At 37.1% G+C, this 54,398-nt stretch overlaps 3 protein-coding genes and 1 long non-coding RNA gene across 9 annotated transcripts; 2 read left to right on the top strand and 2 right to left on the bottom strand.

The window, feature by feature from the left end:
* Positions 1 to 3,492: 3,492 nt before the first annotated feature.
* Positions 3,493 to 26,110, top strand: LOC131530413 (carcinoembryonic antigen-related cell adhesion molecule 1-like). Of its 4 annotated transcripts, none has more exons than XM_058760672.1 (5): positions 3,494 to 3,786; positions 5,199 to 5,537; positions 13,558 to 13,869; positions 24,582 to 24,671; positions 25,308 to 26,110. In XM_058760672.1, exons 1-5 carry the CDS (start codon positions 3,744 to 3,746, stop codon positions 25,316 to 25,318), a joined length of 795 nt encoding a protein of 264 aa, XP_058616655.1. In that variant the 5' UTR covers positions 3,494 to 3,743; the 3' UTR covers positions 25,319 to 26,110. The 4 variants fall into 4 exon arrangements, with proteins under 4 accessions (XP_058616657.1, XP_058616655.1, XP_058616656.1 ...); XM_058760673.1 differs by having other exon boundaries at positions 3,652 to 3,786; positions 24,582 to 24,675; XM_058760674.1 differs by lacking the exons at positions 13,558 to 13,869; positions 24,582 to 24,671; positions 25,308 to 26,110 and adding exons at positions 8,006 to 8,127; positions 10,262 to 10,597 and having other exon boundaries at positions 3,493 to 3,786.
* Positions 26,111 to 26,323: 213 nt separating this feature from the next.
* On the bottom strand, positions 26,324 to 31,221 carry LOC131530403 (SLAM family member 9-like). Of its 3 annotated transcripts, none has more exons than XM_058760658.1 (6): positions 31,094 to 31,221; positions 30,315 to 30,635; positions 29,664 to 29,960; positions 29,471 to 29,590; positions 29,327 to 29,382; positions 26,324 to 28,364 (listed from the first exon to the last, which is right to left on the bottom strand). In XM_058760658.1, the coding sequence occupies exons 2-6, from the start codon at positions 30,592 to 30,594 to the stop codon at positions 28,314 to 28,316; spliced, it is 804 nt and encodes a 267-aa protein (XP_058616641.1). In that variant the 5' UTR covers positions 30,595 to 30,635; positions 31,094 to 31,221; the 3' UTR covers positions 26,324 to 28,313. The 3 variants fall into 3 exon arrangements, with proteins under 3 accessions (XP_058616641.1, XP_058616640.1, XP_058616642.1); XM_058760657.1 differs by lacking the exon at positions 31,094 to 31,221 and adding an exon at positions 30,958 to 31,061; XM_058760659.1 differs by lacking the exon at positions 31,094 to 31,221 and adding an exon at positions 30,954 to 31,020.
* A 6,564-nt stretch (positions 31,222 to 37,785) lies between these two features.
* On the top strand, positions 37,786 to 41,667 carry LOC131530922 (uncharacterized). Its single transcript, XR_009268547.1, has 6 exons — positions 37,786 to 38,773; positions 38,893 to 38,928; positions 39,007 to 39,079; positions 39,642 to 39,716; positions 39,898 to 39,980; positions 41,434 to 41,667. It is a non-coding gene; the product is annotated as an uncharacterized LOC131530922 (long non-coding RNA).
* Positions 41,668 to 49,418: 7,751 nt separating this feature from the next.
* On the bottom strand, positions 49,419 to 52,749 carry LOC131530989 (uncharacterized). The gene is made up of 4 exons (XM_058761541.1): positions 52,317 to 52,749; positions 51,243 to 51,442; positions 49,920 to 50,236; positions 49,419 to 49,771 (listed from the first exon to the last, which is right to left on the bottom strand). The coding sequence occupies exons 1-4, from the start codon at positions 52,527 to 52,529 to the stop codon at positions 49,419 to 49,421; spliced, it is 1,083 nt and encodes a 360-aa protein (XP_058617524.1). The 5' UTR covers positions 52,530 to 52,749.
* Positions 52,750 to 54,398: the final 1,649 nt, after the last annotated feature.

Below are 54,398 nucleotides of genomic sequence, written 5' to 3' on the forward strand. Positions count from 1 at the left end.
AAAATCACATGAATTTCACATGTGCAAAAGCACATGTGGTCACATGTGGCCACATATACATGTGATTCTGCACATGTGAAATTTCACTTGTGAAAACATGTGAAAATCACATGTGAAGCATGTGCTTTGCACATGGAAAACGTGCTTTGTACATGGGAAATGTGTGTTTTTCTGCACATGTGAAATTTCATGTGGAAAACATGTGATCACATGTGGAAAACATGTTAAATTGATGTGGTTTTTCTGTAAGGGTATGCAGCTTTTTCACATTCAAAATCATAGCTCCCTTACTGGACCTTCGAGGACATTTTACTGATCAGCAGTTTCAATAAGATTATAGGGTGGGCTTTAGGGATAAGGACAAGTAACATTCTAATAAGGTAGCATGCATTTATGATTTCTAAAAAATATCATATACACTGAACATGTAATTTTATTAAATAATGTTGGCAAGCAGTATAAATCCACCTATATGCCACCTATAAATCTGAAACACAAGGTGCAAAGGAATTCTGTTTCTGTTTGCACTTATTGCAAACACCCTTTGTCTTATCTTCATCTATTTGTCAATAGAATTAAAAAATGCTATTGGACAGTTCACTCATGGGGAAAACTAACCAATCTTTGACTCAATTTTAAGAACCACTCCCTCTTCCATGTTCCATTCAAAATACTGTAGATGTAAGAAGGACTGTCAATGGACATTAAGAAAGACCGTCCATACGGTCGTTAAACTAGGAACTCTTTATTTAAAATTACTTTTCTTGTGAGACTTAAATTACAATAATTTAAAACGTTTTGGTGAAAACTTTTTGAATTCGAAGATCAGGGTAAATTTGACTTATTTTGTCTTCTGGGAAACATGTAAGTATCTTCTGTAGCTTCAGAAGGGCAGTATTAAAAAAAAAAAACAACAACAAAAAAAAGAGATTTAGGTAAAATAAGAAAAATGTACACAACATCGTTTTGTTCAAAAGTTTTCACCCCCTGGCTCTTAATGAATGGTTTTTCCTTCTGAAGCATCAGTGAGCATTTGAAGCTTCTGTAATAGTTGCATATGAGTCCCTCAGTTGTCCTTGGTGTGAAAAGATGGATCTCAAAATCATACAGTCATTGTTGGAAAGGGTTCAAATCACAAAAATGCTGGAAAAATTTGTGGGACCTGAAGGATTTTTCCGAAGAACAGAGGGCAGTTTAACTGTTCAGGAGGGACTATCACTAAACAAACAAACAAACAAACAAACAAACAAAAACAGCTGTGGATCATTCAGGTAAGGACACAGTATTAAGAATCAAGCGTATGTAAACTTTTGAATGGGGTCATTTTATAAATTTATCTATTTTTTTCTTGTGGACTATATGTAAATGTCTTTTATGTGAAAATATCTTACTCAGGTCAGTACTAAATAAACAATAACATGCATTTTGTATGATCTCTCTTATTTTGGTGAAATAATTAGTATTCATATATATATATATATATATATATATATATATATATATATATATATATATTGTATATATATATATATATATACTGTATATTCATATATGACCAGTTTTGACAAACAGGAACGCCACAGACCTCTCAGTTTCCTCTGATTTTACAAAAATGCCTTTCTACTACAAAGACAGCCAAGTTTATTAAAAGCCTATCTTGCCAACAGTGAACTGTACCCTATAAGAGCAAGATGTTTGTACACTCAAAAGAAACCACATTCATTCTTGTCAGTCTGCCACTGAATTGACCTGAAACATACTCATATGTACAACACAGGTTTCACTTTGACTCGGAAACTGGGTTGCTAAGGTGTCTAATGCATTCAGATGTTTTATCTTGCATGGGGGAAAAATGTATTTGACTTTTTATTTCACAGTAAAGCGGTTTTTAGGGGAAGTTATGCTGTGAGATTCATGTTACCAGGAAAAGATGCCTTTGATACACACTAAACAAACTAACTTACACATCTAGAAAAAAAAAAAAAAAAAACACAAATTTGTGTGTTGGCATAGGCTTTACTGGGTTCTTCGTTTTGTTTCTTATTTCACACGTAATTATGTTTAATTCCATTGGTCTAAACAAATGAGACCTGCGATCATGTTTGGAGTTGTTTTAAAGGAATAGTTCACCCAAAAATGAAAAATCTGTCATTAGTCACTCACCCTCATGTCATTCCAAACCCTTAAGACCTTCGGAAAATCATCTTTGGAAAACTAAATAAGATATTTTTGATGAAATCCGAGAGCTCTCTGACCGTGCATAGACAGCAACGCAACTGACACGTTCAAGGCCCAGAAAGGTAGCAAGGACATCGTTAAAATGGTCCATATGTGATATCAGTGAAATAACAAAAATAACAAAAATAACGACTTTATTCAACAATTTCTTCTCTTCTGTGTCAGTCTTCAACATGCATTCACTAGAATACTACAACGCATACGTGTGGTGCTGATGTAGAACCCTCTTTCTTTACACACAGAAGAAGTTGCACGCTGTGCGTAAAATAGTCTCCGTAAACATGTCTGAATATTTCGACAGAGGATGACTTGCAATTTTTTGCCCAGCTTTACTTATTTGAACCAGAATATACAGACAATGAACGAAGAGAGACGGCCGTTCTAAGTCAGAACTTGCATGCATTGTGGTTCTCTTGTGAAAGTGCATCAAAGACTGACACGGAAGAGATGAAATTGTTGAATAAAGTCATTATTTTTGTTTTCTTTGCACATGAAAATTATTCTCGTAGTTTCATAAAATTATGGTTGAACCACTGATATCACTGCTGAAAAAACCAATAGAATCCTGCCCAAAACACAATAGAAAATGTAATGGATTTAATGGTTATAATGGGAATTGTATTGGTTTTAATGGAAACTATAATGGTGTCTGCTGGTATGTGATGGATTCTATTGGTGGGATGTTAAATCCTATTGGAAAAATGCCCAAAACACACTACAAAAAGGAATTTTGTAAAGATTTTACTGGAAAAAGCTAATGGTTTATAATGGTATTTTAATGGAAACCATTAGAATTTCTGTGATGGTTTCTATTGGGCTTCTATTGTTTTGTTTTTTTAGCAGGGATCACATGGACTATTTTAACAATGTCCTACCTTTATGGGCCTTGAGCGTGTCAGCTGTATGCGTATGCTGCGTATTGCTGTCTATGAAGGGTCAAAAATATCTTAATTTGTGTTCCTAAGATGAACGAAGGTCTTACGGGTTTGGAACGAAATGAGTGTGAGTAATGACAGAATTTTCAATTTTGGGTGAAATATCCCTTAAAGATAAATATTCTGAACACAAAATATAATATAAATATAATATATGTCATCGTAAGCACTATCTGTTGTCCAATCTTCTCAATTCCAAACATGTTTCTCATTTCGCAAAAGAAGTTGAAGGGAGTACACGATAATGTGTGTGTGTGTGTGTGTGTGTGTGTGTGTGTGTGTGTGAAGCAGGTATAGTTATCTCTTTATATTTTCTGTGTTTTCTTGTAGATTCCAGACAAAATAAAGCAAAAATAATAGATAACATCTTGAGGGAATAGAGACACAACAGACCCAGTATAGAGTCAGTGTAACATTAATAACCCCTTTAAACCTTAAATCGGTCCGCCGCATCATAATGCAGCCCTGTAATCACGTGACTCGGACATTTGATAAGGGGAGAGGCCATCATCAGCACCCGGATCGCTGCTGTCATTCAGTTTGGATGCAGTCTGAAGCAACATCAGTATCATGAACCGTTCTGTCCTGTTCTGGCTTTTATTGGTCGTGGACGGTGAGTCACTTTTTTAACTATATACCTACTTTCGGTTTCAATATAAACCGGAAAAGCGCATGTCATCCTCTTTCTTTCTCTATATTTTTATCTACAGCGTTTCTTAACATACACAATTATATAACTTTCCTACAAACAAATGCTGTGATAAATAGCATTGCGAATAATAACAGAGATGATAGCACCATTTTAAGTGTAGCGCCATGTATCACTATTTTTCTTAAAAAAAAATAATAATAATTAAAAAAAAAAAATGCTGGCAGCAAACTTATTGGTTACAATTTAGTGGAATAAAACAATAACAACAATAAAATATCTCTAATAGTCTTCAGTCAGATTTTGTCAGGATTTGTGAGTTTCTGTTGCTGCAGTTGCTTTGGGTGCGGTTCAAAGTGAGAACGGATGCGTATTTATTCAGTTAGATTTTTAAACACTGTGTCAGTTTGAATAACTTTTTCTTGTTTGTGGGCGGTGAGTGATATTATTGCTTCAACACTTAAGCTAAACTTAAGTAGAAATACATTTAAGTGCAATTAACCACCGTCAGTTCTACTTGTTCAGAATATTCATGCCACCCCCACCCCCATGCAAACTTTTTTTGTAATAAAAACGTAAAAAAAATAAAATAAAATAAAAAAATTGGTTAAAAAATGTTCAGATTGCATATAAACTGCCCTATGATTGCTGATAAACTAATATGATTGTGAATACAATTATGAGCCAGTCCTGAAGCTTCACTTTCTTATATATATATATATATATATATATATATATATAGGCTATATATTGTCCTGTAAATTCTTTTTACACAGATAATTCTGTAGTCTCCTCGGGAAGCTGGTGTTTATGGTAGTGATTTTACTCCTCTCATTTCTAAGTGGTTAAACTGATGGTCTATATATGCAAATAACTTTGAAAGATTCATATTCTTTACTACATCTGAATGAGAATAACATTAAAGAACAAAAACATGTTAGAATAACATTTTACATGGTTGTTTGGATTGGTGATTTTTTTTTTTTTTTTTTTGCTATATGTTTTCAGGCTGTATTATTCAGATGAATGTGTGTGTTATTAATGAAGGTGTGTTATTTGTGTGTGTGTGTGTGTGTGTGTGTGTTTTGGCATGTTCTTTCTAAAACAGACATTTACTTTTTACAGTTCACAAGTCATGTCAGGTTTAATTCAGAGACACAACAAAATCTATAATTCACAGTAGCATTTGCTGTGCTTATAGTTTTTTAACAATATAACACCGTATTAAATCTTTCTTTGCAAAACTGTATATTTTTAAAATATATTTTAGTAAATAGAACCAGCAACATGTTACAGTACTGACACCAAAAAAAGTGCACATAAAAATTACTGACAGCATAATCTCTATGTAGAAATGGTTTCTGTATGTTCTACAGGTGTGTTTGCTGCTGATGATGTTAAGTCAGTGTCAGTATCAGTATTGGTGGGAGATTCTGTCACTCTAAACACTGATGATACTGAAACACAGGGAGCTGAGGCACTGCGGTGGAAAATTCAAGATGAAAAACAATTCATAGCAGAGATTGATAAAGAAGCTGGTAAAAAGCCGGACGTGCCTGGGAATAATGACGAAAGATTCAAAGGCAGATTGGAGCTGGACGATCAGACTGGATCTCTGACCATCACAAACCTCAAAACCACAGACTCTAGAGTTTATGAACTACACATCAAGAAAAAAGAGAGCAAATGCACAAGATTCAATGTCACTGTCCGCGGTGAGTAACTCTCTTTATTGACTTTTCAGCAATGTTACAGGTACCCAAAGACGTTTGTCATTAGGGGACCCTGAATTATTTTGCTGTTACAATAAAATGTCAATTTACTTCATATTAAAAATACAAAATTACAAAATAACAAAAAAAAAAAAAAAAAAAAAATGAATACAATACATTATAGGAATACACAAAGTTCATTTAAAATCTGTAATTGTTTAAAAGTCTACACAAAGGGAATAAGTGATCTGTATTTTTCTGTTCGGTATTTGGGGATTGTCAGTTTATCATCTAGCGTCCAGTCAGCTGCTCCCTGAGTGGTGGTAGCCAGTCTCTAAAACTAATTGTAGCTTCTTAGCAAAATCAAGACACAGTTGGACTTGTATCTCTGCTAGTGTGCACAATCCAAGAAGGGAGAGGGCGTCGGAATATCAGTTTGATCATTATGCTGATTAACTGTATGAGAAGATGCATTGTAATAATCACAATCATATAGAATAAAACTTTAATCTGTAATTTGTTTTGTTCAACCCTATTTGCAGAAAAGTTGGGACATTTTGTAAAATGCAATAAAACAAGAATCTGTGATTTGTTAGTTCTTTTGAACCTTCAATTAACTGACAGAAGTGCAAAGAAAATATGCAAAATATTTTCACTGCCAAAGAAACTTTTGATTTTAATGGCTGCAAAAAAAAAAAAGTTGGGACAGAGGCATATCTACAACTATGTTGTATCACCTTTCCTTTTAACAATGCTTTTTAATCATTTAGGAACTAAGATACTAATTGTTGCTTATTGTTGACTGTTTCAACACAGCTTAACTTGGATATTCTATCATCTTTTCACTTTTATTTTGCCTCTGTCACAAGTTTTTCAGAGTGTGTTGCAGACATCAAATTCAAAATTTGATTACACTTACAAAATAATCAAGTTGGTCAGCCAAAACATTAAAAGTAATTTCTTTGTGCTTTTGTCAGTTAAATAAAAGTTCAAGAGATTCTATTTATTTATTTATTTTTCTTTCATTTATTTATTTATTTTTTTACAAAATGTCCCAACTTTTCTGGAAATGGGGTTATAAACTGAATAGTTAAAACTGGATAAAAAAAAAACAGAACAAACATTCAAGAATCACTCGAGTGTTAATAAACAATATTTCCCTCTAAAAAGTTTTGAATACTTAATACCATGGGCTCAAGTTTTGGCTGTTTAGCATGAGTCAGTTAACTGTGTACAATTTCTTTCAAACAACAGTCAAATCACAAGTATTTCACTGTTATATATATATCTATATTATTTATCTATAAAATATTTATATTTTATAGATAAATATTATAATTTATTTATCTATAATATATATATATATATATATATATATATATATATATATATTATTTATTTTTTTTTATTGCACGTGTGATAATTTTGAGCGCTTCACATATTTCATATTACTTCCATAATGTGGTATATTTCAGAGTGAAACAGCATATTCTATGAGAAAATGTGCAGCATATGAGTTGATTCAAAAAGTCATCTTTACAGATTTCTAATAGTCTAATTTCTCCAAATAAGGAATATCCAATAATATTAACAGTAAAAGTAGAAACCAGTTTTTACACCATACATGTTTATGCCACAATGAAATTAAAGAAATGAATGGACTGATGGAATATAAATTGTCATGCAGGATGAAATTGTGGACATTACTCATTCATATTCAAATAAGATTAAATGGTGTTAATCAGTCATTTTAGAAAATATTGAATATTTAAAAAATATTCTTTTAAAAATTGAAATATTTAAAAATCATAAATTCATAGGAATGTCACAAAACTTGGCGACACTTTGTAACACTTGATATGTGAACACACACACAAAAATAGAATCACTGCCATAAGAAATGAATGGGAAATAAAAAAATAAACAAAATCAAATTTTATCTGCATTTATCTATGCAGATAAAAAAAAAAAAAAAAAACGCACAGTAATGAAGGGGTGAATCTCTAAAATATCAAGAGTGTGAAGACACTCACACACATATCTATGAACTTTAGCCATAATGCAGAAAAAACACATAGAAAAAACTATTTATTATTATATAAAATGTGGGAATCCTTGGTCTGCACAAAAAACGACATAAACTGACACATTTGATTAGTCACATAGAAATAGGCAACAATCTGAAAAATTTCCTCTTAATTTGTTACATCATAATGATTTCTTTTTTAAACCTTCCAAAATCCAAAAACGTTGTGTTAATTTTCACATTTATCTTTTTTAATTAATTAATTAATTTATTTATTTATTTTTTTTTTTACAAAATTCACAAATTTTCAGGGTCTCAGTTAGGACTGCACTGAACATATACATGTAGACATGTATTAGGTGAATATTACTTACAGCATTATAAGTTTAATATCTGTTTTGAACTGTTCCTGTTTGTTCTCCTCATGTGTTTGTTGTTGAGACAGATGTTGTGGAGTCAGTGTCAGTGATGGAGGGAGATTCTGTCACTCTACACACTGATGTTAAAGTAAAGGGAGATGATCAGATACTGTGGGAGTTCGGAGATCAAGTCACCATCATCGCTCGCTTAACCTGTTAACTGTCGCCCCCACTAGTTGAGCTCAAACACAAACCTGACATACACAAGCGGAAAAGGTCACAGTTCATGAACTCTTTAGACTACAAGCATAACTGGGATCTCTTTAGAAAGATGATAGTTGTGAGTTTGTTGTTAAGAAGTCAGAATTCATTATATTACTAAACAAAAAGAGTAAGAGAAGCTTAAATATTTTGGAAAAGTTATTATCATTTTAATTTGCATAGAAGGTGTTTATATATAAATATATGAAACTATGTCAGAGTAACTCAAGTGTAATGAAGTCAAAGCCACAACTCTGAACATGCTATAATTCAAACCTGAACATGAAGCCACTAATAATTAAATTCCTGTAGGCTTTTTTTCTTAGTGAAAAGACATTTAAAAAGGGCACTTGGAGACTCCAAAAAGGGCCATTAGTAATTAATATGAGGTTAAACACAGAATAACACTATTTATAACTGAGCACAATTATTGAAGATGGAAATGGTTGAAGATGCCATTTATGAACACAAAAACAGCTTACTTTGTCTGAAACAGTGCCATTTCATAGCCACAATCATGACTGGAGGTTTCCGGTGGCCATGTCTGTCCTTAATTATTTCTCTTCTGTAATCAGTTTATCCTCAAATGTCTAAATCTGTGACTTCACACTGCTATTTTGGCATCCACTTTTCACACATTCACACTTATGTATTATGACCGATATATAGCAAACTGCCCCACTGCTCTACTTCTGTCCCCAGCTCTTGCATTTTTGTCTGTCTTTGCTGCTCACATCTCTTTACTTTACTTTGATATTATGCAGTGTGCTGCCATTAACGTGCTGCTGCATTTAGTTGCATACATTTACACATGTAGCTTGTTGTTCATAATAGTACTGTACACCCACCAATATACTTTTCCTCCAGTCTGCAAACACTTGCATCTTTGCCTCTGTATCAGTCTTATAGTTCAACAGAGGACACATGCCTTCTATAGGCTATGTGTTAAACCATAATGACTGGGTTAGAAAAATTAATTCTTTTGACTGTTAGCATGTGCGCATGGCATGTAGCGCAATAGTACAGCATATTCATCACTACTGTTTAGCTTTGGCTACTTTTCAAATGACTATTTAGGCACAGCTATGGCAAACTCAGATTCATGTCTGGCTCCGCTCTGGTATGGATACCAACTTTTCACCATTCAGTTCATTTTGATTTATAAAATCAAGTCCTGCCCTATTTTTCCCTTATTAAATATGCTGTTTCACTTGGTAATATGTTACATTATGGGTGTAAAATAGATTGTGAAAGTAGTTATGCCTAAATTACAAAATATACCTTCAGTAAAAACACAAACATTAAAATTTCTAAATACAAACTTGTGTACTTGAAAACCTACACACAAGGCTGATTGCAAAATACAAGGAATCTGTATAGGTCTAATCTCGGTAACCATCTATTTGCTGGCTGCATTTTCCATCCATCAAACTTTAACTAGCTTTCCTCTGGCTGCTTGAGTGCAGTGAATATCATAGGTTGTTTATATTTGGGCCTCGCAACAGCTGATGGCTCTGTTAGAATGTTTTGAATCACTGACCAATCAGCGCTGCAGAAATAACGGTGAGGGTGGGTTATTTTGTTCGTAAGACTCTAGAAGACACGATTATATAGCGTTTCACTTCTGAAAATACCTCTGGGTGTATAATTTATTTGAAAAAATGACAAGAATTGTAATTCTCTTTAAAAGTGTGTTACATAAAACGAGCAGAATTAATCGACATTTCTTATAAATCACCACTTTTTGGATTAAAACGTCTAAATGGTTTTGTGCTCTGGAATACTGCAGTCAAAAGTCCGCCAATGTTTGCATGATTTCGTTTGACTGTCATCTAAACTGGACAAAAACAATTCAGAACTCTCAGATTCGATGTTACGTGTATTGTTGCGAATTCTTGATATGAATTAAAATGATGCTGTCGCTGTGACATTACGATCGTAAATATCGATGGTTGAGCCTCTGAACTTTCGAAAGACGTGTTGTTTGTTAAAATTTTAAAAAGGCTTTAATGGTAAAATCATGCGGTAAATGTAAACAAACACGCTTCGGAACCGACGATGGTCTCGAGCAGGTTAATGGATTAAACGGCCCTGCTGACGGGAGATGGAGTAACATTCATCTGAACGATCAAACCGGAGAACTCACCTTCAGTAACATCCAAAGCGATCAGACTGGAGATTATAAAATGGAGTTCAACACCAGCAGTATGATTTTACACAGGAAATTCCGTATTGATATTAGTGGTGAGTAAATCAAACTTTCTGATATTCTATTAAATAATAGGCTAGGCTATATCACATCTTTACACTGTGATCACTTAAAATTGACACTTAAAAGTTTGCATTAAATTAAACAATTTTAATGTTTAAAATGCATGATAAGGCATTAAGGTATATGCATTTCTGGCACAGAGAATTTATGCAAATTACCTACTTTAGTTAAAGTAATATGTTTTGAATATAGCCTAATACTTGTTCAAAACTGTCACTTTTTGTTTATTTTGATAACAGTTTATGTTTGTTCAGTAAATATATTGTAATTAAAAACTAAATTATTAAAAACATAAAGATTCTGAAACCATCTATTTGCTGGCTGCATTTTCCATCCATCAAACTTTAACTAGCTTTCCTCTGGCTGCTTGAGTGCAGTGAATATCATAGGTTGTTTATATTTGGGCCTCGCAACAGCTGATGGCTCTGTTAGAATGTTTTGAATCACTGACCAATCAGCGCTGCAGAAATAACGGTGAGGGTGGGTTATTTTGTTCGTAAGACTCTAGAAGACACGATTATATAGCGTTTCACTTCTGAAAATACCTCTGGGTGTATAATTTATTTGAAAAATGACAAGAATTGTAATTCTCTTTAAAAGTGTGTTACATAAAACGAGCAGAATTAATCGACATTTCTTATAAATCACCACTTTTTGGATTAAAACGTCTAAATGGTTTTGTGCTCTGGAATACTGCAGTCAAAAGTCCGCCAATGTTTGCATGATTTCGTTTGACTGTCATCTAAACTGGACAAAAACAATTCAGAACTCTCAGATTCGATGTTACGTGTATTGTTGCGAATTCTTGATATGAATTAAAATGATGCTGTCGCTGTGACATTACGATCGTAAATATCGATGGTTGAGCCTCTGAACTTTCGAAAGACGTGTTGTTTGTTAAAATTTTAAAAAGGCTTTAATGGTAAAATCATGCGGTAAATGTAAACAAACACGCTTCGGAACCGACGATGGTCTCGAGCAGGTTAATGGATTAAACGGCCCTGCTGACGGGAGATGGAGTAACATTCATCTGAACGATCAAACCGGAGAACTCACCTTCAGTAACATCCAAAGCGATCAGACTGGAGATTATAAAATGGAGTTCAACACCAGCAGTATGATTTTACACAGGAAATTCCGTATTGATATTAGTGGTGAGTAAATCAAACTTTCTGATATTCTATTAAATAATAGGCTAGGCTATATCACATCTTTACACTGTGATCACTTAAAATTGACACTTAAAAGTTTGCATTAAATTAAACAATTTTAATGTTTAAAATGCATGATAAGGCATTAAGGTATATGCATTTCTGGCACAGAGAATTTATGCAAATTACCTACTTTAGTTAAAGTAATATGTTTTGAATATAGCCTAATACTTGTTCAAAACTGTCACTTTTTTGTTTATTTTGATAACAGTTTATGTTTGTTCAGTAAATATATTGTAATTAAAAAACTAAATTATTAAAAACATAAAGATTCTGAAAGCATCAATTGAGATCCCATAATAATTTAATATTGCTTTACAGTAGTAACAACAATTGTATTGTATGAGTTGTTATGAATATGGTATGAATAATATCACATTTTTAAATATAAAGGTTTCATATATAAATCTCTAAGGTGGACACCCAACTTAATATATGATATTTACTGTCTGAATCTGTAACCGTGTTATGACAACAAATGGAAAAGTCAGCCAGCTATTTATTATCATTTATTATGTTAATTTATGTGCCTTCAGCAGGGGTGCTTTTTACTCCAAATCCCATACTTTTACATATTATGTAATTGAAAAAAACTGCTTTAATAACCTTGAACAAAACAACTGAAAAACATTGACAAGACCTTTGTCTCAAAATATTGTCAATAAATTTATAGATTCTCATTTGCTACATGAATCTAGACAAGAACATAAAAAAATAAATACAGATCAAATTAGAGCAGAATCAACATTCAGTTGCAGTTAGCAATTGCATCAATGATCAGCCAGATTTCCACGAGCACAGTCAAAAACAATTGTAGCGAAAAAGAGAAGGACCTGGCTCTGTCCTACATCAACTACAAACACATTACCTATGTATGTGTATGAAAGATAATCGAGCCAATCAGAGTAAGTATGGGCACGCATGCAGCCCCGCCCTGTTCTGCAGGCTGAAGCCAGATATACAAAGTCCTGGGGTGAATGTTTGTGCCAATAAACCCTTGACTCAGACACGCTTCTTTCATTCATGCATTTCGCCTCTATCACTCATCCGTTTCAGGTTTTATGGTATTGTGACCAGTCTAAATTCTATTCTGGTGTCATAGCAGGCAACTTTTCTCAGAACACTGCGCTTTACTTTATTTCCTGTCACTTCTGCTGCTCTCTGTCTGTCTGCCTCTTCAGCTGCTCTAATCTTAATATCCATCCCTCCTGCACATTTAGATTAGAGAAGCTGGAGAGGCTTTTCTCATGAGCTATAATGTGTGACGGTTCATTTATAAGACTGTGTATTTAAGCCCTTCTCAATTTGCTTCTTTTGTCGGATAATCTCTTAGTTTTACTGGCTAAGCTGGTTTGGCTTTGGTTTATGCCAGGGGTAGGCAGGTTCAGTCCTAGAGAGCTACTGTCCTGCGGAGTTTAGCTCCAACCCTAATCAAACACACCTAAACAACCAGTCGATGTATTCATCAATGTATTCAGGATTACTAACTAAGGCCATAGGCAGGAGAGGTTTTTTTTTTTTTTTTCGCGGAGTTGGAGTTAAACTCTGCACGACTGTGTCTCTATGCCTTCAGCTCCTTGTTTTATAATCTTTTTGTTTATTGGAATAAAAGACTGCTCAAGATAGATCCTCGCCTTCGCTTATCTCTTATCTTGTGCCAAAATATTACAGATGTATGAATAGTGCTGTACAGTACAGCATGAAGTTCATCATTTCATTGAATCACAAAATAAAATGTAAACAAAGGGTTAATAAAAATGCAGTTTACCTGGGGTATGAACTACTTTTAATGTGAATTTTCCCCAAGAATTAACACTTAACACTTAGCATTTGATTAATTATTCATTCATATGTCTAATCATATTTTCTCCATATGTATTTATTGCTGTGGCAGATGCTGTGAAGACTGTATCAGTGATGGAGGGAGAAAGTGTCACTTTACCCACTGGTGTTATTGAAATACAGGGATATGATCTGGTATTGTGGAAATTTAAAGATAATTCCGTGGCTGAAATAAATAAAGGGACCAATCAGTTCTTAGTATATGATAGCGATGATGTGAGATTCAAAGGGAGACTGCAGCTAAATGAAAAATCTGGATCTCTTATCATCAGTAACTCCAAAACCACAGACTCTGGAGATTATCATCTAAACATGAGCAGCAGCTCACACTTCTTACAGAGGACCATCGGTGTTACTGTCAATGGTGAGTAGATCAAATCTTTCTGTATCTGTATCTTACATACATCTGTGCTTTGGAAATAATGTAGATATAAAATCAACACAAATGCATCTAACTTAAGAAGAGACACCTGACATTCAATACTCATGTTAAGCATAAGAAATACTTTGTGAAAAATTAAACATTTGTAGGATTTTTTTTTATTTTTTTTACCAAATTGTCACGCAGACCCTTAGATTTGTTTCAAGTATTTGTTCATTAGTAGAAGAGCAGCGATTTATTTATTTATTTTTATTTTATTTTATTTTATTTTATTTTTATTATTATTATTTTTAATATCTTAAAAGGGACCAGGATCATTCACAGACAAGATTTAGTGATTTTTTTATTTTATTTTTTGTATCAAACACATCATGTGTGTTCAACATCAACTACCGATTGGAGAGATTTGCTTCTAATAATAAATTGTTACATTTTAATTTATTCTGACCCTATTCTGAAATGATTTTATAAATAAATATATATTTATGTATATATGTATATATATGTGTGTGTATATATATGCATATATGTGTATATATACATATAGATATGTATATCTATATATATATATATATATATATCGTCGCCTTGGAATTATGAGGTTCTATCTGCATTCTGAGTGGTTTTGAGATATTGAGCTTCAAAGTTTTTGCATTCCATATAGCAAAATGATATGGGGAACAAGTCTCTTTCCTACATGAAAATGACACCCTAAATGTATTCTAAATGTACAATATCAAAATCCTCTCAAATTTTTAAATGGGGATTTTTTGAACAGGTCAAATGCAGATAGAACCTTCTAATTCTAAAAAGTAATTTTCCGCTTGGAAATATAAGTTTCTATCTTGCACAACATTAATTGAAGCAACAGTTTTCAAGAAATACAAATAGTTTTTTTAAAATAATTTGTTTTAAAACATAAAATTAGTGTTGTAACAATGTGTCAACATGTATGAGAAAGGTAAATTTAATGCTTTCTTTATCACATTTATTCCATATTTTAGGACAAATATTTTTTTTTCTTGGTTAAGTTAGGCACAAAGTGCCATACTAAATATTTTGTTCAGTGCTATTAATTTTAGCTAGGATTATAGTGGGTAACAGTTAAGGCAGCTAACGTTGCTCTAATCAATCTGACCAGGACTTTATTCACTGAAAAAAATGATTCATTGAATTTACTCAATTTTTTAAGGTAAGTGGTTGCAATAAATATATTTTAGCTACATTTAAATAAACAAATTTAGTTGACTAACTTTCAACATGTATTTTTAATTAAATGTAGCTAAATTAAATTGTTTGACCACTTACCTTAAAAAATGTTTTCAGTGTTCCACAAAAGCGGAAAATGTCATTCTCTTTAAATCAGTAGGGCCGAGATAACATGTTGACGTTTATTGTTGTAATTAAGACCCCATCATTTAAATTGTTGACTATTTGCTATTTAAGGCTTAATGTTGTAAAATTTAAGACATTTTAAGATTTTAAATTGCATCAATGATCAGCCAGATTTCCACGAGCACAGTCAAAAACAATTGTAGCGAAAAGAGAAGGACCTGGCTCTGTCCTACATCAACTACAAACACATTACCTATGTATGTGTATGAAAGATAATCGAGCCAATCAGAGTAAGTATGGGCACGCATGCAGCCCCGCCCTGTTCTGCAGGCTGAAGCCAGATATACAAAGTCCTGGGGTGAATGTTTGTGCCAATAAACCCTTGACTCAGACACGCTTCTTTCATTCATGCATTTCGCCTCTATCACTCATCCGTTTCAGGTTTTATGGTATTGTGACCAGTCTAAATTCTATTCTGGTGTCATAGCAGGCAACTTTTCTCAGAACACTGCGCTTTACTTTATTTCCTGTCACTTCTGCTGCTCTCTGTCTGTCTGCCTCTTCAGCTGCTCTAATCTTAATATCCATCCCTCCTGCACATTTAGATTAGAGAAGCTGGAGAGGCTTTTCTCATGAGCTATAATGTGTGACGGTTCATTTATAAGACTGTGTATTTAAGCCCTTCTCAATTTGCTTCTTTTGTCGGATAATCTCTTAGTTTTACTGGCTAAGCTGGTTTGGCTTTGGTTTATGCCAGGGTAGGCAGGTTCAGTCCTAGAGAGCTACTGTCCTGCGGAGTTTAGCTCCAACCCTAATCAAACACACCTAAACAACCAGTCGATGTATTCATCAATGTATTCAGGATTACTAACTAAGGCCATAGGCAGGAGAGGGTTTTTTTTTTTTTTTCGCGGAGTTGGAGTTAAACTCTGCAGGACTGTGTCTCTATGCCTTCAGCTCCTTGTTTTATAATCTTTTTGTTTATTGGAATAAAGACTGCTCAAGATAGATCCTCGCCTTCGCTTATCTCTTATCTTGTGCCAAAATATTACAGATGTATGAATAGTGCTGTACAGTACAGCATGAAGTTCATCATTTCATTGAATCACAAAATAAAATGTAAACAAACACGCTTCGGAACCGACGATGGTCTCGAGCAGGTTAATGGATTAAACGGCCCTGCTGACGGGAGATGGAGTAACATTCATCTGAACGATCAAACCGGAGAACTCACCTTCAGTAACATCCAAAGCGATCAGACTGGAGATTATAAAATGGAGTTCAACACCAGCAGTATGATTTTACACAGGAAATTCCGTATTGATATTAGTGGTGAGTAAATCAAACTTTCTGATATTCTATTAAATAATAGGCTAGGCTATATCACATCTTTACACTGTGATCACTTAAAATTGACACTTAAAAGTTTGCATTAAATTAAACAATTTTAATGTTTAAAATGCATGATAAGGCATTAAGGTATATGCATTTCTGGCACAGAGAATTTATGCAAATTACCTACTTTAGTTAAAGTAATATGTTTTGAATATAGCCTAATACTTGTTCAAAACTGTCACTTTTTGTTTATTGGAATAAAGACTGCTCAAGATAGATCCTCGCCTTCGCTTATCTCTTATCTTGTGCCAAAATATTACAGATGTATGAATAGTGCTGTACAGTACAGCATGAAGTTCATCATTTCATTGAATCACAAAATAAAATGTAAACAAACACGCTTCGGAACCGACGATGGTCTCGAGCAGGTTAATGGATTAAACGGCCCTGCTGACGGGAGATGGAGTAACATTCATCTGAACGATCAAACCGGAGAACTCACCTTCAGTAACATCCAAAGCGATCAGACTGGAGATTATAAAATGGAGTTCAACACCAGCAGTATGATTTTACACAGGAAATTCCGTATTGATATTAGTGGTGAGTAAATCAAACTTTCTGATATTCTATTAAATAATAGGCTAGGCTATATCACATCTTTACACTGTGATCACTTAAAATTGACACTTAAAAGTTTGCATTAAATTAAACAATTTTAATGTTTAAAATGCATGATAAGGCATTAAGGTATATGCATTTCTGGCACAGAGAATTTATGCAAATTACCTACTTTAGTTAAAGTAATATGTTTTGAATATAGCCTAATACTTGTTCAAAACTGTCACTTTTTGTTTATTGGAATAAAGACTGCTCAAGATAGATCCTCGCCTTCGCTTATCTCTTATCTTGTGCCAAAATATTACAGATGTATGAATAGTGCTGTACAGTACAGCATGAAGTTCATCATTTCATTGAATCACAAAATAAAATGTAAACAAAGGATTAATAAAAATGCAGTTTACCTGGAGTATGAACTACTTTTAATGTGAATTTTCCCCAAGAATTAACACTTAACACTTAGCATTTGATTAAAAATAATTATACATTCATATGTCTAATCATATTTTCTCCATATGTATTTGTTGCTGTGGCAGATGCTGTGAAGACTGTATCAGTGATGGAGGGAGAAAGTGTCACTTTACCCACTGGTGTTACTGAAATACAGGGATATGATCAGATATTGTGGAAATTTAAAGATAATTCCGTGGCTGAAATCAATAAAGGGACCAATCTGTTCTTAGTATATGATAGCGATGATGTGAGATTCAAAGGGAGACTGAAGCTAAGTGAAAAATCTGGATCTCTTATCATCAGTAACTCCAGAACCACAGACTCTGGAGATTATCATCTAAACATGAGCAGCAGCTCACACTTCTTACAGAGGACCATCAGTGTTACTGTCAATGGTGAGTAGATCAAATCTTTCTGTATCCATATCTTATATATATATATATATATATATATATAAAATCAACACAAATGCATCTAACTTAAGAAGAGACACCTGGCATGTTAAGCATAAGAAATACTTTGTGAAAAATTAAACATTTGTAGGAAATTATTTTTTTTACAAATTGTCACGCAGACCCTTAGATTTGTTTCAAGTATTTGTTCATTAGTAGAAGAGCAGCGATTTATTTATTTATTTATTTATTTATTTTTATTTTTATTTTTATTATTATTATTTTTAATATCTTAAAAGGGACCAGGATCATTCACAGACAAGATTTAGTGATTTTTTTATTTTTATTTTTTGTATCAAACACATCATGTGTGTTCAACATCAACTACCGATTGGAGAGATTTGCTTCTAATAATAAATTGTTACATTTTAATTTATTCTGACCCTATTCTGAAATGATTTTATAAATAAATATATATTTATGTATATATGTATATATATGTGTGTGTATATATATGCATATATGTGTATATATACATATAGATATGTATATCTATATATATATATATATATATATATCGTCGCCTTGGAATTATGAGGTTCTATCTGCATTCTGAGTGGTTTTGAGATATTGAGCTTCAAAGTTTTTGCATTCCATATAGCAAAATGATATGGGGAACAAGTCTCTTTCCTACATGAAAATGACAGAGACCCTAAATGTATTCTAAATGTACAATATCAAAATCCTCTCAAATTTTTAAATGGGGATTTTTGAACAGGTCAAATGCAGATAGAACCTTCTAATTCTAAAAAGTCATTTTCCGCTTGGAATTATAAGGTTCTATCTTGCACAACATTAATTGAAGCAACAGTTTTCAAGAAATACAAATAGTTTTTTATAATTTGTTTTAAAACATAAAATTAGTGTTGTAACAATGTGTCAACATGTATGAGAAAGGTAAATTTAATGCTTTCTTTATCACATTTATTCCATATTTTAGGACAAATATTTTTTTTTCTTGGTTAAGTTAGGCACAAAGTGCCATACTAAATATTTTGTTCAGTGCTATTAATTTTAGCTAGGATTATAGTGGGTAACAGTTAAGGCAGCTAACGTTGCTCTAATCAATCTGACCAGGACTTTATTCACTGAAAAAAATGATTCATTGAATTTACTCAATTTTTTTAAGGTAAGTGGTTGCAATAAATATATTTTAGCTACATTTAAATAAACAAATTTAGTTGACTAACTTTCAACATGTATTTTTTAATTAAATGTAGCTAAATTAAATTGTTTGCGACCACTTACCTTAAAAAATGTTTTCAGTGTTCCACAAAAAGCGGGAAAATGTCATTCTCTTTAAATCAGTAGGGCCGAGATAACATGTTGACGTTTATTGTTGTAATTAAGACCCCATCATTTAAATTGTTGACTATTTGCTATTTAAGGCTTAATGTTGTAAAATTTAAGACATTTTAAGATTTTAAATTGCATGAATATTTCACCAATCATTACATATTCGGGTCTTTAGCGACCGGATGGATCTCAAATTGCTGCAGTAGCATAAAACTCTCCTGATATTTTAAGAACATAAAATAATAATAATAATAAAAAAAAGAAGAAAATAAGCATACTTTCTTACCTTTTGAAACTTAGAAGGGTTCGATCTGAGCAGATGATTTTACCATCACTGCCATCATCAGAGCATATTTCCCCAGTATATATTCAGCATCTGGCTCATATTCACAATCTCAATATATTCTCAAAACTATCGTTTTCAGCATCTTCAAAAACAACATTTTAATCGCTATTCACCACATCCACCATCAAACGACAGTGACACTTATATTTCATTATGTGCAGTAATTGCTCTGCAGTAAAGCCATTCAAGCCAGTTCAATTTTTGCAGATGATTACTGGTTTTATGCATGCGCTAATTATGAGTGAAAAATCACGTCATTATTATGTTTTAAACAGTGCCACTTTGTGGAATAAAGGTGAATTGCACTTATTGATTATGCAGACACGTAATTATTGTTGTTTAATGTTTAATCTTTAAATATAACCGAACTCATACCAGTACATTTTCAGGACTCGCAACTGCATTTTCAGTGAAGCCCTGCTGTGTGAACAAAACTGAACTGGACAACTAGTTTTCTGTAATGTCTTTAAGTACAAGAGATATAACCCCCGAGGGATTTAGATCCAGTCACTGTCTTCCACTGTGACAAGCCAAAATATATTTAGATATATAAATAATAACAGCATAATACATACTACTTATTTGTTCAAGTCAAATAAAGTAATTCTGTAAAAACTTATATATATTTATGACTCCAAAATTCATAATATTTGTACGAAATATTTGCCTCAAGGGCTGCAAAATAACTGAAGCTGTCACTCTTTACTGGTTTACTTAAATCTGCACAATGCCATTGGTTACAATGCTTATATTGTATTCTAAAATATTTATTAATTGATTAATTGTGTAATTTTAGACTTGATATTGTTTGACATTATCATTGACCTCTTGATATTATTATTATTACAGTCATTATATCGGATTTTTGTAGAAAATGTGTCCTCTGCCCCATTGACCAAAGATTTCTGCTTCTGTAGAGAAACTTTGAACCCTAATTTTAGCAGCAGGATTTTAGCATGTGATCACTAAACTTGCTGACAGTGTTATAAAAGTTTAATTCCTGAGAAACTGTTTCTGTATTTTCTCCAGAATTCCAGTTTATGTCTGTGAAGGATGGAGATTCTGTCACTCTTCAGACTAATACTAAAACACAGAGTGAGGATCTGATCCTGTGGACATTTGGACCAAGCACGTGTATAGCCCAAATCAACAGAACAATCACATTATATGAAAATGCCCTTAATGGGAAATTCAGAGACCGACTGAAGCTGGATCGTCAGACTGGATCTCTGACCATCACAAACACCAGAACCACAGACTCTGGACTTTATCAGCTAGAGATCAGCAGCAGCAGCAAAGAGCCCATATACACAAGATTTAGTGTTGCTGTCAGTGGTGAGTAGAATTTTATTTTTATTTTTTCTTTGCCATGTGGAAAATGTGATTGTATATGAAATCAGAATGGGCATAAATATCATTTGGCTAACAATTATAGATTGGTAAGATTCTTAAATAAAGTCTGTGGAAGATATAAAACTTGAAATTAACATTATTTTACAGCACAGTTATCACACAGGCTCTGATTCATATTATAAGCATCTGTTCATTAAAAAGATAAAGCTGGCCACTGGTAAAGACTTCAGACTTGCCATTAGATCATGAAATCTAACATCTGCTTTTATTTAGGCTATGTTTTTGATGTTGTAGTTGTTGTCATTGTAGTGATTTTTCAGAGCTCTTCTTGTACTTAGAATGCTTTTTTGTTGTTGATTTCTTCATTGTTGTAAATGTATGAGAAGGATAAGGAAAAGTTCACATGCTTTGGGTGAGCATGTCATAATTTGTCTAAATTAGCTTAGAATTGATTTGTTAAATAAAATAAGACTAATCTAGTTTTTTCCATGCTGCTCACTTGCCATATAAAAAGAGCAATATAGAGAAGTGTCCTCATGTCAGAAATTAGTTATGATCTGCTCAGTTGTTGATCATCTCATGTCCCCTGGCCTGGCCCCAAACACAGCTGTTTGACTAAATGAACAATTAGTATTCCAGCCATGTTTATGGTAAGCCTAAAATGCAGGTATATTTGTGAACAATAGAATGCTTATTTTAGACTGTTATTAACTTGCAGCAAAGTGAAGTATGTAGTCAGCAGAGACTAGTCTCTGGAGGAGTGGAGGGCTGTGCATTAAATGTCAACAATTCAATTCACGTTTATTTGTTACAATACAAATTGTTGCAAAGCAGCTTCACAGAAAATGAAAGTTTTAACATTACATTTAGTAGTAGCTTATCAGTAATGTCCATATGGCAGAGCTGTTCAGTAAAAATCATCCAGTTAGTTAATGAGATGTATTCAAACAAATGTTGCGATCAAACTTATAGAAAGATTTGGTAGTTTTGTATGTTGGTTCAGGGTTGGCATCATCTGAGGGGTTGGCATCATCTCTTCTCAGGTGTTCGGTCATTTCAGATCTTCATAAGAGGATCCAGGGCTGAAGCTTTTGTAATTCAAAGTTACCTCGGGATGCCCATCCCGTGGCAGAAACAGAGAAGCAAACAGAAAAAAAATGACCGTAGCTGCTGTTCAAACCTTGCAAAATAATGATAATGTTCATTTGATCAGATATAACTGAAGTACAAGGTTATGAGATGCATTAAGTGAATGCTTGGCTAAAGAGATGTGTCTTTAATCTAGATTTAAATAGAGAGAGTGTGTCTGAACCCCGAACATTATCAGGAAGGCTATTTCAGAGTTTGGGAGCCAAATGCAAAAAAGCTCTACCTCCTTTAGTGGAATTTGCTATCCTACACTGTAATAAAATGATCGTGATTTTAACGGTATTTCAAATTTTGTTTGAATTTTATGTATTTTCTTTAAAATAACTATGTTTCCTCTTAGTTTTTTCTTATCAGTTATGTTTATTAGGGTTGTATGTTACATCTAATGTTGTTAAATTAATGTTTATTGCATATTTCAGTTTAATGAGTCTCACCATGATGGTGTTTAGTGCTTGTGTGAATGACACTGTGCACCTTCTATAAATGTTATTATGTAAAAGCTGTTTGTGAAGGGCTTTGGTTCATCATGTGACTTTCTCATCACCACCTGCTTTTGGTGGTTATCAGTGTATTTCAAAAGTACAAAACAGATTTCAGTACTTCAGTAGGTTGGTATATTAACATTATATCGTTAATGAAATTATGGTATTTTACTGTAAATTTAAGTTAAAACCGTAAAACCTAAAATGTTGTTACCGTATTTTTTATGGTAGAATTCCGGCAACCACAGCTGCCGTTTTTTTACTGTAAATTTTACGGATTTTTTTTTACAGTGTAGGTACTACCAAAAGTCCAGAGTTTTGCGACCTTAGGGAGCGTGATGGATTGTAGCGAGATAGAAGACTAGTTAGTTACACAAAAGCTAAACCATTAAGGGCCTTAAAGTAAGTAGTAATATTTTGTAACTGATATGGAACTTAATAGGGAGCAAGTGTAGAGATTATAAAATTGGGGTAATATGATCATATTTTCTTGACCTGGTAAGGACTCTAGCCGCTGCCTTTTGGACTACCTGTAGCTTGTTTATTGAAGATGCAGGACAACCACCATTACAATAGTTCAGTCTAGAAGTCATGAATGCATGAGCTAGCTTTTCTGCATCGGAAAAAGGTAACATGTTCCATAGCTTGGCAATGTTTCTAAGATGAATGAATGTGAAATAGGATTTTCAAAAGACGCATTGCTGTCTAATAAAACACCCAAATTTTGACTGTAGAGGAAGTAACAGTACATCTGTCCAGATGCAAATTGTAATCTTAGCGATTATATGTACTGTTTTTTTGGTCCAGTAAGTAGTATCTCTGTCTTATAAGAATTTAATATGAGAAAATGGTGGTTACACTTTATTTTAAGGTGTCCTTGTTACAGAGTGATTATACATTTAAATAATGAGTAATATTAATTAACTACATGTACTTAATATGTGGTTAGAGTTAGAATTAGGGTTTGTCTTAGGGTTACTTGCATGTAATTATGCATCATTTATTGTTATTATAATAGAAAGCATGTAACGTGTAACAAGGACACCTTAAAATAATGGGTTACCAAGAAAATTATTGGTCTTCCTATCTTTTACATTTTTAACATACTCTGTTGGCTTAGATCATTTAGAAGTTTCATCTGGTTATTTCTAAACATACAGGATATATTTACTTGAGATGCAAAGTAAAGATATGAAGATGAAGTCTTGTTTTCTGCGAGACTGAACAAAATTCGGTTAGTTTACCTGAAACAAGAACAAATATGTCATTGGGCTATGAAAACTTGCTTTCTCTTTTAATTCTCTTTGAATGCTGTAAACCTTTCCTTCTTTTCCAGGATTTTTAAAGTTTCTCCAAACAGCCTAAGCACACCTATAGACTTACAGAACAGTGCCAAAAGCAAATTCATAAGGAAAAAAAGTTATGAAAAAGCTTAATAATAAGCAGCTCCATAGTGGATTCTAAGTGATCAAGGACACTGGGTGTTCCATTTAAACCTATTATAAAGGTCTGAGAAATCATTAATGATGTAAGTCAACCATCTGAGGCAGGGATTCCAAAACATTTTTGTCAGTTGAACCCTTTTGACCTTATATATTTATTTGATGTTTCCCCTGAGATTTTAAGTTAATATTTCAATAATTCAGCAACTCATTTGCATGTTCGTAGTTCTCTGATATCTGTTAATGGACACATGACATGCAGGTAAATAAATACAATATTGTTCAGAGAAGTGCTTACGAGCACACTAATATCTGTCTCTCTTTCTCATTACAGTGTCAGATCTTCACTCAGGTTATATAGTGCTGATGTTCAGTGTTTGTTGTAGATCAGACACACATTCACACTATTGTCTGTCTCTCTTTATCATCACAGAATCAGGTCTGTCTCCAGGTGCTGTAGCAGGGATTGTTATTGTTGTTGCTGTTCTGCTGGTGGCTGCAGTTGTAGCTGTTTACCATTGCCGCAAGTATTAAATATATTCAATATTAAACACAATCATGAAGAAACACAGTTAATACAGAAATGTTAAAGAAATCAATGATCTTGATCTTTTGTCCTTTAGACTGAAGAACAAACAGTGTGCCATTCTGAACATACCCTAGATAGAGAAGTCATGCGGTACTCACAGCTAAGCTAAAAATAAATATATAATAGAAATATATAATAATAAGAAATAATTATTATTAAAAACAAAGATAAAAAGTAAAATAAGGTATAATTATTAATATAGCCTGAAATCTGCAGGATCATACAGGATCAACATATCTGCACACTGCACAATTTAAGAGCAGTACTGTATAAGGAGACGATTTATAGTTTGAAAATGTGACTGGCTGATTTAGTAAGATAATACTGATTAATTGATCATATTAATATTTATTAATATCACCATCTAGTAAGCTCTAATCTGATTGGCTGACTTCATGCACCTTCTAAAAGTACGAGTACACGGGTATTTTTTATCAGTCTGTCTGTTTACAAGGTACAAGGTTGATATTTGTTAATTTATTAAACACTATTAATACAGTATATGTTAGAAACAGTTTTTGTTTCTCTTTTTAATTGCTTTATTCTGATTCTTTCTGTGTTTTCTCACAGGTAATTTATGAAGTAAGTGGGCAAAATGAACCTTTAGACAAAAAACAGGAGGATCTTGTTAATGAAGAGCAAAGCTGAAGTTCAGACTAGTCGCTCTAACAATATAAACATTACCAGTGTTTGAAGTTAATGCATGTGTGCCTTTGAGATGTTAAACTACTGAGTGAAGATTTTCATTTGATTTGGCGCTGAATAGAAAACATTATCTCATTTATTATTAAGTTTATGTATTATTTGCTGTGCGCACTGATACTGATGATACTCTTTTTGTTTAGCATGTTACACTGTCCAAATGGCTTAATTATTGTTACACTTTTACATAATTTTGCAGAAATAATTTCAATCTGAAATGCATATTATGGTTTTTATTGTTTGATGCTGTCTTAAACTGTTACACTGCATGGGCATTTTTTTGTGTTTTATTGAATTATTTATGCTTAAATATACATATATATTTTTAATACCTTCTAAGAATACAGAATATGTTCTTGGTGAATATGTTTTTAGTGAATTTGTTCAATTTGTGAATTTGTTGATCAGATGTGAATGTGACAATTCAAATGTGATGCGAATTCAGAGTGACTCTGTTTTCATGAGGACTGCAGTGTTAAATGCTCTTAGCATCGCTCTGATATAGATACTTAAGAATATTATAGATACTGGACTTACAGATAATATTTCTGTCTGAACATTTCATTCGTTCATTGAGCTTTTGCTTTTTTATAAACTGCTGTTATAAGTTTTTTTTTTTTCTGTTCACACTGTGGGGTGAGTTATGAAAATAAAAACTTGCTTTGCGATAATTGTGTTATATGTTTGTGTTTGGGTTACATGCATATTTGATTATGGATTTAGAAATGAAACCGAAAGCATGTTTCATGTTTACATGATTTTCTTCTGTTGTAATGAACAGAACAAATATTATGTTGTGATCAAATATGGATGTAGATATAAATCAAAAGGAAACCCAAAAGCAGAATTTACTTTATAAAAGTTTATTTTGTGACATTGCAGATGTAAAAAGATTTTGGATGTCTGATGTATGATAGTAATGTGTGAGGTGTTTGACCTTTAGTCTAAATGAATCACACATTAACATCCAGGGTCACAATAAACTCAATCAAGGATCACGCAGAGGAAATATAAATGACAAAACAAACAAACAAATATATAAAATCATATTAGAAACAGTAATACAGCGTAAAACCCGGATGCAGTTATACAATCACAGAGAGTTTGATCATTGTTCTGTAGTGAAATGTGTAAACCACCTCGACATTTCAGGTTCCTGTATGACAAACATAACCACAAAACCTGATGTTACAGATGCAAAACCTGCAGATGCATCAAAAATGACAGAAATCTGATGCAAATTCACTATAAGGATTGACAATGCATTATATGGAAACAAATGTGTAATGAGAATTATGGGATATGAATCAGTGAGTATAATGGGATACGAGTCAGAGTTTCTTGCACTGAATAATGGTTTTGGATTTGTGTGTAATGAAGGGTCTTTTTGTCTATGATGTTCACAGAACTTTTATTATGAAATTTCAGAGCACAAAACCAAAAGGCAACAAGATTGACATGTTTGGAATGGACATTATATAGGCTACTGTAAACCGCTAAATATGTTTATGAAATAGTGTGCAATAATATATGCTATGCAGATATTTATGTTCCCTAGTGAAAAAAATAAACATACTAAAATGTATTTGAAATACATTTATATCATGCTAAGTATACTACAAATATATTTAAATATTTATGTACTTCATAAAAATACCCTGTAATCATATTTCTGGTATACTAAACTGGTATACTTAAAGTCTGCTAAATTGGAACAACTAATTTTGCACTTTAATTGTGCAGAAGTAGTGCTGAAGTCCAACTACAGAAATACTTTAGTATATTTGATTGTGCTAAAGTGGAACTAATGCAAAGTGTACTTCAGTACACTTTAAATATCTTGCATTTAAAGACCGATATTATTGAAATATTATACAATCCTCCTCACTTGTGACATTAAAACACATTTTAGGTATAATATTAAGAAATATGCATTGTGCACAAGTAGTACTCCAAATAAAGTTTAATTAAATATTTTATATCAGTAAGTCTCCAGTGATATGTCAATAAATATGTTATCTGAACTATTCTTAGTACGAAATACATCAAATTTAATTTTGGAACATTTTTTATAAAAATTGATAAAATGTCATAATAAGAGAACAGTACTGTTCAAAATCTTTTAAAATAGGCTTCAGTGGTTGTTTTTTGACTTCAGACCTCAGATGGTAGCGCCTCCTAGTGACTTAACATGTAAACATATCTCAATTCTTAATGTTTTAATGTGTCATAAACTATCATGCAATGTTATTATGATCAAACCATTTTAAGTAAATTGAATTGAATTGAAAAAAAAAAATAGATGTTTAAGTTTGATGCTGTCTGTGGTGATGTTCATACTGGACTGAAGTGTGTCAGTGTTGTAGATGTTATTGAGAAGATACAGTACTGTGAGGTACATTAATCAAACAGCTTTTTAACACATTAGCCATTGTTTATTTGTAAATATACATTATTTGCATATATTTGTAAAATATGTTTATGGGTAAAGAGGATGTCTGTTTCTCTCCCTGTCAGGTCAGGCAGGTTAGGCCTTTCTGCAGGTTGATTTTTAGAGTTTAAAAAAGTTATTAAAATCACTTCATTCAAATTAATTGCTGTCTGCTTTGTTTTTTATGAACCTCAATCGTACACTCAGTGGGCATCACAAGACATCAGCGGAGACAAACTGTGGACAAAATACAGTCTTGATCCTCAATAAAGAGTCAGAAATTTACTGCTAAAAAGACAACACTGAATCTGTCACTTTTCACAAATGGGGTACAAAATACTCTCTGAGTACAATAAGGACATATAAATGATAATAATAAAAGCATAACAGAAATACAGTGTAAATACAGATGCATACTGTGGTCAAACAGAATCACGATTTGATCATCGTTCTGTGGTGAAACATGTGTAAATCACCTCCGTCATTTCAGATTCCTGTAAGTCAACACAAACCCAAAAGGTCAAAGGTGAAAAACAAACCTGATGTTACAGATGCAAAACCTGTAGGAGCTCAGAAATATTAAATGAGAGAAATCTGATGCAATTTGTGAAGCTATTGATATGTGCTGCAGAGTGAAATCGAAGGTAGCACATCGGCAGTGGATCTGCTATAATAACTACAACTGACAAATAAAAATTAATCATTAAAAACATGTTAAAATCACCACTGTGAAACAATACATTTATCCAATGTTTCTTATCATTGTAGTCAAATGAGATAAAAAAATATTGAGAATTTAAAAGGCAAAATTTTCTAATAATGACTGAAGTGTTTCTACCACCTGTGCCTCTTTTCTCACATTCAAATTAGCAGAACTGTCTTCAGCTTTTAGTCAAACAGGAAACTCAAGCATTCAGCAGGAAGTTTTTTTTTTAGTAGTAGAAATGCTTTGAGGTCACATTTCTAGCCTGAGTAAATGTGAAGGTCTAACCTAATCTTGCCATTCTGGACATCTAACAACTGTCGAGATTATTATTATTTTTTTTTTTTCTGCACTACTCTTGCTCTTCAGAGTCGAGAAATAAATATAGTTAAATTAGTGAATTGAAGAGAAGTGCTATTGTGAAAGTGGTAAAATATTTTAAATTAGGCCTATCTACCGGAGTACTGTAGGGTTGTAAGGGGTGTCATGATATGGCTAAATATTATTGTTCAATATAGTATCGTGTCTTTGCATTTGCACGTATAGTTGTTTTATTTCTTTTTAAGTTGCCTGTTGCCTTCAGATCACATTGATAAAAAAAAAAAAAAGTTTACATACAGTAGCTCTATTTAAATACCTCGTGATCTGGCCACCTGAACAGCTGTTTGGGCTAAAGGCAGCATCACACATATCTTCTGATAAGGTCATACATGACAAGCACTATTTGTGTAGCAATATGTGTAACCGTCTTACCGCTTTTTGTGCATGTCTTTTGTAGAACGTTGAATCAGCGTAAGTGATCTCTCCATCTGTTTCAATAATAATGATAAAACAACAAAACATTAAGTCATCACTAGATTATTTTTATATACCAATAGGTTGGTGGGAAACACTTGCCCTGTCCATCTGTTTTTCTGTGCTTACTGCAGATCCAGAATATCTCAACAGCAGCTACAATCAACAGAGATCCAGCAGCAGCAGCAGCAGAGATCAGCACACCTAAGTGTAGGTCTGATACTGTAATGATAAAGAGGTTGTGGTTAGTGTGTTTGTTCACTATGTTCATAAACACTACTCAGCGCTGTCCTACCTGCATGTGTCTGACAGAGTTTGCTGATGTCCAGATGTTGAGTTTGGTTGCTGATGGGATTGTTGAGCACACAGCTGTAGGTGTTTTTATCCTGATATTCCACCTCCAGAGGTAGAGAGAGACTGATGCTGAGATCAGACACATTGTTGCTGGACAATAAACTGTTTCCTTTGAACCAGGAGAGAGTCACGTGACTCACATTCAATGCTGAGCACAGCAATGCAAATTTTAACACTGATGATGATGATAAAGGACATTGTGAAGTGTCACTAAAGATGACAGGAACAGGCAGATGAGCTGGAAAACAAATAGACAATATAGGAGTTCAAGTGAATATTTCAGGTCAGATGGTTTGCCACAGTGCCTTTTTTCATTGCATTAGATTTGTACACCAATGCAGCACAGGCAGAAAAGCTTTGGGAATGCAGACTGTTTAACCGAATCACAACATTTTGTGAATTAATAGTAACAGATTAATCCTGCAGCCCTATCATGCAACAATGAACATGAGCCTTATTTTACAGTGTTGCTTCAGAAATTAGATCTCATTTCAAACAAAAAATCATCTTGAAATGGGAGTTATAAGCATGATTCAATGTTATTTACAATATGAAGAGAATGGGGCAAATTTCAATGTAATTCTCTACTCACCATAAACAGTAACACTGAAACTCTTGATTGACTCTTCATTCTCAATCTTGAAACTTAGTTTATAAAGTCCAGAGTCTGTGGTTCTGGTGTTTGTGATGATCAGAGATCCATTCTGGTTCAGCTTCAGTCTGTCTCTGAATCTCTCATCCTCATATTGAGGATCGTCCCCGATCACTCTCTTGATTCTAGCTATACGAATGTTTCCAAAACTCCACTCAATCTCATCATATGTGTGAATTACAACATCACCGTGTAGAATTACAAAATCTCCCTCCATCATTTGAACAACCTTCACCTCATTGGCCCCAACACCAAACACAACTGGAGAACAAAAAGCAAGAAGTGCTCAGACACAAATGAAGGCTCTTAGCTTAATGTTGTTAAAACTAAAGGTGTTAGTTTTCAGACTGTCAGAACTGAATTGATATGAATGTACTATACAGCCTTGCACGAATTTGAACTGCACTGAATCAAGCATTTGAAAAGGGATGCTATTGGATTATAGAAATAGATACATGCCTAAATCTCACAGTAATATCACTTATCTTTGTATGTTTATCCTTTGTCTGGAAATAACAACAAATGCTGATTTAAAAAGTAGCCTATATTGGTCAATAATATAGAAACACACTTACTTACTTACCAACTAGATGCCACAAGCACAAACAGAACAAAAGCAATGCTGGAACCATTATTTATAAACAGCTCACGGAACACACCACATGTCCAAATTAGTGAGAGTAGAATGTGGAAGTGGTTTGGTTACAGTGCAATCTTACCATCGTAGCTTTACTGAAGATGGAGAGTGGCTGTATTTGAAGGGGTTTAGAGAAACAGTCAACTAACAACAAATGTTTATTGTCATTATAAATGCAATTATTGCCATCCACTGGTTGTTGCATAACTGTCAAATGTGTGAGTGTTACGTTTCCTGTCTTGTCTACACTTTTATGTTGAAGTGTTTTCTGTTCTGTTTCTAGTCAGTTGGTAGTATTTCCTGTTAATTTGTCCCTCATTGTTGCCAGGTGTATTTTCAACTTGTTACCCGGTTTGTATTTATGCGTTGCTATATCCGACAAGCCATGGTGCTCTCACGCCACACATCATGCTCTTACACAGTAGTGAAAAATCTTGGAGCAAAGAGAAAAGGTTTTGGTATGAAACAAAGTCTCAGCTTTCAAATTTTGTCTTTTTATTAAGAAATTTAAACAATAAATGCTGTTTTGTGGCTCTTTAATGTGTCATGACAGATCATTGTACCGCCTCAGTTCGAGCGGCATGTGATTATCTCTTCCTCTTTACTAATTATGAAATAAACATGAATGAACATCAGAAGGTATCTTGTTTCAAACGCGGAAAAAACATCAATACACACCTCTTTCCAAATTCAAATCCACCGACTTTAAGCTATTCTGTGAGATACTTATATTGAGAAATCAAATCAAATGAGCATAACGGCAAACATAAAGAAACTCACAGAACGAAAATAGTTCCAAACAAAGATCAGAAGTATTGCACATTCTCCAAGCAGCACTGGCATTTTTGTTACTGAATGATTCAGTGTTTTGAATGAATCGGTTGAATGAATAAGTGACTTACCGCCACCTACTGGTGGTTTAGTTAGTTTAAAAGTATGCATTTTTTCACCAAAATTTCTTATTTGTATATTCAAAAATTTTATTTAAAACATTAATCTCATAACATTATTTATTGCGGTTGTAAATTTGTAGTGCAAATTATTTAATTTGATTGCTAACAGCTGTTGTGTATAGTACATTTCTTCATCAGTTGTAAGAATTTGACATGAAAGATGACGCATACATTTAATAAGGTTAAAAAATATTGGACTTTATGGAGGTAAATATTAAAAACATGCAGATTTAAATATGTAAAAGCTGAATAGAAAACTGATGAAAATATTGCCTCATTTACACCACCAAAAATATTGCTGATGCGGAGCTTTTGAGGGGATATTTTGTATGGGATATTGTCTGCAGAAAATTTCTCTGTATATCGTAATAATAAATAGCTTTTTTGACAGAGATGATATTTTGTTTTCTTTTTAAATTTAAAAACATTAAATATTACATTTACAGTGGGGCAAAAAGTATTTAGTCAGCCACCAATTGTGCAAGTTCTCCCACTTAAAAAGATGAGAGAGGCCTGTAATTTTCATCATAGGTATACCTCAACTATGAGAGACAAAATGAGAAAAGAAAAAAAAATCCAGAAAATCACATTGTAGGATTTTTAAAGAATTAATTGGTAAATTCCTCGGTAAAATAAGTATTTGGTCACCTACAAACAAGCAAGATTTCTGGTTCTCACAGACCTGTAACTTCTTCTTTAAGAGGCTCCTCTGTCCTCCACTCGTTACCTGTATTAATGGCATCTGTTTGAACTCGTTATCAGTATAAAAGACACCTGTCCACAACCTCAAACAGTCCAACTCCAAACTCCACCATGGCCAAGACCAAAGAGCTGTCAAAGGACACCAGAAACAAAATTGTAGACCTGCACCAGACTGGGAAGACTGAATCTGCAAAAGGTAAGCAGCTTGGTGTGAAGAAATCAACTGTGGGAGCAATTATTAGAAAATGGAAGACATACAAGACCACTGATAATCTCCCTCGATCTGGGGCTCCACGAAGATCTCACCCGTGGGGTCAAAATGATCACAAGAACTGTGAGCAAAAATCCCAGAACCACACGGGGGGACCTAGTGAATGACCTGCAGAGAGCTGGGACCAAAGTAACAAAGGCTACCATCAGTAACACACTGCGCCGCCAGGGACTCAAATCCTGCAGTGCCAGACGTGTCCCCCTGCTTAAGCCAGTACATGTCTGGGCCCGTCTGAAGTTTGCTAGAGAGCATTTGGATGATCCAGAAGAGGATTGGGAGAATGTCATATGGTCAGATGAAACCAAAATAGAACTTTTTGGTAAAAACTCAACTTGTCGTGTTTGAAGGAGAAAGAATGCTGAGTTGCATCCAAAGAACACCATACCTACTGTGAAGCATGGGGGTGGAAACATCATGCTTTGGGGCTGTTTTTCTGCAAAGGTCCAGGACGACTGATCCGTGTAAACGAAAGAATGAATGGGGCCATGTATCGTGAGATTTTGAGTGAAAACCTCCTTCCATCAGCAAGGGCATTGAAGATGAAACGTGGCTGGGTCTTTCAGCATGACAATGATCCCAAACACACCGCCGGGCAATGAAGGAGTGGCTTCGTTAAGAAGCATTTCAAGGTCCTGGAGTGGCCTAGCCAGTCTCCAGATCTCAACCCCATCGAAAATCTTTGGAGGGAGTTGAAAGTCCGTGTTGCCCAGCGACAGCCCCAAAACATTACTGCTCTAGAGGAGATCTGCATGGAGGAATGGGCCAAAATACCAGCAACAGTGTGTGAAAACCTTGTGAAGACTTACAGAAAACGTTTGACCTCTGTCATTGCCAACAAAGGGTATATAACAAAGTATTGAGATGAAATTTTGTTATTGACCAAATACTTATTTTCCACCATAATTTGCAAATAAATTCTTTAAAAATCCTACAATGTGATTTTCTGTTTTTTTTTTTGTTTTTTTTTTGTCTCCTAGTTGAGGTATACCTATGATGAACATTACAGGCCTCTCTCATCTTTTTAAGTGGGAGAACTTGCACAGTTGGTGGCTGACTAAATACTTTTTTGCCCCACTGTACGTATGTAATATAATGTATATTTCCTTCACAGGTTTGGTCTTAAATTTGACATAAGTGGTATTAAAAAGGTCTTAAATTTAATTTGTTCATATCTGTAGACATCCTGTGGTCAGATTGCCTGTCAATTAAACTCCCTGTGAATGGTCAATTGAACCAATTGATTCAAGAGTCAAATGAATTTCAGCTCTACCTCTCTGGATGTCTAATGTCTAAAGGGTTAGGGTGTGGTTGGATATTCTAGCTCCACCCATCAGGCACAAATTACATTAGCTCCTCCTCGCTGGATATCTAGGGGAAGCCAGAGCCGTGGACCGAGAGGCTCTGTGGGGGAGCTAGCCGTAAGCTCCATCCATTTGCTCTGCAGTGAGCAGCCTCTAAATTGCTTCACAAAATGATTTACTGTTTCAGAGCGCTCCAAACACCACACTCTGGTGACTCCTGCTGGTTTAACAAGTTTATAGCTTGTCTGTTTTAGATTTTTTAGAACCCATTTTTGGCAAGAAATTGTGCTGTTGGTCTGAATATCAGTGTCATTATACATGTGGCACTCATGCTTTCAGATGATTAAGGATTTTTTGTAGAAGCTTGAAGACATTAGAGAACCACAGACCATAACCAGAGCGGACAAGTTTTTTTTAATGTTGTACAGTGCGAGTCCAGTAACTTACAAGAGTGGATATAATCTGTATGTCAGCTGAAGGTTTTAGATTCAATCACTGTGTTCCATTTGAGGTGCTGCTTCAAAGTTTCAATTTTAATTTCAGGAGGTTTTAAATCTTTAAATATTGTTTAAATGTGATAATTAAACTTTAAACGGCTATGATTTAATTAATTAAACACAACTGCCAGGACATAATAAAGTAATTGTATTAATTGTATTATATTAATTTTTAATTTCCAATAACACTAACACTAAAACACAACAAATGCAGTTCAAATTTCAAAATAAAAAACATTAAAAAAAAAATTCATCAGAATATTGTGGCCTATTTTTTTTTACAGATACACCAGGACTACTGTTGGGTTTTCACTGACAAAATAAACTGCAAATTCAGTCATTTTTGGCCAGTGAAATCTTGGTTGGACTGATTATGGAAAACGGTTAAGTACTGTTTACATTATGAATAAGAAGACGATAGGAGATGATACACTGAGAAAAGATCAATGTGAAGGCAACTGTATTTGAGGTACTTGCTGAACACTTGCTTTGTTGCTATATTTGCATACTGTGACATATATCTTTTTTTTTTCTATTTTCTATCACTATGGCCTGAATATAATATCATAACCTTTTTCCAGTGCAGTTTTAATTATACTATAATATTTATAGCAATAATACGAAGAGGACAGGAGCAATCACACTGTAATTCTCTACTTACCATCAACTGTAATCAATATTTTGATTGACTCCTGATTCTTGATAATGCTTAGTTTATAAAGTCAAGAGTAATGGTTACTCAGGTACAAATAAAGGCTCTTGGCGCATATAAATCAGTCATTTTCTGTTGTTTAACCACAAAGTTTAGTTATTAAACTTTTTCTCTATTGTGTTTTTCAATAGTGAATCAAGCATTGAAACCTGGATCTCACGAAAAAAAATTGAAAGAAATGAAGTACAGTACAACAGCATTTTTTTTAAATGAAATTAAAGCTTTTACTGAATTAAAGATTAAGCAACAAAATTGAATTAATAAATACAATACATAAGATATACATGTTGAGTTGTGTTTCCCTGAAATAAATGCATGCACTATACATATTTTCAGATGAGAAAAAGTGTTAAGCAGGAAGGGAACTAGTGTAAATATTATGTCCATCACATGTTAAACCAGTGTTCACAGACCTGAATTTAAACTACATCTGACAGTAATATCACAGTGTGAATTGAGAGTACTTTAATGACTAATACTGATTTAAAAAGTAGCATATATTTGATTAAAATTGTCAATAAATAAATAAAAAACCCGTTTCTTTCTCGTGGGCCCTGTTTGAAATTGTGTAAATATAGCACAAATAAATAAATAGAACAAAGATACAAATTAAACAATGTTTACGTTTTTTCAAGCTTGTAGGTGTCCAGGTACAGAACCCAAATAATCAAATGTAAAATAGCATTGCCTTCTCTGTATAAATTAAAAATAAATTAATTCTTGTTAAAACTACAAAGTAATTCAGTAAAGAGCAGTGAGTGATTTTCTCTCATTTAATTTCTTGGATTGACATTAAGGACACTGACGGCAGCTAGTAAAGTAGGCGCTGCCACTTTAAGAGACAATACATCCAATACTAATGATACTCATCTGATTTCTTTCTCAGCTGTTTACATTCACTTAAGACATAGCGGTGCTGAATTAAGCTTTTCATGTCTTTTTGTGTTTGTATGGCGGGGTGTATCTGTTTATTCAGGCGCAGGAGGAAGCAAAGGAGAGCTCGGTTCTGTGAGATGCAGCTCTCTGTGTGCAGACTGAACTCACGCGAGTTCTCAGGCGAGTTCTTTCGCATCTTGTGCTTGAATGCTTTAAACTCTTTTGAATGTTTAAATTGGCAAGGCTTAAAAACATGTGCAATTGACAAGCTTATTATTATAAGCGTCTTTGGACTTGACACTAGATAGTTAATAAAGCAGGGCATTTCAGTTTATGGTTAGTGATATCTTTATCTTATTTACAATGATGTTAACTAATTTCGGTTTATTTTTTATTTATTTTTCGCTTTTTATTTGTTTTCATAGCAATGTCTGGCAATGATCGCCGGCACGGTAAGGCAAAGGCAAAAATCATGATATTATTATTTATCTACACTATCAAACCAGTATATATAACACTAGTGGAGAAATCTTTAGAACAAGTACATTACACAAGTAGATTATATATATATTATTTTCCAAAGTCATGCTAACAACACTCATAACAGCACTAGACAAAGTTATCATCTGGTAAAAGTTATACATTGGCAAAAAAAAGATTTAGCATACCAAAAGGAAAACAATAAAAAAAAAGTAGCCTATACAGATACAAACATTCAAAACATTACACCAGTAATATTTTAAAACCGTCCAAACTACTTTGATAAACCAGAGTATAGCAGTATTAGTTTAATACAGTAGTAATAAATCAGAGATATCAAATACTTCTTCATAAATATATCATCCAAATTAATGTGGAAGTTTAGTCTTAAAACACTCTGCAAATCAGCTGTTCAAAAGAGGAGGATTCACAGCCGTCGGAAACAGTCAGCCACATAAACAGAATGATCAAACAGCAGTATAAAATGGGTAGCCTATATGAAACAGCAGCTAGCGCTCTCAGGCTGCACCTGCAATACAAATGTAATAAGGGCACGAGTAAAGGTCTTAACATTAATCATGGATTTCCCCCTTAAAAACCCACAATAAATTTCTTAGGTGAAATTCTTACACTACAGCAGATTTTATGCGAATTGAGCTCGCCACTTCACACACATACACCCCTAATGGCAAACACGTATATTTAGACTGACTCGCGACTTAAGCCCAAAGTATACTTCATTTTTATGCATACGCAAGGGACAGCATACAGTGCGCGTGACGCAAATTTCGTCATCACAATAGTACACGCATACTGTACATGCACCACCCGATTTTTGTAACTGTGCGTACTTTGTGCACACAGGTTGCACATGCGCATTGAATTTGTTTTGCAGTAATAAGTTGTTCCACGAGGTGGCAACACTGTCTTGGGCCGTTGTTTCAGCATAGAATATGAAATGAAAGAGACAGAACAACAACAACAACAAAATAGCGGAGACTGCAACAACAACAGATGGCTGGAGTATACATAATGGAGTGTACTTTCATACGCGTACGCTACAAAAATGAAGTGTACTTTGGGCTTTGTGAGAAGGACAAGTAAAGCAGACAACTCACCAGGAAAGACTGAAAGGAGATAGAATGTGATTAAAAACTGTTACTGTCTGCAGAGCATGAACACACGTAGAAGGAGTCACCACGCAATGCCTAGGCATGCATTTTTTTAGAGATGGGACGTTTGACACTGAGGCTCTGAAGCCTGTTTTACTGTAGCCTATTGAAGCAGACTGCTTCGAAAGACTGTCCCTGCATTCCATTCGGAAGGGCTCATCCCTATGCCCTAATCCCTTCAAAGGGTTTACCCTCCGGAGTGAGAGCTTCGAAGGGTTGAAGGGTGTAGGGGACCAAACAACTTCTTGAAGTGCCCTTCTGCGTCATCATCCCGTGCCCACACGGAGGCGCCGTCATCATGCAAAGAATCAGCACAAAGGATCATGGGAAGCCGAAGTGTCCATCAGTTGTACCCTTCGAAATCTTTTATTCCAAAGGGCTATTTGAAGAGGCCAGTTTTGAGCACTTCGGTTTGGAACGACCCTTCAATATGACGGCCATGATTGTTTTCACTCCGAAGTGCCCTTTTTTCTCTGGCCGGTGTCAATACGGAGAATTACCCTTATTAACACTGTTGAGTGTTTTTAGTGACATCCGGGACATTTTCTCGTGTGCGAACCTAATCCGTCTGAAATATTTTTCACAGACGCCATTTTCTTTGCTCGCGATGCAGAGCATATTAGGACGGAAAACAGCGAAATAAAGTGTTTAATCCTACTCACAAAGTGTGTTTTGTAATATCATATCGTTTTATAATTATTTCAATGTGTTGTGTGCGCCTAAACGTTTATCAGTGGCATTTCCTTTCACTCGCGATGCGGAACAGACGAGGACTTTTCTAAAAGGGAAAATCTGAAAGTAAGTGTTTTAATCTCATTTAAAATATGTATTTTATAACATCATATTAATTTATAGCCATACTTAAGTGTTGTGCTCTACTAAATGTTTTTTTTTTCTTTCTCTCGCGGCGCGAGCAGACGGGGAAGTTGGTTTTAACAAGGAAAACACTGAAAGTAAGTGTTTTACCTCGTTTAAAATATGTATTTTATAACATCATATTGAGTTATAGTGATATTCAAACTTTTTCTCAGAGAGATATTTTCGTTCACTCGTGATGCTCCGGAGCAGATGAGGAAGTTGGTTTTAACAAGGAAGGCGCCAAAAGTAAGTGTGTTACTTCATTTACGAGATGTATTTTATAAAATAATATTACTTTATGACAATATCTATATATGTGCGCGCCTAAACGATCCGAAACGTTTCTCACAGATGACATTTGAATTTGAAGGGAAGTGTTTTACCTCATTTATAATACAGTATGTATTTTGCAACGTCATATTGTCAAATCAAACCACTGTAAACTACCCAAATCTAAATGACAATACAAGTCATTTGTTCTTGTGTGTCTCATGACCAATTTTTGTGATTTCATCAAGCATGAATTGAGTTTTCATGATGTTGATGTGTCCTTATATTGGATTTGAGTGCTGTTTTCATTTAATTAATTTGAAAATAACACTTTCAGTAAACTCAAACTCTCTATACTGAGTGAATTACATTGTTCATCATTCAAAGTGATTTTGTGCCCTCACAAGTCTTGGAGAATGGCTACTTTAGACACTTTATTATCTTTAAGCATTAAATTGTGTTTTGTATTCAGCAAAATTGAGTTGTATGGGTTTAGAATTACAATTTTAAGTAAACTAGTTCTTTAATATTGTTACAGATGGTTCATGCTGGCTTAACAGAAAAATCAAAAGAAGATGATGTGCTTGAAGAGTATGAAGCCACCAATACATGGGTAAGCCACAATTGCACATTTTAAGATTATTGATTTTCATGTTTATTTAAAAAAAAAAAAAACAATAATAATAAAGAGTCTGATTTCTTTCTAAAAAAAATATATAAACTGTAAGTTTTTGATATGCTTGGATTGTCATTTATTTATGTGCTGTCCCATTTATGTGCATTAATTTTGATAGGAGTCGTCCAACCTCAATGCAGAGAGATCAGTATGCACTTGGAATTGTGACTTTGTCTCTGTCGTTAGAAGACCCATTTTCTAGTAAGACTGACTTTCTTTTTACAATATAAATTTACAGTGAATTAAATGCTTTTCCTTAAAGGGATAGTTCACCCAAAAATGAAAATTAAAGGGTTAGTTCATACAAAAATTTAAATTAACCCATGTTTTACTCACCCTCAAGTCATCCTAGATGACTTTCTTCTTTCAAAAGAATCCAATTTGAGTTTTATTATCCTGGCACTTCCGAGCTTTATAATAGCAGTGGGTGGGTGTTGCTGTTCAACAGTCCAAAAGAAGTGCAATAAAGTGCATCCATCCATAATAAACAGTGCCTCAAACGGCTCTGGGGAGTGAATAAAGGCCTCCTGTAGCGAATCAATGCGTTTTTGTTAGAAAAATATCCATATTTAAAACAAACACTTTCCTCTAGCTTGCGCTAACTGTCATGTGCGCAAACCGTTTCGGGTGAGATGACGTAGGACTTTAGTGAAGTTTTGGCTCCAGTGAAATATGCTAGTCTCACGAGAACCAACGTTTGTTTACAGGAGCAAAGGAAGAAAATTTTCCTTACTTTAGCAAAGACAAACCACTCTGTTCTTGGCTTACATCGAAATCCTCCGACATTTCTCTTTACAAATTCTTGTTTTGTATTTCTAATACATGATTTGTTTGTTTTGCTCTCTGCTCTTCCGCTTTCGTCACTTCTCACCGGTGCATGCACTACACCGACGTCCTGCGTCATCCGCCTGGAAAGGCTTCCACATACAACATTTAGCGCAAGCTAGAGAAAAGTGTTTATAACGTTTTAAATATGGATATTTGTCTTACAAAAACAAATTGATTCACTACAGGAAGCCTTTATTCACCCCCCAGAGCCGTGTGAGGCATGTTTTATTATGGATGGATGCACTTTATTGCACTTGTTTTGGACTGTTGAACAGAAACACCCACCCACTGCCATTATAAAGTTTGGATTAGCCAGGAAATTCTTTAATATCACTCCGATTGGATTCGTCTGAAAGAAGAAAGTCATATACACCTAGGATGCCTTGCAGGTGAGTAAATCATGGGGTAATTTGAATTCTCGGGTCAACTAACCCTTTAAGTTATTATTTACTCACCCTTTTGTTTTTGTAATGCGGTATGCCCTTTTTTCTTTTTCGGACCTGCTTGTCCTTATAATGTCAGTATATGCCAATCAATATCAAGCTTTTAAAAAGGATGCAAAAGGATCAGAGTGGTCCCATGTATTTCTTCTGTAGATTATTCAAAATATAACCTTTTGTGTTCCTCAGAAGAGAGAACGTCATACAGGTTTGGAACCACATGAGGATAAATAAATAATGACAGAATTTTCAGTTTTGGGTGAAGTTCTTGTATTGCAATTCATACTTGTCTCTGACATTTCACCTGATAATAGTTTTGATAAATGGATGTGAAATGATCCTGTTTTGGTTTTGTACTTATATTTATTTATTTTTCAATTTTACAGGGGCAGTTTTGTGATGCTGTAAATAGGAGTGGATATCTTGCTTGGCTGAAAACTGCAGAGAAAAGCATCTCATCATGTTGAAAAAAAGAATGAGAGTATTCTCTCCAAGGAGGTCCAAACACCAGCACAGACTTTGATTAGTGAGCATTAACATGCATTCAGCTTTTATGGTAATGAATGGAATGCTGTTGTTTAACCTCCTAAATGTCAGCATTATAAACCTTATGATATCAATGGACCAAATAAGAATGTTTTTTGTGTCTTTGCACTGATTTGCTTCTACATTATGATGTTTAATTGTTGTAAGAACATGTTCTTTAAATGTATTGAAAACATTGAGTGTGAAGATATTTTGGTGCAGGGAAAAAGATTTACAATGTTTCAATAAAATAAATAAATGTAAACGTGTATTGTTTTGTGGGTTTATTTTTTTAATATTTTCGCATGAACACTGGTGCAGTGTTGACCAGTTAATCCATAAGTGTTAACTTTCAACACCAACTTTGGTGTTCTCATCATCTATTCTGGTTTTGATATTTTACATGTTAAGAGTTTGTTAGTTAACACTGTCAGGGTGTTAAAAATGTTAACTCTTTCAAAAGTGTTAATTTAACACTTTAGCAGTGATTCTCATATGTACTCTGGGTAAGTGTTAATTTTAACTCTGAGGGAGTTAAACTCACTCTTTTAAATTTGCTGTGTAGTAACACTTTCATGTGTGGACAATGATTCTCAGAACGAAGACACAGCTGCTATTGCTGAGTATTGCTTTTGTGTTGAAACTGGGATCAACAAGATGTGCCAGTCATTTGAAAGTGGCTGCTATAATTGCAGCTGACCACTAGATGTCTTTCTTTGAGGCTTTGAAACTTTGAATCTTTTTTGGTACAATCAGTAAAAAGCCTGAAAAGCTTCACAAGGCTTCATCTGCCCATCTCTACATTTTTTAAAACCACGAAGACCCAACGCGCCTCAATCGCTGAGCCACATACAGTTGTGCACAATGACACAATGCAGCTTAACACCAGAGGGAGTGTCTTCCCATGGGAAATGTACACAAACATTACAAGCAACCATTCAAAGTGCTGAACCTGTCACATATGCAAATAAGTTCCACAGGAGGAAAGATAGGTAGTCTTCTCCTTTCTGATGCCAACAGCCAATAACAGCACTAGAATTGAGAAGCTCAAAACTGCAATCTCCTCCTCATCAAAAAGGGATAAAGGTACCTTTGCAACAGACACTCCTCTCCGGCCTGTGTGGTAGGAGATATTAACAGATACAACCAAGTTCTGTGTCTCCGGCCTGTGAAGGTGAGACAAAAACAGAAACGCAAAGTGCTGAGTCTCTGGCCCTTGAGGGAGTGACATTAACAGATATGACTTTGCCCTGAGTCTCTCTAGCTTTTGAGGCAGTAACAGATACAACCTCGTTCTGAGCCTCCAGCTGGTTAGGTAAGAAATATCCTACGTTCAGAGACTTCATCCAGCGAGACAACAACAGATGCAGCACGTTCTGAGTCTCCATCCTAAAGAGACAAAGGGGATTGACCAAGTTCTGAGTCTCTAGCCCAGAGAGGCAGAAGGCAAACAGACATTTGCAACAAGGTTAAGAGTGGGGGCGAGCAATGGCGCTTTCATCTGCATGCTCAAGATTTTAGGTCCCTTTGGTGCTATAGGAGATCAGTATTTCACAGCGCTTTGAGTTCAAGGCTGTTGAAACAAATTCCTGCTCCTTTCCCCGCTGCATTTCAACTAGCACAACCAGTGAAAGAAGTCGCCGCCACCACCACACTGCTCATTCGACCACAGAGAACATAAATATTGCTTATCCAAACCTCTTTCCATAAGATAACATAACTCTGCCATAGCAACATCCAAATTAATCACTTGCATTTTATGCATCTTATGCAGTTTTTTTATTTTATCATTCATGGTATGTGTTTAGTAGTTGTTGATTACTCTTGTCTATCTTTTGTTAATAACATTTATTTTATTACACTTGTGTCTTCCTTGTGTTGATAATACAGTAAGAAGTTCTACAAGATATACATATCTCACCAATCTTTCACATAAATCAGGAGACCAGCTCCCTCAAGTTTGCATTCATTCTAAATGAACAACCCCTGTTGGGAGTGTTCACATACTGCCAAGGTAAACATCCCTTAGTGTCCCAAACTAAGAGAAGGGGGAAGTGGTCATCTGATGTACTCATAACTGCACCTTAAGTGACATGTGATCCAAAAATCCAAAAATGCCATTAGTGACTTGAGTAGCCGTCACAATGCTGTTTTACTGTCTGGTCATTTCTGCACTAACAAACAGTTTAAAATGTGTCAAAACCAAAAAAAATGTAGCTAGTATACATTCAGCCTCTAACTTAAAGGGATAGTTCACCCAAAAATGAAAATTCTGTCATCATTTACTCACCCTCAAGTAGTTCCAAACCTGTGTGAATGTCTTTGTTCTGCTGAACACAAAGGAAGATACTCTGAAGAATGTGGGAAACTGAGCAGTTCTGGGGCACCATTGACTTCCATAGTATTTTTTTTTTCCTACTATGGAAGTCAATGGTGCCCCAAAACAGCCTGGTTACAAACTTTCTTCAAAATATCTTCCTTTGTGTTCAGCAGAACAAAGACATGCAACATGAGGTGATGGGCGTGGATGAATGGCACAACAATGGGCCTCAGGATCTCGTCACGGTATCTCTGTGCATTCAAAATGCCATCAATAAAATGCACCTGTGTTCGTTGTCCATAACATACTCCTGCCCATACCATAACCCCACCGCCACCATGGGCCACTCGATCCACAATGTTGACATCAGCAAACCGCTCACCCACACGACGCCATACACGCTGTCTGCCATCAGCCCTGTACAGTGAAAACCGGGATTCATCCGTGAAGAGAACACCTTTCCAAAGTGCCAGACGCCATCGAATGTGAGCATTTGCCCACTCAAGTCAGTTACGACGACGAACTGCAGTCAGGTCGAGACCCCGATGAGGACGACGAGCATGCAGATGAGCTTCCCTGAGACGGTTTCTGACAGTTTGTGCAGAAATTCTTTGGTTATGCAAACTGATTGTTGCAGCAGCTGTCCGGGTGGCTGGTCTCAGATGATCTTGGAGGTGAAGATGCTGAATGTGGAGGTCCTGGGCTGGTGTGGTTACACATGGTCTGCGGTTGTGAGGCCGGTTGGATGTAATGCCAAATTCTCTGAAATGCCTTTGGAGACGGCTTATGGTAGAGAAATGAATATTCAATTCACGGGCAACAGCTCTGGTGGACATTCCTGCAGTCAGCATGCCAATTGCACGCTCCCTCAAAACTTGCGACATCTGTGGCATTGTGCTGTGTGATAAAACTGCACATTTTAGAGTGGCCTTTTATTGTGGCCAGCCTCAAGCACACCTGTGCAATAATCATGCTGTCTAATCAGCATCTTGATATGCCACACCTGTGAGGTGGATGGAGTATCTCGGCAAAGGAGAAGTGCTCACTAACACAGATTTAGACAGATTTGTGAACAATATTTGAGAGAAATAGGCCTTTTGTGTACATAGAAAAAGTCTTAGATCTTTGAGTTCAGCTCATGAAAAATGGGGGCAAAAACAAAAGTGTTACGTTTATAATTTTGTTCAGTGTGTATATATTGTGACACGTGTCCCGAGCCGTCATCAGCGTCGCCCTGGCAACAAACGGTGCACACCTGCACCCCGCATCAGCGGCAGACCGGTCACACCTGGAGCTCATCAGAAGCCACCCTTTTTAAGCCACACTTCACACGCACTCGGGTGAGTTCCACGGAAGCTTCCCGCCTAATGTTGTTCTTTCTCTCCTCTGCCAACAGAAGACAGCGTGTGACCGGTCCCCACCGAACCACAGAGCACTGCACCGATCCACCACTTCAGAAGCACGAAAGGATTGAGTTGGAACACTGCACGGAGCACCGCACCCCGAACTCACCACTTGTCACGAATAAATCCACCCTCCGGGGTTTTCTTGACTGCAAAACAGTCTCATTGTCGTGTGTGATTCCTCACCCCCGCCACAATATATATATATATACGCTGTGTGCAGAATTATTAGGCAAGTTGATATTATGGTCATATTTTTCAACATATCGCCGACAATTAACCCCTTGTTCACACGTGGACTAAATTGTGTTTTTTGTTTTTTTTTTCCCCCCTTCTTTGTTCTATCTAGGCGGCCGCTCCTCCCCTCCCCGGCATGGAAGAACTCCTCAAACATCTCACGGAGGTGAGCATCCGCCAGCAACAAATAATGGAGCATGTGGCCTCTCGACAAGGCGAGACAGAGCGGGGACTCGCCGAGCTCCGTTTCGCCGCCGCCCAGCGTATCCCGCTCCCCGATCCCCGAGTGCGGGCGACCCAACTCCTCCCTAAAATGACTGCCCACGACGACCCGGAACACTTCCTACAAATGTTCGAGGCCGTCGCGCTCCGGGAAGATTGGCCGCCGGAGGAATGGGCCCGAATCATCGCTCCCCTGTTGACCGGCGAGGCACAGCGAGCTTACTTCACGTTACCCCCGGAGAAGGTCGACTCATATGAAGACTTAAGGCAGGAGATCTTAGCCAGGGTGGGTCTGTCCCCGATCTGTGCGGCCCAACTCTTCCAGGACTGGGAGTACAAGACCCGCCTACCGGTCCGCGCTCAGGCGGCCGAACTCTCGCGACTGGCCCGACATTGGCTCCTCGTCGGGAACCCCACGGCCAGTCAAGTGGCTGAGAGGGTCGTCGTGGACAGGCTTCTCCGAGCGCTACCACGTCCCCTTCGGCAAGCCGCTGGGATGCGCAACCCCCTGACCATCGGGGAAGTCGTCGAGGCCATCGAACTGGCGGATGCCACCCTTCATCGAGAGGCGGGGGAGCGAGTGCCGCCTTTTCCCCGGAGGGTGGTCCAGGAGCGACGCACGCCGGAGGGCACCCCGCGACCGGTAAACAGGCCAGCGGTTCCCGGCCCCCAGGATGAGCCCATGCCCACCGAACCACCTCGCTCTCCAAACAGGGCTTGGCTGACAGGCTGCACCCTGCACCAGGAACCACCCTTTTCCGGCCCACAGACGGAGGTACGGATTAATGGACGCCCATTCCCCGCCCTCCTGGACTCAGGCAGCACCGTAAGCCTTGTACACCCGGCCGTCCTGCCCCCGCGGGCCGAATCCAAGGCCCTCCTATCCGTAACCTGCGTCCATGGGGACACGCGGCAGGTGCCCGCTCGGCGGGTCAACATCTCGGCGGCCCAGGGAACCTGGCCCGTGGAAGTGGGGATTATTAAGGACCTGCCCATCCCAGTCCTCCTCGGGAGAGACTGGCCGGGGTTCGACCGCTCCCTAGCCGCCAGCCAGCCTGTCAGCCCTGCCGGGAACCGCCGTCGCAGGAAACCCAGACGCAGTCTCCGCCGTCGCCCCGTGTTGCTGGCATCTGACAGCGCCCGAGACGGTGAGTCCCCCTCTCAAAATGCTAACCTGTACTATGATGTGTTCCAGCAGGTAACGGGAGGGGGGTCATTCGCAAAAGAGCAACACGGGGATGACCGTCTAAAACACTGTTGGGCGCAAGTGCGGGTGATTGAGGGGAAAGAGGTCCTGCCAGCGCCGCACCCGGTCCCCCACTTTCGCATCGAAAATGGCCTGCTTTACTGTGTCGCGCAGCGGAGGGGGGAGGAAAAGTCACTACTAGTAGTCCCAAAAGCCAAGACGGAGGTTGTAATAGAGCTAGCCCACGCCCACCCGATGGCCGGCCACCTCGGAGTACAGAATACCACCCAGCGGATCAGGGACCGTTTCCACTGGCCAGGCCTGGAGGCCGATGTGAGACGGTTCTGTCAAGCCTGTCCGACCTGCCAACGGACCTCTCCGAGGACTCCTCCCCCCAGCCCGCTGATTCCTCTGCCCATCATCGAGGTGCCCTTCGAGCGCATCGGGATGGACCTGATAGGGCCGTTGCCGAAGTCCGCCCGAGGCCACGAACACATCCTGGTGATTGTCGATTATGCCACCCGGTACCCGGAAGCGATCCCGCTTCGTAAGGCCACCTCCAAGGCCGTCGCCCAGGAGCTGTTCCTCCTGAGTAGCCGAGTCGGCATCCCAGCGGAGATACTGACTGACCAAGGCACGCCGTTCATGTCCCGGCTAATGGCGGACCTCTGTCGACTCCTAAAAGTCAAGCAGCTACGGACCACGGTGTACCACCCACAGACGGACGGATTGGTAGAAAGATTCAACCAGACCCTCAAGCAGATGCTCCGCCGTGTGGTGGCCGAGGACAAGCGCGACTGGGACCGGATGTTGCCCTATGTGCTTTTCGGGATCCGGGAGGTCCCCCAGGCCTCCACTGGTTTTACCCCCTTCGAGCTACTATTCGGTCGCCAACCCCGAGGGCTCCTGGACGTTGCGAGGGAGGCGTGGGAGCAGCAGCCGGCCGCCTTCCGCTCCACCATCGAGCATGTCCGCGACATGAGGGAGAGAATAGACAGAGTGATGCCATTAGTCCGGGAACACCTCACCAAGGCCCAACAAGCTCAGCAACGTCTCTACAACCGGGCAGCCCAACCACGGGAGTTCCAGCCCGGGGATCATGTGATGGTCTTAATACCCACCGCCGCTTGCAAATTCCTGGCCACCTGGCAGGGGCCGTACACCGTTACTGAACGAATCGGGCCAGTCACCTACCGGGTTCGCCAGCCCGGCCGCCGACGGGAGGAACAACTTTACCACGTTAACCTCTTGAAACGATGGGTCGGAAACCGGCTCAGCTGTCGGCCCTGCCACCTCGGATCCCGTGGTTGTGGACCTCAACCCCCATCTCTCGGCTGCCCAGAAGACGGAGCTTCAACATCTGGTCAGTCAGTTCTCTGATGTGTTCTCACCACTGCCCGGGCGGACCAACGTCCTCCAGCACGACATCCGCGTCCCGACGGGGACCATCGTGAGGCAGCGGCCCTACCGTGTCCCAGAGGCTCGGCGACACGCAATTGAGGACGAGATACAGGAGATGTTGAAGTTAGGGGTAATTGAACCATCCCGGAGCCCTTGGTCCAGCCCTGTCGTTATGGTCCCGAAGCCGGATGGCACCCTCCGCTTCTCAGTGGTGGAGGAAGTACTTAAGTTTAGTACTTAAGTAAAAGTACAACTACCCTGCAAAATATATACTTAAGTAAAAGTATAATTACTACATCAACATCTTACTTAAGTAAAAGTCATAAGTACATACTTTTAAATTTACTTTAAAGTATTTTTTTAAGTAAAAGTACAATCAGTTATCTCGATGTCTGGGCTGTTCAATTGTAATAGTCACAAACAATTTATATTGTGTACTGGAAAGGGTTGTTGTGCAAGCTCTCTGCAATACTGACACACTGTAAAAATCTGGTTATTTACTTATTACTCATTAAATATTAATTAAGCTAAGCCAATTATGACATACAAATTATTTTATTTTTACTATACTGCAGTAAAAAAAACAACTCAAAAGTACACAGGTGAGTGTTATTCTGAATACTTTAATCAAATTTGTATGACCAGTTTATTCTGCTCAACAGCAGTTGCTTTAGTCCTTTACCTTGGCCTGCATGGGGAAATTTTTGCTAAAACTGGATTTGAGGCTTATACTCCATTGATGACAGAAAATCCAAAAGCATTAGGCTAATAATGTATAACACATTAGAATGAGAAAAAAATAAGCACCAAACAAAATTTGACAAGGGTGAGTGCTTCTCTTAAAACATGCAAGCAATATTGCTATTTAGAACTCTGATCAACCTAATATAACATTAACAGGACAAAAAAAAAAAAACACAATGAAGTCAATATAAAGGCAGATGCTAAGATAAGACACTTAAAAACAAAGGACCTTCAAATAAAAATTTTGGCCAGGCAATCAAAGGTCAAAAGGGCAAAATGCCCTATAGAACATGAGAGTATTAGAGCCCTAATACTGTATTTGGTTCCATAGCATTACCAATAGTTTTTGTTCAATTTCAACAAAATTTGGTTCTCAAAGTTTTTTGATCCTAGCCTGCCTCTTTTTGCAGAAAAAATGTGCCCTGCTGTGCTAAACATTCGTTCGCATGCTGCTGATGCGGGCAGTGGTGTGTTGAGCTTCAGGGACAAATTAAAAACTGCGGGCACTGACTTGAGTATGTCCATTGAGGTAGAAGTGTTGGCCAGATAGGCATCCAACTGTTTTGTGGTTTCGTGGACATTTCCCTTCATAAGGCCAAAAAAGTCTTCCTCCTCAGATCCAGAATGGCTACCAGGTGATGATAAGGCTGACTCTTCCTCCATGTGTGTCTTGATGTAGTCCATGCCTGCACACACACACAAAAAAAATCCAAACATGAATGAAGTGTATTTCTGTCTAGCCTTTTAAAAAACATATATTGGTTAAAATGAACCACTACCCATTATTCTATTAACAAATGAATGCTTGACAAAGAAATTATTTAAATGACTTACCCAACTTTAGCAAGTTTTTATTGCTTGTCCATGATGTGCGGAACTTAGGAAGTAAAATTGCAGCAGATATGAGTTCTGGGTCATTCATCATTTTTCCAAACCGCTGCTGTATTCCTTCCTGAAGAGCAGAGATCAGTGGCTGGCAGAACTTGGATGAAGTTTGGAGGCGGTCCAGCTTCACAGTTAGGAGCGTTATAGTGGGTACCAGCCATCCCATGTGGACATCCACCTCTCCCTGCAATATGTTGAGTGCCTTAGAGACTGGGCTCATGGTTGATGCATAGTCAGACAAGAAAGCAAGTTCTGCAGGGCTGAACCTGTAAAACACCATGTGAGAACATGCATAATGTCAGCATGATAAGCATAGGCTACACTATTTCAGTTCAATTAAATGGAGTAAATCATTAGTAAACAACATTATTTCACACAATCAATAGCCTACCACATCACAACTACGTATCTGCTCCATGACAAACTTACATTGGGACGTTAAGTGCAATGGTCACTGCTCTGACTGCTCCTTCTCCACTTTCCCTAATTATCCTCAGTATTCGCTCAACTGCAAGGAAGAGAGAGTTCCACCTGGTCTCAACTGGACGGATCAATTGCAGCTTGCACTCCCTCTCAATAACCTCTGCAGCTGTAGATGACCGGGAACTCTTATTCCAAAGAGCTGAGCACTTGGCAAATGCTGCACAAGATATCTTCTTGTACATAGCATTTGATTCAGCTTTTCTAGCATCTACGGTTGAGATCAAATTCAGAATATGACAGGCACAACGGTGATGCTTTGGAAGCTGATATTCAGAACACTCATCTTCTTCCTCCATCAAAGCTTCCACTTCAACACCCTCTGTCTCCTCTTCTGCATCCTCCTCTTCACTGTCATTCACACCTTTACTCTCATCTTTAGTTGAACTTCCTTCATCTTCACATGCATAAACTCGGAAGGCCTTAATAAAGTTTGAGGCATTATCTGTTGTGGTCCTAACAATTTTTTCACGGATGTTATACTCACTATGAATATCATTAAGCGCACTGGCTAACACATCATAAGAATGTGTCCCTTTCAGCCTTTTACAAGCCAGAGCCACAGACTTTCTTTCTAGGGTATCTGGCTCTATCCAGTGGGCAGTAGCCCCAATAAAACTTTGCCTATGAGCGGTCCAACAGTCTGTAGTCGTGGCGATATACTTAACAGTCTGCACTGCATTCTTCAATTTTTCTTTCATTTGCTTTGTGCACTTATCAATTCTCTCTCTCAATGTTGTACGTGACATGACTGTGTAATCAGGTTGAGTACAATGTATTAAATCAACAAACCCAGTCTGTTCTACTACTCCAAAAGGGTGCAAACCCTGGACAATAAAGTTAACCACGGCAAGGTCTATGGTCTTCTGAGATGCTTTGATGTCCTCAAGTTTTCGCTGCTTTATTGAAGAACCTCCATCAGCAAACAATGTCCCCTTCTTTTTAGAAGAAGTTGCTGCCAAGTACTCCTTCAGAAGTGGTCTGTGCTTTCTCTATAAAAGATAGTGACAACAGAATTAATACACATTTAGCATTAGTAGTATTAGTATTTAGTAATATAGTCAATCTACAACCAAAATAAATCTCACAACATAATGTATTTTTTAAAATATTTTTTTTTATAAATACAAATTTTTTTAAGGGTTCAAGAATTAATCTAAACCACTACTAGTTAAGTGCAAGTGCAAACACTAACCTTACATTTTACTAGCATATTACTTTGTTATGACTGGCAACATGTAAGTAAGTACCACATAAGCAAAAAGCTACTGTATTTGCCATGTTTGGACCCTAAAGTTACAGGATTTTAGATTTACGTTAATACAAAACCACAGTGCATACGCAATTTTTAGAATTTGCTAACATATGGGGCACTGAAACGCGAAACCAACATATGTTTGCAAATTCTAAAAAATGTCATGATATTGACGAAAAATAACTGTCATAGTGCAAAATTGTTCACAATCGAATCAAACCAAGATATAGTTTTGCCTGCATGCTTACTTGTGAATGTCAACTAAATACCCAATGTTGAATGGTAAAGAAGCTAGAACATATGTCCATATGTATAAAAAGTTTGAAACTTTTTTCATCGAGTCAAAACAAACAGCTATTTTAGCCAACTACGAATGTACAGATATATAGCAGTAGTTTGCTCATATCCAAAAATGTAACGTACTAGCAAGCTAGCTGCTATCGTCCCTGCTGTGCTAATAACCAGCTAATGAAGTTGCCCTGTTAGTGCTAACGTTACCACTAACTGGCTATGTTATGTTATGTTGACATCCGTTTTTCTATAACAGTCATAGCACAATTTCATAGCAAGTTTGTAACTTAAATATTAATAACTAGCATTGCATGTCTTACCTCTATATGTTTCTTCAAATTTGAAGGGGAGTTTTTAAACGCCAACAGTTCTTTGCGTTGAGGTAGGCACTTGACACATTGAAAACGCCAGGAGTCATTCTTTGAACCTTTAAATTCAAATAACTTGCTTAAATAAGGCCAGGGATGTCTCTCAGAATCAGAGCTGCAGGGCACAGGCTCAAGCTCCGTCGACGTTGTTGGCTCTTCGTCCATGTTTGATATTGGTGTCCACCGTGTCCTTCGATGTACACACTTCCGCTTGTGTTGTTTCAAAACGCGCGCTGAGCGCGTGAGTTCTTTGACCAATCAGATCTCCGATCTGTTTCAACGTGCATTGGCCAGCAACGCCAAAACGTCAGTCGACCAAAAAATGTGTATGCAAGAGATTCGGAAGGATGTAACGACACGCATTTTAATAATGTAGTGGAGTACAAAGTACAGATAATTGCTGAAAAATCTACTTGAGTAAAAGTAAAAGTATGCATTATTTTTTTTACTTAAGTAAAGTATAGATACATAAAAATGTACTTAAGTACAGTAACGAAGTACAAATACTTCGTTACATTCCACCACTGCCGCTTCTGCAATGACTTTCGACGCTTGAATGAGGTATCGGAGTTTGACAGCTACCCCATGCCCCGCGTAGACGAGTTGATTGACCGCCTGGGGAGAGCCCGGTTCATCTCCACTCTCGACCTCACAAAGGGATACTGGCAGGTCCCGCTGACCGAAAGCGCCAAACCCAAGACCGCCTTTTCGACCCCCAGTGGCCACTGGCAGTACCGGGTTCTCCCCTTCGGCCTACACGGGGCCCCCGCCACATTCCAACGTCTAATGGATGTCCTACTACGGCCCCACCAGGCCTACGCGGCGGCCTATCTGGACGATGTCATCATTCATGCGGAGAGCTGGGAGGAACACCTCGAACGGTTGCGGAGGGTGCTCATGGAACTTCGTCGGGCTGGACTGACTGCCAACCCCCGGAAGTGCCACCTTGCCCTTTACGACGCCAAGTACCTGGGTTTCCAGGTGGGAAGAGGTATCGTCCGACCCCAGGAAAAGAAGGTGGCGGCTATCCTCTCAGCACCGGTGCCTACAACCAAAACTCAGGTACGAGCCTTTTTGGGGTTGGCAGGGTATTACCGCTGTTTTATCCCTAACTTCTCCTCCTTAGCTGCTCCCCTGACAGACCTGATCCGGAAGGGGCAGCCCGAGAAGATCATTTGGAGCCAGGAGACGGACCAAGCGTTCAAACGAGTGAAGGAGGCACTCACGACCCATCCTACGGGCCCCAGATTTCAGCTGCCCCTTCCTGTTACAGACGGACGCGTCCAACACCGGGTTGGGAGCCGTCCTCTCCCAGGTAGTTGACGGCGAGGAACACCCGGTGGTCTACATCAGCCGGAAGCTGACCCCCGCTGAACGTCGCTACGCCACGGTCGAGAGAGAAGCGTTGGCCGTTAAGTGGGCAGTCCTGGAGCTCCGATATTACCTCCTGGGCCGGAAGTTCACCCTCCTCACAGACCACGCTCCCCTCCAGTGGATGGCCCGGGCTAAAGATACAAACGCCCGAGTGACGCGGTGGTTCCTGGCGCTCCAGGACTTCCACTTCGACGTACAACATCGAGCGGGAACGGCCAACGCCAACGCAGACGGACTCTCCCGTGGCTGGGCAGCTTTCGCAGGTCTGTCAGGGTTCAACTCCCACCCACCCCCTTCTTCCCCGTTGTGTAGGAACACCAGGACAACGCTTGGGGGGGGGAGTGTGACACGTGTCCCGAGCCGTCATCAGCGTCGCCCTGGCAACAAACGGTGCACACCTGCACCCCGCATCAGCGGCAGACCGGTCACACCTGGAGCTCATCAGAAGCCACCCTTTTTAAGCCACACTTCACGCGCACTCGGGTGAGTTCCACGGAAGCCTCCCGCCTAATGTTGTTCTTTCTCTCCTCTGCCAACAGAAGACAGCGTGTGACCGGTCCCCACCGAACCACAGAGCACTGCACCAATCCACCACTTCAGAAGCACGAAAGGATTGAGTTGGAACACTGCACGGAGCACCGCACCCCGAACTCACCACTT

This window comes from Onychostoma macrolepis, chromosome 22, assembly GCF_012432095.1.
Source record: "Onychostoma macrolepis isolate SWU-2019 chromosome 22, ASM1243209v1, whole genome shotgun sequence".
NCBI lineage: Eukaryota > Metazoa > Chordata > Actinopteri > Cypriniformes > Cyprinidae > Onychostoma > Onychostoma macrolepis.

Bases quoted from the DNA above. Each gene is read 5' to 3' on its own strand.
- LOC131530413 (XM_058760672.1), top strand. From the start codon at position 3,744: ATGAACCGTTCTGTCCTGTTCTGGCTTTTATTGGTCGTGGACG. The intron at 3,787-5,198 runs GTGAGTCACTTT...TATGTTCTACAG, and splicing joins GCTTTTATTGGTCGTGGACG to GTGTGTTTGCTGCTGATGAT. The intron at 5,538-13,557 runs GTGAGTAACTCT...TTGCTGTGGCAG, and splicing joins ATTCAATGTCACTGTCCGCG to ATGCTGTGAAGACTGTATCA.
- LOC131530403 (XM_058760657.1), bottom strand. From the start codon at position 31,006: ATGGTTCCAGCATTGCTTTTGTTCTGTTTGTGCTTGTGGCATCTAGTT. The intron at 29,591-29,663 runs GTAGGACAGCGC...TTATCATTACAG, and splicing joins ACTCTGTCAGACACATGCAG to TATCAGACCTACACTTAGGT. The intron at 28,365-29,326 runs GTAAGACGGTTA...GTTGACTTACAG, and splicing joins AAAGACATGCACAAAAAGCG to GAATCTGAAATGACGGAGGT.
- LOC131530989 (XM_058761541.1), bottom strand. From the start codon at position 52,529: ATGGACGAAGAGCCAACAACGTCGACGGAGCTTGAGCCTGTGCCCTGC. The intron at 51,443-52,316 runs GTAAGACATGCA...TATCTTTTATAG, and splicing joins ATTTGAAGAAACATATAGAG to AGAAAGCACAGACCACTTCT. The intron at 49,772-49,919 runs GTAAGTCATTTA...GTGTGTGTGCAG, and splicing joins TAAAAACTTGCTAAAGTTGG to GCATGGACTACATCAAGACA.